General features: G+C 43.1%; 3 protein-coding genes across 6 annotated transcripts in view; 2 read left to right on the plus strand and 1 right to left on the minus strand.

Annotated features, from left to right (window-relative positions):
* The window catches only part of Gpn1 (GPN-loop GTPase 1), an 18,721-nt gene extending 9,038 nt beyond the window's left edge, over positions 1 to 9,683 (plus strand). Inside the window, exons 9-14 of the mRNA XM_055627152.1 lie at positions 380 to 526; positions 1,468 to 1,550; positions 2,510 to 2,549; positions 3,973 to 4,063; positions 7,210 to 7,317; positions 8,772 to 9,683. Coding sequence (XP_055483127.1) covers positions 380 to 526; positions 1,468 to 1,550; positions 2,510 to 2,549; positions 3,973 to 4,063; positions 7,210 to 7,317; positions 8,772 to 8,854 — 552 coding nt within the window. The 3' untranslated portion in view covers positions 8,855 to 9,683. The remainder of the gene's footprint in view (positions 1 to 379; positions 527 to 1,467; positions 1,551 to 2,509; positions 2,550 to 3,972; positions 4,064 to 7,209; positions 7,318 to 8,771) is intronic.
* A 2,651-nt stretch (positions 9,684 to 12,334) lies between these two features.
* Supt7l (SPT7 like, STAGA complex subunit gamma) lies at positions 12,335 to 22,404 on the minus strand. Of its 3 annotated transcripts, none has more exons than XM_055627131.1 (6): positions 22,292 to 22,404; positions 20,666 to 20,772; positions 18,706 to 19,296; positions 16,463 to 16,787; positions 14,568 to 14,805; positions 12,335 to 13,014 (listed from the first exon to the last, which is right to left on the minus strand). In XM_055627131.1, the coding sequence occupies exons 3-6, from the start codon at positions 19,116 to 19,118 to the stop codon at positions 12,752 to 12,754; spliced, it is 1,239 nt and encodes a 412-aa protein (XP_055483106.1). In that variant the 5' UTR covers positions 19,119 to 19,296; positions 20,666 to 20,772; positions 22,292 to 22,404; the 3' UTR covers positions 12,335 to 12,751. The 3 variants fall into 3 exon arrangements, with proteins under 3 accessions (XP_055483106.1, XP_055483097.1, XP_055483112.1); XM_055627122.1 differs by having other exon boundaries at positions 20,650 to 20,772; XM_055627137.1 differs by lacking the exon at positions 20,666 to 20,772.
* Positions 22,405 to 22,724: 320 nt separating this feature from the next.
* Positions 22,725 to 53,741, plus strand: Slc4a1ap (solute carrier family 4 member 1 adaptor protein). 2 transcript variants are annotated; one of them, XM_055627071.1, is made up of 14 exons: positions 22,725 to 23,392; positions 23,627 to 23,822; positions 26,130 to 26,252; positions 30,560 to 30,620; positions 31,029 to 31,168; positions 32,688 to 32,848; positions 33,514 to 33,583; positions 34,183 to 34,369; positions 39,884 to 39,995; positions 42,979 to 43,213; positions 45,040 to 45,126; positions 45,817 to 45,887; positions 48,239 to 48,308; positions 49,567 to 53,741. In XM_055627071.1, the coding sequence occupies exons 1-14, from the start codon at positions 22,727 to 22,729 to the stop codon at positions 49,614 to 49,616; spliced, it is 2,229 nt and encodes a 742-aa protein (XP_055483046.1). In that variant the 5' UTR covers positions 22,725 to 22,726; the 3' UTR covers positions 49,617 to 53,741. The 2 variants fall into 2 exon arrangements, with proteins under 2 accessions (XP_055483046.1, XP_055483054.1); XM_055627079.1 differs by having other exon boundaries at positions 45,820 to 45,887.
* Positions 53,742 to 70,342: the final 16,601 nt, after the last annotated feature.

A 70,342-nucleotide genomic window follows, 5' to 3' on the forward strand; every position in this document is an offset into this window, starting at 1 on the left:
TGCTGTCAGTGATTAGGATTTCACTGTAGAAAGTCATAGGCACATCAGCAAAGTGGGTGCTGCCAGATGGAGTGGGTACTTATCCACTGTCGTCCAAAGCGATTGTAGGGCAGACAGAGTAACCCCTCATCCATTGCATATCCGTCATCCCTCAGCATCAGGGATTCTGTGTCATCAGAGGGACAAGCGGACTACAGGAAATACTGGTCAGAGGCAAGACAGGCCTCTTTATGGTTGGTTACAGTGGAGCTGGGAATGGGGCCAGAGAAAGAAATCTACAGATAATGAGTTTTACCTCTTAATTAAAAAAATGATTTTGCCATGGATTAGTTCATGATCTTGATTCAGGTTGCTGCTGACTACCTTCTCTCTGGCACAGACTGACATCATTGACCACAGCTTTGCAGTGGAGTGGATGCAGGATTTCGAGGCTTTCCAGGATGCCTTGAACCAGGAGACTACCTACGTCAGTAACCTGACCCGTTCCATGAGCCTGGTGTTAGATGAATTTTACAGCTCGCTCAGGGTAAGTTTTATCTCCTCATCACACTGATGGTAGCTGCAGACAGTGTCTTAGTGCAGCCTTACCTGGCTTTGAAGCATGTCAACATTCTGCCGAGTGACTGCCACAGCATTGCTGAGTAAAAGGTGGTTCATGGGCTGGGATGCAGCTCAGCGGCAGAGCACTTGTCTAACATGCAAATTCACGAGGCCTGGGTTTAATCCCCAGCGTTTCTGGAAAAGACAAAAAGTGCCGTGCTTCACAGGATCAGTAAGAGCCCTCTCACCAAAGTTTGCCATCCAGTTTAGGAGGGTACATGGAGCAGGAAGCATAACGTGGCCAGTGGGAGAGGGATGATTGGCAGTTGGGTCTGATGATTGGGAGGGAGAGATGAAAATGAGTGATTTTGCAGGCGGTAGCCCTAGGATTTACCCTGAAGGAGGGTAGGGTTTACAAAAACAAGAGCGGTGTGGGTGGCCCAGAGTATGGCCTAGGCAACAGTATTGAGAGAGCCGAAAGTGATGTGCTTGGCTTGGCTTGATGGGGAATAGATTGTAGATCCTGCTACATGTTTAATCCTAGCTATAGTTTTTTTGTTTGTTTGTTTGTTTCTTTGTTTTTTTTTGTTTTCTGAGACAGTGTTTCTCTGTGTAGTCCAGGCTGGCCTTGACTTAAGAGATCCACCTGTCTTTGCCTCCTGAGTGCCGGGATCAAAAGTCTTGTGCCACCACTGCCCGGTGTATAGTTTTCTTTTAAATTGTTGATTTTTTTTCATTGACTTAGTTTCATTGACTCCTGGCTAGGTATGCTGTTTTGTTCAGTTAGGGCTTTGCTTTTTGCCAGAGACATCTTAAGTATCCAAATCTGTTTTCTGACTCTTTCAATGACAAAATTTTAGAAGCAGAATGCTCGCTATTTTCAAATACACAACCATCCCTCACTGGTGTTGATGTGCTTCTTGGCAGGTGGTGGGTGTGTCTGCTGTGGTGGGCACTGGCTTCGATGAGCTCTGTGTTCAGGTCACCAGTGCTGCCGAAGAGTACGAAAGGTGAGGACCGAGGAAGGCTGTTGATGTGGCCTTCATTACTCACGTGCTCACCTGGCCACTGGTTCCCCAGGAGAAGCATCTACATGTTCTGTGTAAAGTATATTTGCCTTGCACATGTGTACTAGACATGACCACACCCTGGAGTAACATGTTTCCGTTCTTTTCTGTAAAAAGACAGAAATATGAAGTGTTTATTGGACTGAGATGTTGTGATGCAGGGCCCTCAGGTTGTTTTTTAAAGAGCCACTTGATAGGTATTGAAAGCTGTGTGGGCAACTTCTCACTTCTGTCAGTGTAGGACAAAAGACCTGTAGATAGTTAAGAAACTGAAGGTCATGGTTATGTCCCTGTAAGACATTGCCTGCAGACATAGACATGGTGTGGATTTGACATCTCAGTCGCTGTATTGTTTGAAGAAATATATGCAAAGTCCTAATAGTTGCCGACACATAGAGACATTCATAAGTACCTGCTACAACAGCTGTCATGGCTGACAGTGGATCCCATTCCCCTAAAAGAAAGTAGAATCAGCATCTGTGAAACTGGAGTCATGACCTCACGTGTTGCTTGCTAGCATGCTGCTTTGGTGTCACAGTTTGCTCCTAAGGACCACAGTGTGTTCACCAGGCAACATTATTTTCCACTGATTGTCCAGCAAGGGTTTAATATATGTCTCCAAGGCTCATGATGGAGTCTGTTCTGTTGTTGCTCAGGCCCATCAGTTTTTTATACATTGGGCTTCCCAGGTACAACCCATCTTCTCACCTGTTTTCCTCAGACCTCTCAGTCTTGGTATTTCATTTTAGTGTCTGCAACACAGCCATCAGGAGTTGCTGAATTCCACAGGGGATTTAGTGAGATCAGGTCTTCTGTTGTTGGTTTTAAGAAAACAGAAACAATAGGTCAGGGTGGGAGGTGGGTGTCATTAAGGAGAATTTAGAAGGCTTTTCTTTTTCCAGGGAATATCGGCCTGAATATGAGCGTCTGAAGAAATCACTGGTAAGAGGGAGATGTGTATGTTAGAAAGTCTGCCTAAACCCCCTATGGCACAGGCCTGTAGTCCAGCCAGTCACCAGATACTGAGAGTGGAGTGTGGAGTGGAGGGATTGGAGACCAGCTGGAATGCTAGCCTGTGCTGTACAGCACTTGGGTAGTAGAGGTGGAAAGCAGGTTCAGGGCCAGCCTCAGCTATGTGGTGAGTTTGAGGCCAGCCTGGGCTACATGAGACATTGCTCCCCAGAACCAAGAGAAAACAAACAAACAAACCGTAATCCTAACTCCCTGCAAATAACCATCTTTGTCATCCTGGAGTGAGTGCTTTTCTTCAGGCTTTCAGTATAGTTTTAAGTTTACCTTCACATGATTTTATTTTATTTTTTCTAGCTTTACTGAGACATAACAGACTAATGGTATTTGTGTGTTTCTTTTAAATTCTTGTAATTTTTTTTTCTTTGGTTTGGTGGTGCTCTACACAGTGAGCTACGTGCCTTGCCCTGTTGGGTCCTGTTTGGTTTTGGGTTAAGGTCTCACTGTCCCCCAGGCTGGTCTAATACTCTGAGCAGGTGACACCACATTCGTCCACAAGCACTTGTTCATTTAAGCTGGCAAATCTGTATTTGAATGTTTATCCTTTTTTTCTTTTGCCTCTTCCTTCTGAGTGCTGGGATTATAGGCATGAGCCACTATGCTGACTTTGTACCCGAATTTTTAAATGTCAGAATTTTGCTGATATGCATATACCAAGCCCTTTTTATGCCCCACCTTACCCGCTCTCTGAGGTTGGTTTAAAGGCAGTAGGGTTTTGAGGAATAGAGAGGTCTCACAGCTCTTACCCACCATCTTCCTTATTTGTCAGAGCCTGCTCTTGGTCATAGAGCCTGTACAAGCTCCACTTGATGGTTCTTTGTCATGGTTTTGGGTATAAGTTCTGAATTATTTCATTCAGCGTGCAACTGAACTATCACTTGGGCCCACATGACTCGCTGGTTTTGTCTGCATGTCTGTCTCATTCTTTACCAGCCTCTAGTATTTTATAATTCCTAATTTCCTCTTAAAAGGCTGGCATCTTGGGAGTGGGGACGTAGCTCAGTTGATTGGGTGTTTGCTTAGTATTCACAAAACTTTGGGTTTGTTCACTAGCCAGTCATGGTGGTGACTCCTATTAAGTCCAGGGTCATCCATGGTTACATAGTGGCCTACACTACATGAGACCCTACCTTAATAAAATATCACAGTCTTTAAATTTATTTGTGTCTGGGAGCACATATGGAGGTCAAAGGGCAGCTTGCAGGAGTCATTTCTCTCCTGTGGCATGGGCTCTACAGTTTGGGTTTAGGTCTTCAGGCCACAAACATGCACCCGCTGAGCCATCTCACCAGCCCAGGATCTCTTGTTTAACATGAGGGCATTTCCCCATCTACAGGCGAGTGCCCAGAGTGATCAGCAAAAGGAGCAACTGGAGCGCCTTCGGAAGGATATGGGCTCTGTAGCCCTGGACACAGGCACTGGCAAAGGTAATGAAGTGCTGTTGGTGTTAGAAGGGAATGGAGGGTGGATCCACTCGGCAGCCCTGTGTGCATAAGCCAGCAAGAGAAAGGACAGGGACATGGAGACCTGCACACGTGTGTCTGTACCAGAGCAGAAAGTGTCTGAGGATGTGCGCGGCTTTGTGCTGCTCCCAGTTTCTTTTGAGTGTTTGTACTTCACTTTGGCAAGGTACTCAGCTTTCTTTACAGAGTGTTATAACTGCATTTTAGATACACAGAAAATTATGTTACTAGTACAAAGAACTGCTGTAACTTTTGAGAGTCCTGGAATGTTAACATCTATATTTTCTTTCCTTTCTGCCTCCTCCCCTTTACATATCACAAAGTAGACATTACTTTTTCCTAAATTATTTAAAACTCATGCAGATATGTTTTTATTTTGAATCCTTCATGTATACTTTTTAAAAATAATGATATTTTACATAACCCTAGTGAAGTTATGAAAAATGAGATTAACATGGACACACTAATGTCTAATAATGTCTTACCCGTTTTTCTGCAGAGCAGACTTAGCTCATCAGGTCTGGGATCCAGTGCCCTCATCCACTGAACAGTCTAGCTTGTCCTGGACTTTCTGCTTATTCTGCTTATTTCTTTTCTTACATGCCTGCACATGTTTTAATTATGTGGCAGTTTTATAAGATGCTTCAGAATCTGCTCAGGCTGCTCTTCCTTGTACTACTTCCTCTCCCTGGCTATCCTTGCATGTGTTTCAGCATGCTCTTCCACATCAGCCTATCAGCTGACAGCTCTGTGATCTTGCATCTTCTACCTCAAGAGCAGGAAGAATTTCAAGCCCCAGCTGTTCTAGATTCGCTTTGTAGTCTAGGCTGGCCTTTATTCACAGGAATCATCTGACATTGCCTCTGAGTGCTGGGATTAAAGGCGTGTGCCACCACGATTGGCCTGCGTCCCCCCCCCTCCCCCCCCTGTCCCCCCCGCCCCCCCCCCAGGATTTCTCTGTGCAGCCCTGGCTTCCTGAAACTCATTCTGGAACTCATCTGGCTTTGAACTCAGAGATCTATCTGCCTCTGCCTCTGCCTCTGCCTCCTGAGTCGTGGCATTAATGGCTTGTGCTGCCGCTGCCCAGCATTTGTTTTGCATATTTGTTACATTACTTAGTGGATATTATCTTTTGTATTACATGTTGCTTTTGTTTTAAACTGCTTAGTCTTCTAACTGCTATGGGTTTGTGTTGTGGTTTTTGTATTTTAGTCTTTTTATCCTGCTACCTTACTGTCTCTTTGTATTTCCCTCCTTTCCTGCCTTTCCTCCCTTACCCCTCTTTCTTACCTTCCTTCTTTCTGTTATTTTTATGATTGACCCTCTGAGAATGTCTAGGATGTGCTCATGTTAAAAAATATATGCTCTGGGACTGGAGAGATGGATCAGCAGTTAAGAGCACTTGCTGCTCTTGCAGAGAACCCAGGTTTAATTCCCAACAGCCACATGATGGCTCACAGCTACTTACAACTCCAGTTCTAGAGGAGCCAACACTATCTTTTCACCTCCTTGGGTATCAGGCTTACATGTGGCTCATAAATATGCACATAGGCAAAACACTCATACACATAAAATAAAGTAATAAATCTAAAAATACATTCATATTCCCTGCCTCCTTGAGAGGCAAGATGATAGACTGCCTGTTAAAAGCATGGTCGAGCCAGACTATGGTTATATACATCTTTAATCCCAGCACTTGGAAGGTAGAGGCAGGCAGATCTCTGAGTTCGAGGCTAGTGTGGCCTGCAGAGTGAGTTTCAGGACAGCCAGGAAAAAAAAGAACTGTGTGGAAATTTGTTGTAGCTTAGTAGGACCCAGAAACCACATAGATGGACTTTTATTTTTTAATATATTTTAAATTTCATTTTATATACTTTCATTTTTTTCTTCCTTTAGCAACATTTTTTTTTAATTAGCGTATCTATCTTATTAAAAAAATGAAGCTTCTATTTGTGACCTCTGTTTACTTATGTCCATCAGAGAACAGCAGAGTTAGAGCCTGCCTGGGTAGCCAGTAATACGAATGCTTCTGTGCCATTCTCCAAACACACTGCTATCTTGTATATGTGTATACTGAAGTCCTCCAGTGTCCCTCACAGGGACCTGAAAAGGCAGGTGGTAAATCTGCTGCTGTAACATCCAGATGAGCTGTTGAAGGGAGAAGTTTCTGTGGATGGTTGAGAAGACACCAGTGTATTGGGTAATTCTTGTTGGGTGTAGAAGGAAGTGTTCACTGTTAGCACATCCTGGCATTATCATTGTGTAGGATCATAGGTTCCTAAGATCCCTTCCACCCCTAAGACAGGGTCTTGCTATATAGCCCCTGGCTGTCCTGGGACTTACTATGCAGACCTTACTGACCTCAAACTCAGAGATCTGCCTGCCTCTGCCTCCAGGTGTTGGGACTAAAGACACCAGCCAGCCACTGAGATTTGTTTCCCTCCCTATACTGCCTTCAGCCTGTCTTAGACCCCTCTCCTGCTGAGCTCCCAGCCTCCCAAGCTCTTAAACAATGGTCAGTGGTCACAGCCTTCTATAGTTTTAGGTCCTTCTAGAAACTAACTTCTACTGAGTCCTGTGCCAGGAATCTCTTGATTAGACTTTCTTCTTATTCTTGGGCTTAGTCCTTATTCACTGAATAGGGAGTTTTACCGCTAGTTGTACATTTGATTTCCCCTTTTCCCCTTTCTTCCATTGCTTGAAGGTTGCCCCTGGCTACTCTATTCTGTATCATTTCACCCTGTATTTTTTTTCAGGCCTCCCTTGAATCTCTATCCCACCCAGAAGTTTCATTGCCCCGTGTCGTCATTTGCCTTGTATTTCTTTATCTTTCGTTGGAAAAAACATAGCTTCTGGTCTGTGAGCTAGTGAAATAGCATACTGGCGTTTCAGAGAGATGTTTCTTATGTTTTCCTCTGTGGAAATAAGGGGCCTAATGGAATCACTCTGTGAACTAAACCTTGTTAGAAATGACAAGTGGAGTTATACAAGACTCACTCTCCAGCATTTCTGTTTGTCAAGAGCATTCTTGTGCTGCCTACTGATAAGCCTAACTATTCAGAACCGGCTCTTTGAAGACACTTCTGTACTGATTAATGTTTTAATCCTAGACAGCGAATCTCCTATCCTGGACCCTTCTGAGTTGATCCTGACTCGAGGAACCTTGGATGAAGAGGATGAGGAAGCTGACAGTGACACTGATGACATTGACCACAGAGGTGAGAGGATGCTGGTAGAGGGAGCTGCACTGTTTCTCAGGAGATTGTTATTGTTGGGAGGAGAACCTGAGCATATGGGCAGTGACAGGAGCAAGAGGAGAGGCTAGAGTATACAGTGCCAGCAAAGTGTTCTATGGACTTCTGATCTTGTTCTCATTTCCTTCCGTTGTTGTGGCAAAATAGCCTGACCGAAAGCAATTCAGTAGAGAAAGGGTTTGTTTCGGCTCATAATTCCAGGTTCTATCACTGTGGAGAAGTCAGGGCAGGGACTTCAAAGTGCTAGTCACACCACAGGCACAGTCAGGAGCACAGAGGAGCGAATGCATGCAGCTTCGCTTGTTTGCTTCTGCTCAGCATGACTTCTCGACTCATTACAGCTCCGGGACCCCTGTCCAGGGAGTGATCCACACTCAGCGGGCAAGGTCCCACACCAGAACACCAGCACCAGCCTTTTATGTCTTGTAACTTCTCTCTTGAAGTTTTGACTCCATTTGCAGATGCCACTTTTTTTTTTTTTTTTTTTGTCTGTTATTGGTGTTTTGGTTAATTGGTGTTAAAGGTGTACTCCAGGATCTCTTGCCTGATAAAAACATGTGCCACTGAGCTATATCCTGAGTTGTTCTTTTGGTTTTTTGAGATAAGGTTTCTCTGTGTAAGAGCCCTGGCTGTCCTGGAACTCACTTTGTAGACCAGGCTGTCCTTGAACCTACAGAGATCTGCCTGCCTCTGCTGGGATTAAAGGCATGTGCCACCACTGCTGGTTCAATGTTGGGTTTTAAGAAAGATGTATTTATTTTTACTTCATGTGTATGTCTTGCCTGCTTGTCTTGTGTACGCACTATAATGCCTGGTCCCCACAGAGGTCAGAAATCCCCTGGAAATGGAAGTACAGATATTGTGAGCCGCCATGTGGGTGCTGGGAATAAACCTGGGTCCTATGGCAAGAACAAGTGCTCTTAACTGCTGAACCACCTCTCCAGCCCCTGGGGGTTTTGTTTGGATATTTAACAGTCAAATGTGGGAGTTCCCTATCTTATTCCTAGCTCTTGTGTGGCTGAGGCTGTAGGCAAATCTACTATTCTTTCTCTTGCCTACCTGAGTAGACCTTATTTTAGTTACTTAGGAAGGGGATATTTTCTTTGATGCTGCACATTTTGGTAACTTGATACATAAAGCAGGCTTCTGGAAGCCATTTCATTAATGGAGGGTGTGAGTATGTAATTCCTTAAAAGTAGTTTCAGCTAGGTATGGATCTGCATGCCTATAACCTCAGTGTTGGTGAGACTAAGGCAGGGGGACTATGGGTTCCAGGATATCTAGGGATCCATTGTGAGTCCCTGCCGTGAAAAAGTAAAAAAATATTTTTAAAATGTGGTTTCTGATGGGAGGGTGACAGGAGCTCTGATTCACTTGTCTATCACTGGGTTTTAAAAGAAGTACTTTTTCTCCTGTAGTTACAGAGGAGAGCCGTGAAGAGCCAGCATTTCAGAACTTCATGCAGGAGTCAATGGCACAGCACTGGAAGAGAAGCAAGTAGGTCAGCCTAGTTGCTGCCAGGAGTCTGACAAGCTGGGTGTCCACGCAGAGGACGTCCTTCCTGAGAGGACTGCAGTCAGAGCAGTGTTCTCCAGGATGGTGACTGCTCTGGGGGAAACTGGACTCAGATGAAGTCGGGTTAAAGGTGGAGCTGGTGGGTGGGTGCCCATCCTTGGTTAGCGTCTCCTGATATTTGCACAAGGACGTTTTCGAACCACTCTGCAAGCTGACAACTCTTCATCCTAAAACTTCAAAACAAGTTGCATTGTTTGAACTTAAGTCCTTTTGCTGCTGCTGAGACACAGAGAACGTCTGTCCTGAAGACAACTTGGAATCTTGACTAGGCCAGATTTGTGGACTGAGCCTCTTTAGCACTGTGTGCCTGACTCTGCACCCCAAGTTAAGCAGAGTGGGAGAGGGGGAACAGAGGGGCAGTGCAGTGCCCTTGGCAGCCAGCTGGGATGTGAGATGTGCTCATACGAGGCAGCACATGATCAAGAAGCCTGTCTGAATGGGGACTTAAGAGTTTTTAACTGGTAAACCTGCCATGATTTGATATTAGAAAGTATGTGATCACTGACAGATTGACTGCCGTGAGTTACGACAGAGCTTTAGAGACAGGCTGGTGGGAGGTAATGTGTAGCTTAGTTTCCCATGCTCATCCACCTAACCAGGGCCAAAACCATATCCTATTTATAATGTACTTAGTAGAAAACCTTTTCCGTGAGACAGGATTTGGTGTGTTGAGTACATGCATAGCTCAAAGGGTTTGCCCCAGTTCTCAAGAGTGTAGTCTCTGGGCCAGAAATAAAATCATCAGTTTTTATTGATGCATCTTCAAATCGGCTTCGTTAGAAATGGGGTGGGGGCCCAGTAGGCTGCTTAATAAGCCCTCCAGTTGACTGTGGTGTGCTGTTTTCAAAACACTGTTCCAACTTGGCCTATGACTCAATCTCAGGCCAGGTGCATCAGCCACCCAATCCTCATAACTTGCCTTTTATCTTTCTCGGCTGGTGGCTATTCTCCAGTATTATTTCAGAGAAACCGAGAATTTTATCTGTTATTTAATATTGCATACATAGTGGGAAATGCTGGTCTGAAAATGTGACCTTTTTCTTTTTTAAAACTAAAACCTTTCTGCCAGACATCGTGGTGCATGTTTTTAATCCCAGCACTTGGAAGGTGGACAGGTAGGTTTCTGTGAGCTGCAGAGTAAGACCCTGTGTCTAAAAAGAGAAAGAGGACCTTCCTATGTGTCCCAGATCACTGTGTCTGTAGGGCTGGACTGCCATACTCGCTTGACCTGTTCTTCAGGGGGGAAACCATTTGCAAGGCAAGACTCAGACATACTCAGCTTTTCTCTCTTAAAATGTTACCTGTCTCTTGCTGTCAGCTCTGTAAGTTCTTGTCTTTATGTCACTTGCAGAAGACCTAGTATATGGAGATCCTTAATGAGTGTTTCCTAAGGAAGTGAACTAAATACTTTATATACACTAATTGCCTTTTGGCCACTCTGTTCATGAAAATGAAGATCTGCCTCAGGGTTGCTGCAAAGAGACACCATGTCCACAGCAACTCTTTTTTCCCTCCCTATGTGCATTGGTGTTTTGCCTGCGTGAAACTGTGTGAGGGTGTCAGCTCTTGGAGTTATAAACAGTTGTGAGCTGCCAGGTGGTTGCTGGGAATCGAACCCTGGACCTCTGGAAGAGCATTCAGTGCTCTTAACTGCTGAGCCATCTCCCCAGCCCCCTATACAACATTTAGTAGGTGCTAGGGATCCATCCAAACTCTGGTCGTCAAGTGCCCTGGTTCATTCTCATTCAAACCACCACACGATCAAAACAGGATAGATTTTTAGGGTATTAAGGATTGATTTACAAAATTATATTTTAAAATAAGTTATAACTTTAGGAGAAGGCAGGAGGACTGCAGGCCAGACTAGGATACATGATCTGACTATCTTTAAAAACCCTGAAACTGGATGGAGATGGTTTAGTGGGTGAAAGGTACTTGCTATGCAGATCTGACACCATGCCTTTGGTCCCTGGAGCCCATGTGAAGGTAGAGGAGAGAACTGACTCCAGTTGTCTCTGGCCTCCCTGTACATAACCCCACACATATGCACCAGCACATAAACACCCTGAAACATTCTGAACCTTGGGTTGCCATTTGAGGTAGCACACCCCTCCTTTGTCACCTCGTTCACCATTTGAAATTAGTGTTGTGTGTGGCCTTTGCAGCTAATTGCAGTGGGCATCAGTTAATGCAGTAACCTGGAATTGGCCAAAGGGTGGAGAGTATGTGATGGTAAAGCATTAATAGTACATCTGTACCGACCCTCCAACAATCAGGGAACGTCACTTAAGAGGGAATGGGAAGAACTGAAGAACCAGAGGATGGGGAGATATAAAGCAGAAAGATGTCTTCTGGATGACATAGCCTTTGCACTCATGAAGTCCTGCAGCTGTGGTTATCTGTATGGACCTGCACAAGATTGGCCTGTCAGCGTTTCATTGTGACGAGAGGGTGCCTTGAGGCCCCATCCCCTCTGATGAAGGACTGTTGGCAAAGAATGGTTGTTGAGGGAGGGGCCTTGAGTAGCCGCTGCTAAGTTGCCCATGCTCAGTAAGTTCCTACCCATGCTTGAGGCAACTCAGATGAACCCTGGATGACACACAGAAGACAAAGTTGTTTGGAAGAGGGCAAAACTCATGGTCAAAGAATTTTAAAAAGAAAAGATTGGAATAACTCAAATGACCTTTTCCTTTTTTTTTTCAAGACATGATTTCTCTGTATAGGTCTGCCTGTCCTGGAACTCACTCTGTAAACCAGGTTGGCCTCGAACTCAGAGAGCCTCACCTGCTTCTGCCTCCCAAGTGCTGGGATTAAAGATGTGTGCCACCACTGCCCCGCTCAAATGACTTTTTTTCAAAAATAATTTATTTGTGTGTGCCTGCCTCTGCATGCATCCTAGCATGTATGGGGCCACAGGAGAGCTTGGAGGAGTCAGTTCTCTCCTTGTACCATGTGGGTTCTTGGGATCAAAGTCAAGCTGCAAGTGCCTTTACCCACTGAGCTATCTCTCAAATGTCTTAAAAAGAAAAAAACAAACAAACCTGAAACAAAACCAGATGCTGCCCATCCAGCAGCTGTAATAGGTCCTGTTTGCTTCCTTCACAAAAGAGAAAATGAACAGTTGGAAAATGTGCATGGTGAAAAATAGTTACGTTTGTGCCAGCAGAACGAACTTAGTAAAAGTAAAACTGATGAGGCTGGATGGAATAATCGAGAAAAGAATTGTGGGGACAACTGTTTGCATAAGAATAATGGCTGTCACCACAGGGTTTTCATTTTGTAAGAGGCTTGAGCAAAAATCATTTTGAAATATGACTGCTGACCTTTGTTATGTTTCACTTACTTACTATCTTATTACTGGATTCCCAGTGACATGACCCAAAATAAATCAGTGAAACCTGACAACTATAATGGCATATATTTATGTGAATATATGCAAGCTTTGAAGTTTAAGCAAAACATCTCAGCTTCCCACCTCTGCAAGGAACATCAAAGTGACATGATTCTTCTCAAGTGTGCCAGAGAAAAGGCTGAGAGGAGCTAAGATGTGTGTGGTCCTGCAGTGGAAAAGCAGCTGGGGACAGTACTTTGGCCTGATTACCAGGCCAGTATCACAATCGTCTGTCAACAGTGGCTTAGCTATTCTGAAAAAGTATAAAAACGATGCCAAAGTGAAAGGTAACTTGGTTAAGAACTGTTTCTCTGAAATTAGGAACGACCTGCATTTAAGAATAAGAATCCAATCACTACTTATGGGAACAATTTAAACTTCAAGGCTCTCTGCTAGATGTTGCCAGCCTGGACTGAAAGTGTCCTCCTGCAGTTAAATCTTCCTCATCCTCTTCTTGCAGCGCTGGTTGAAAACAGGGGAGGACCCCATGAGGCTGTCAGTGGAGTGGGAACCATAGCTGCTGTCTGAGTCGTCAGGGCTCTGAGGGATTCCGGCTTCACTCATGCCTGACATTGGTTCCTCAAAGACGTCACTGCCCAGCACCCCGTGTGCAGACACATTGCCTTCTTCACTTTCCTGAGGCTCCATTTTCACATGAGCCAGGTTCCAAAGAGGAGAAGCATTTACCTCGGCACCTAGAAAGGAAGGGAACCCTGCCATGAGCCAAACAGAACACCTGAATATCCACCCAGGCCTGACTAGCGTCCTTTGCACTGTTTTCATTACAGTTCCCCATGCGTAGTGTGTGATTCAAAAAGTCACCTCTAAATTACCAACTTCCTTTCCACTTCTTTCATTTTTTTTTTTTTTCCCTTCACCATACCTGTGGGGCAGGTGCACTTAGCCACCCCAATTTCCCCTACATCAGGAAAGTAAAACTGCGAAAAGATTATATTCAAAGACAGATACAATTTCAGGCCTTGCTGGGGTAGCTTACCCTGCCGTTCCCCACCCCCTCTGTGTGGTATACACATGAACCTGTAGGTATGTGTGCCTATCCAGATGCATGTGGAAGCCCGAGAAGGATGCTGGGTCTCTTGTTGCTCTCTCACTGCCTTGTCCTGGAAGCTCAGTTTTTGCTAGGATGACTGGCTAGTAAGCTCTTGGGATCACTGTCTCCATTTCCCAGTGTTGGAATTACATGCACACAGTCATCTATACCTTTTACATGGGTGCTGGGATTTGAACTCAGGTCATACCTACTGAGCCACCTCCCTAGTTCCTTTTCCTTCCTTTCACAGAGCTGTCTATTTTCCTGCTGTTTGAGAATCTGTCTGGGCCTCTCTTGCATTTTGAAGACTATGATCACTACATGATGCTGAGTCTATCCTGACAAGAGCTTTGGTCCTTGGTGTCCGGTACCTCTCTGTATTTTGGTAATGCAGTTCTGCTGTTAACTTTTACCTCTTCCTAGGAGAAAAAGCTCCTGTTCTCAGCACTTCTAACACTGACCTAACTTTGTTTGGGTCACATTTGAGGATTTGATATTTAAATTTCTTTCTTTCTTTTTTTTCAAGACAGGGTTTCTCTTGGTAGCCTTGGTTTTCCTGGACTCCCTTTGTAGACCAGGCTGGCCTCGAACTCACAGAGGTCCACCTGCCTCTGCCTCCCTGAGTGCTGGGATTACAGGTGTTCGCTACTGCGCCAGCTCAACACTTAAATTTCTTATGTGTTTATGTTTGTAAACAACTAAGTGTCCAAACTAATTTGCCACTTAACTGACTGTGTAGCAAATCAGTTAGTGTATGGTATAGCACAGCAGTGACATCATGTGGAAGGCTGAAGCAGGATGACTTGAATTCCAGACCAACCTAGCCTATATGGCAAGACCCTGTCTCAACAACTACACAAACAAATAAAATATGATTTCCTGAAAGAAAAAAAAAAAAAAAGAGCTAGTTCTCCAGGTTCCTAAAGTTGTCACAGTTGTAACCTACAATAGACCAGCTACCTCCAGCAGGGCAGAATAGTTTCATTTCTTTCATCTGCAGTTTGCTAGAAGTCTCTATCAAGGAAACACAACTACTTAAACCAGGAGTATTGTAAAGGATTCACTATAGCTATGTGATCCAGCAACTTCTGTTCTGCCATGCCTACTTTTCTTCAACTTAAATTATGATCCTAAAATGTTAGTAAGTGCTAAGATGGGCAGAACCAGAATTAAAATGAATACACCTCTGTTCCTTACTTGAAGCCTGTGGCGAAGCCTCCACCTCCAGGTTGGATGGGAAGCGCTCACTCTGAGCCCCAAGGACTGCAATGGGTAAGGACTGGTCTCCAGAAGCAGGGTCAGCTTCCGGCTCCTCACTGACAGGAAATGTGATGTCACTCACAGGTTCCTCCTTGATCTTCACAGGTTTAGTGTCTTCCGTGGCCTTCTCAGGATTGACGATCCTTTCATATTCTTCAGACAGCTGCTTACTAATCTGTTGGCAGGCAAGAATTAATTTTCCAGGGCTATTTTAGAATGAGACTGGATAGTCAGCTTGTGGCAACCCAAGGAAAACCAGCAGTGTGTGTGAGTTAACAGATGAGTTGCACTTCGTTTTTCTTTCTTTATGGTGTGTGTGCGCACACACACACACACACACACACACACACACACATACACACGTGTATGTACATGTGTACATGTCTGTGTGTGTGCACGTGTATGTGCACATGTGTGTGCTCCTGTGTGCATGTGTGGAGGTCAGAGAGTCATTGAAGTCCACATTCCTCAGGTGCTTCCACTTTGTCTGGGAAAGCAGCTCCAGGCATCTGCCTGTCTCTGCCTTCCATCTCACCACTGCTGGGACCACAGGTGTATGCCACCACACCTGGCTCTTTACACGGCTCTGGAGATCTCAACTCGGGTCCTCACGCTTTCGAGGCTGGCGCTTTACTAACAGTCAGCCTAAAAGGTGAATTTTAAAACCTCCAGTGCTGGCTGGATGGTGATGCACGCCTTTATCCAACACTTGGGGGCAGAGCTGGGCAGATCTCTGAATTTGAGGCCACCTTGGACTACAGAGCTAGTTCCAGGATAGCCAGGGCTACACAGAGAAACCCTGTCTCAGGGAGGAAAACAAACAAACAAGCAAAAACAAAAAAAAAAACCCAACTGCTAGAGCTGGGGTGCAGGTCAGTGGTAGAGTGTGCGCTTAAAAGTGTACCAGGCCACAAGGTCAATTTTAGCCTCACTAAACAATAAGGCCAACTGCCAACTGGAGGGAACTGTTTTAGGGGTTGGGTCTCAGTTTATGGTAGAGACATAAAGAAAATGTGTCAGAAAATGTTTTTATCATTAATTAAAAGTTACATAAGGTAAAGAAGCCAGAACTGAGACAAAATACTGCATTTCTGTCTATAAAAGCTAACAATTATCTGGCCATAATGGCACATACCTGGAATTCCACCACTTAGGAGATCGAAAAGAAGGGTGGAGAGGAAAGCTGACCTGGCTGCATAGTGAAACCCTGTCTCACACGACAACAGAAACCTCCCTGGCATCTGGCATACAGACCCTATGGGAACCCTGAGTGAAGCAAGCCATCTGGATCCTAAGCAAAGGCTGGTGCTAGACACTGCAGGTGACTGGCCACTCTATGTAGATGAATTGAGAGCACCCAATCCTCAAGAAGGGACATCCTTCAGGACCTCCCACTGGTTCAACAGTTAATGCTAGCTGAAACTGTGATTATACTTGTTTGCCTGTTCTTGCCTCCCATGAACACTGCAAGCTCAAGAGTTTACCCCCCTTGGAAACTATTATCTCCCACAATGCCTGACTCATAGTGAGTTCTCAATAAATATTTGTTGAGTAAAAGAATGCTAACCACAGTGTCTGAGACTCCAGATAGCTGTGCATTTCTTCCAGAGGAAGTAACAACAAATGGGCTATCCACTGACTGAAAGAGGCCCTGACGTCTCACTGGGCCAGTGGTGAGGACAGAGAAACATCACAGGCCATTAGAACAGTGGGTTCAATTCACTCTGCTCTAAGGCCCTGGGCTCGGCACTCCAGAACACGTGCTGTAGACTAGACTACTGAGCGCGCCCAGACTATGGCATCGCTGCCCACGTCTCCCAGGGCTGACTCACCTGGAGCATGTAAGTGTGATAGTCCTTGATGCGGTGCTGCCAGAACTTCTGGAGGGAGAGCACACTGCCAATCCCCACCTCGTGGAAGACCTGCTCCATGACATCGGGGAAGGGGGTCTGTCCCAGCAGGGCCTCCCGATCCACAGCGAAGCGCAGCAACTTGGTGAACTTAAGGCAGTACTCATGTGCAACATCAGTTAGGGTCTCCAGGACACTTTCATTAGCACACTCAAAGCCTGCGTGGGCCAGGATTGTGGCCACTGCTTGGTAGAGGAGCTGCCGGCAAGAGTGCCAGCTCAGCTCAGTCACTGGTTCTCCTTTCCCACTGAAAGAGGAGACCAGCTAGTGTTATTCTTGTTCTTGCAAAGGGGCGACCAGCCTGTCTCACTGGAGTTTTATAATCCCAGTAATACTTGGCGCAGTTTCTAGAGAAACAGCCACCTAAATGCTGCTCTTTTTAGCACGTGTGTCAGCAACCCAATGTCACATTCCTGAGCCCCAGTTACATAGTCTGAACAGGCAACGAATGTCTAAAATAGAGTACAGGATAGTAGTGAAGGTATCAGATGCCCAAGAAATGGAATTAAAAGGTTGTGAGCCACCAATAGGTGCTGGGAATTATTGTGGATATAAACATGTTTTTGTTTTGATCTCAGGTGTGGGATGTGGGACTGATTCAGATGGTCCACAGCAGCAAAGTATTTGCCTGGTACAGGCTCTGAGAAGAGCTCTTTGCCAGCTGCAGACAGTTTAAATGTGAGGATTGGACTGGCTCCAAGGAACCCGATGACCCTAACCAGCAGGGAAAGCTAAGAGGACTACGCCCCCACTCCCACTAACCCTGTCTCTCTCCTACATGGTGTTGGGGTGTTGGAAGGGATTAGGGTGGAACAGGGAGAAAAAGATAAAAGAAATGTAAATAAAAGAGTTTTAAAAACTATGCCAACAGGGAATCAAACCCAGTTCCTCTGTAAGAACAAGGGTTTTTACTGACTCTTACCCACTCTCCAACCCCTCTGAAAATTTACTGGCTTTATGCTTCCCTCTGCAAAGGAAATTATTTTATAACTAAAAATAAAGCAGAGAAGAACATCGCTGTCCCATGGTTTATGTCACTATCCTCTTCAGAAGGAGGTACCTGAGCAGACACTCACTCATCAAACTATTATCAACAACAACCACTGCAAGTTGTAGAGAGTTGAAAGACAAGACAACGACTAGCTTTTCCTCTAATATGTCTGTGGCTGGTCCATCAGAAGGGCCTAATAAAGGGCCAATTGCCATCACTTAATTTGACCAATTTTTGGACTTTTTTTTCCCCCTTGTAGTGTTGGAATCTGAGTGCAGGGCCTGCACATGCCAACAGTGCTTGACCACTGAGCTACATCTACAGCCTGTATATGCATCCACTTCTTTAATGGAAAATGATGTTTTGGCACCTTGTAGCTGCTGCGTATTCCTTTTTTTTTCTTATATGGTTTCTTAAAATCTGTATAAAACAAACTAGGTTCAGCCAGGTGCGATGGTGCATGCTTGTAAACCAAGCACTTGGGGAGGCAGAGATAAGTGGATCTCTGTGAGTTTGATGCCAGCCTGATATACAGAGCTAGTTCCAGGATAGCCAGGGCTACACAACAAAACCCTCTCTCAAAAACCAAAAAATTAATATGATAAACAATATCTTGCTGACTAAAACTACATTACCTTCAAATTGTAAATACGGTGCCTTATAGGCTTTTTTTTTTTTTTTTTCCTTCCTTATTGCTGGGCCACTGATCTGCCACTGAGGCATCTCCCCAGCCCAGTTTTTACTATTCATGTATCAGTGCATTGTTTCACTTCTAGTGAAATGTCTGGCATTAACAGGCACTCAATAGATGCCTACTGTATTAGAAAATTAAAAATATAGACAGTGGTGGTATATACCTCTAATTCCAGCACTAGGGAGGCAGAGGCAGGCTGATCTCTGAGTTTAAGGCCTGCCTGATCTACAGAGCTAGTCCCAGGACAGCAATGGCTACACGGAGAAACCCTGTCTCAGAACCCCCTCCAATTTTTTTTTTGTTTTTTACAGACTAGTTCCTGAAGGGTACTCCACTAGTGACTTGAGCAACATTAGCCAAGTAATCACTCTCACCCTGAGCTTCCAGTGTAGAAGTGGAAATGCTACCATAATCTTAACAGGATCATCAGGGAGGTCAGTTAAAAACAAACAAACAAAGCACAGCAGTGCTTTGTCTTACCGGTAAAAGTCACTCTCTGGGTCACTGTGCCGGATCTGGAATGGTGCATTGGGATTTTTACAGTCTAAAGGCTGGAGGTCATCTGGGAGAGGAGGTGAGCCAGGGCAGGGGGGAAGAGGTTCACTTTCTTCAGCCTTTACGCCCTCTGTCTGCTGTTGACTCTGGGTCTGAGCTGTGGCGATGAGGCTGCGGAGACGTCGGTTGTGCTGGATCAGCTGAATGGTGTGAATGGTGAGGCTGCACGGCTCTGAGGGGATGTCCAGCATGGTAGGGCGCTTGGGCTTGTTGGCTGAGGGCTGGTGCAGGGGTGGATCATGGACTTCCACCAGACGGAACTCCCGTGGAAGCAGATCAAAGGAACTTCTGTTGGTCTGTCCTGACGGTATTGGTATTTCTCCCCAGTATCTCAACATTTTAGAGCTAGCAGAGAACAGTTCCCAGGTTTAATGTAGATGATACCCTAAAGGCAACACGTTTAAGTCTCTGGCAAGTGTAGTGAAAACTAGGAAGTCCAGGCAGTTCTGACATAAAAAGCAGGTTCAGATCACTTTAAAAGGTTGTTAGCAAATCTCTAGCATAACCGATGTTCTCCTGGAAGAAATTAGGAGAAAAATAATTGTTAGGTGCTGATCACACAATGACAATTCCTCTTGGACTGAAGTACAAGCAGTCATTAGCAGATGAACAGCAGTGATTGGTGTCTAGGACTCTTAACATATATATTGCCTGTTTCACTTCACAGACTCATTACCACAATACCCATCATGCTTAATCCTAAACAAGTTACAAGGCATGAAACTTAAATGGGAGATCTGGAGTATATCATGAGTATTGTGACACAATTGTGCTAGATTAATAGGAAAAAGAGGGTAGCATTAAAAACACTAATAGATACCCAGACGTGGTAGTGCATGTCTTTAATCCCAGCACTTGGGAGACAGAGGAAGGTGTATCTCTGAGTTTGAGGCAATCCTGGTCTACACAGTGAGTTCCAGGACAGCCAGGGCTACACAAAAAAAGACCAGGCTTTGAAAAACAAAAACAAAACAAAAAATACTAACAGGTGCTTCTTATTCTGTGCTTTGCCTGAGTATAGTTTAATTTATCCTGGTGGAAACATTCATGCACTTTAAATATAGCCTTATAATTTCAAATTCTGACACACATGAAAGAATGTGAGAGATTTCTTTGTGTGTGCATGTGCATGGAGGCCAGAGACCAAACTCAGGTGTCGTTCCTCTGGTATCATCCATCTTACTTTTTTGAGACAGGATCTCTCACTGGAATCTAGGAATTGCTGATTATTCTAGACCAGTGAGTTTCAGAGATCTGTTTCTGGCCCTACACTCATCCCCTACAACTAAGTTTATAAGCACATGCAACCACACCTGGGTTTTTACAGGGGTTTGGGGTTTTGAACTCAAGTTGTCATGCTTGCAATGAGGCAAGCATTTTATAGACTCAGCTATCTCCCCAGACTACATCTGAAAGATTTCTGCTGCTGTCTAACCAGTATCCCTTCCTCTTGTCCAGCGATTCTCAACCTGTGGGTTGTGACCCCTTTGGGAGTCACCAATCAGATACCCTGCATATCAGATGTTTACATTACAATTCATAACAGTAGCGAAATTAGAGTTATGAAGGAGCAACAAAATAATTTTATATTTGGGGTCACCACAGCGTAAGAAACTGTATTAAAGGGTCACAGCATTAGAAAGGCCAAGAACCACTGCTCCAGTCTTCCACAGTATCTAATCTATACTTCGCACTGTTGGTAGACTTTTTTACTTTTCTTTTTAAGGGGCTGAAATACTCACACATGCTAGGTATTTCATCACTGAGCTACACCCCAACCTGTTTTTCGTTTCCCTTGTTTGTTTCAGACAAACTCCAGTTGAATGCATCCCATTGCCTCTTGAAAAAAGTCAGAATTCTATGGCTTACCATTCAATAAACTTACAATCTGTCTTCAATTCACTTCTCCAGATTCATTGCCTAGATGTCTCTTCTGGTTCAATGAATAGCAACTGAATACCAGACATTGTGTGACAGTGCAAGATCTTTGTCCTGAGGTGAGAGGGACAGAAACAAAATATTGCGGTATAACAGCATGAAGTAGCTGCTACTTTAAAGGCATGGACCTAGTGCCCTGCAGGTACACAGAGCGGCTTCCTAGACTAAACAGCCTAAGTTCTAGCAACATCATACTACTCAGTTTTGTTTTTTTTTCTTTTCCCTTAGGTTTTTTGGTTTTGTTTTGTTTTTTTTTTTTTTTTCCATTTACTTATTTTGGGAGTGTGTGCAGGTAGAAGTGAGAAGGAAGTTTGTGAGACTCTTCTCTCCTTCTACCATGTGGGCCTGGGGATTGAACTTAGATTTTCAGGCTTGGCAGCAAGTGCCTTTACCAGGTAGGCCATTTAACTGGCCCTTCCGTTTATCTTCTTCACTCGGATTTTATTTTAATTAATTAATATTTATTTCTTTTGAGACAGGGTTTCTCTGTGTAACCTTGGCTGTCCTGGAACTCACTATGTAGACCAGACCAGGCCGACCTTGAACTCGGAGATCCATCTACCTCTTCCTCCCCAGTGCTGGGATTAAAGGTATGTGCCACCAAGACCACCCAGCCTTAAGATTTTATAAGAAACTCCGTCTCAAACAAACAAATAAAAAAAGATTTTATCTGTATTGTTGGGTATGTATGTGTGTTCCACGTGGATGCAGGTGCCCAGGGAGATCGGAAGAGTGCATCAGACCCCTCTGGAGCTGGAGTTAGAGGTGGTTGTGAACTGCCCTAATGTGGGTACAGCAAATGGAATTCAGGGCTACCGGAAGAGCAGGAACCACTGTCAACCACTGAACCATCTCTCCAGCCCTACTACTCAGGTTCTTGAGAACATCAAATATTTTCATAATTGACCCTTTGAGTTGTGACCTCTGTCAGGAATGCCCTGCCATCCTACATCTTTATCAGACTAGAATTTGTTCTTTCAGACAACTGCAATCACCATCCCCAACATTTCCCCAATACACATCCTTTCTTTGTATTCTTAATCGATTTGCATTTATCGTTGGACTTTAACTTTAGTTGGCTTAATCGGCTGTATTCTCCCACCTGTTATGACTACCATCTTGGTATAGTGCCAGGGCCTCTGGTAAAGGGTTACAATATAAACTATTGCTTAGTTCAATCTCCCAACAATCCTGTAAAAAAATAATACTACTATTCCCAATTTTTCATATGTGAAAGCTGTGGTTCAGTGTCATGCCAATGTCATAAATACAAAAGGTGAAAGAGATGCCCAGAGTCGTAAAGCCACTTAACATGCTCCCTCAATGAATTGTTCCAAAAATAAATAAAAGAATGAGCTAACTAACGAGAAATTTCCCTCTTCCCTAACTTCAAAAAAGGAGTAAAGGGGGTTTCAAACCTAAGTTCGGGAGTGCAGGGTAGGGGCTCCTCGGTCGTGATCTCCAGGCTTAGGCTTAGGCGCCAGCCACAGGATCCTGGGAAGTCTGATTTCCAGGGCGGCAGTAAAATGGGGAGCTCTGGATCTGAACCAGACAATAAAGGTCAAATACTCACCGCCCTGTTCCAGGAGTGGTCTACGCGGCTGTCTGACTCTGACAGGTCCGAGTCGACGACTAGGTCGAGCTTAGGAGGCTAGTTTATTGATTAATGGCCCAAGGCCGCCGGAAGCGCTTCTTCCCGATCGCCTTTTGCCACCGGACGTTATTACAAGCCTTTTGCAACGCCTAAAAATGTCCGCATTCTGCTCAGCACCACGACGGTTTTTTGTTTTTTGTTTTTTGTTTTTTTTTTTTTTTGTCCCCCTTCTGGTATTGGGACTCTCTAGCGCTATTCACATCTTTACAATTCTGTGAGTATTGAAAGAGGAACTCCAACATTGCCACCCAGAGTAGCGGCAGGGAACTGGGAAGGAGGAGGAAAGTGCACGGGAACGTGATGAGCGAGCGACTGGGGTTTCCGAGGGACATATTTTGAGGTTGCACGCGGCTGATGATGGCTGATACTAGTTCTCAGCCAGAACCGCCAGCACCTCGGGAAATCAGTAGCGAATTTAAGAAGCCTGTTTTGCCGGTGCCTCTGGCAGTGCGGAGTAAGGCTCCGGCCTCCAATCCCTCAGTTCCTGAGGATGTGAAGACGGAATGCCCCACGGAGCTGCTGGACTCCGGATGTGGGGAGCCCGAGGCCCCGCTGCCTCAGCCGGACCGCGGGGAGACTGGGAGTCCACCGGCGGAACAGCTCCGCTCCCCGCGGGTAGCTCCTGCTTCTGGCGGTCCGGCCCGGGCCCCCCCATACCAAGAGCCATCGTGGGGTAGCCCAACCACGGCCCCCTACAGTCTCGAAACCTTGAAAGGTGGCACCATTCTTGGCACCCGCAACTTGAAAGGGATGAGCTGCTGCCTTTTCGGGAGACTTGCTAGCTGTGACATAAGCCTGGAGCATCCTTCTGTGTCTCGGTACCATGCGGTGCTACAGCACCGGGGGTCGGATCCCGACGGAGAATCTGATGGGCATGAGCAGGGCTTCTATATCTACGATCTGGGAAGTACCCACGGCACTTTCCTCAACAAAACTCGCATCCCACCCCGCACTTACTGTCGAGTCCACGTTGGGCACGTTTTTCGTTTTGGAGGCAGCACCAGGCTCTTTATCCTTCAGGTAAGTAGAAAATTGTAAAATAAAAATTTGGGAACTTCGCTGTGCTGGGGATTCTGAGTTTCTTTAAGGTTTAGTTGAGAGAGAGAGAGAAAAAAAAAAGGTATCCCAGTAACCAGTGACAGAAGCGTAGGGCTCAGTCTGGACTCGCAGGTCTGTGTACATTGCTGTATCTCGAAAAGTAATTTCTCCATTCCTGAAGCCATATATGTATATATTTTCCCCTTGATTCATTAGGGACCAGAGGAAGACCGAGAGGCAGAATCTGAGTTAACAGTAACACAGTTGAAGGAACTGCGCAAACAACAGCAGATGTTATTGGAGAAGAAGATGCTAGGTGAAGATTCCGATGAAGAAGAGGAAGCAGATACCACTGAAGGGAAGAGAAATGCTAGTGGTCAAGATGATGAGATGGGCTGCACGTGGGGAATGGGTAAGAAATTGCCGCTGAAAGTTCTGAGTTCATTACTAGTGACACCTTTAAATGCTTTAGCTCAAAAATCCTACTAGAGCTGAAGTAGGGCAAACATAATTTGCAAATAAGGTAACCAAAGCACAAGGTCATTAACTTTGGTGATATAAAAGATTAGAATTAGGGGCACTATACATACACTCTTCCTTCCCTTATAATTTAAAAATGGTATTGCTTTTATCATCTAAACACACACACAAAGACACACAGAGTCCTGAGTGCTAAATAATTATCACTGGAGAGCATGGAAATTTTACTTTATTCCTTAAGAAATCAGCATTTATAGCCAGGTGTGGTGATGGGTGATGCATGCTTTTAATGCCAGTGCTTAGGAGGCAGAGGCAGTCAGATCTCTTGAGTTCAAGGCCAGCCTGGTCTACACAGAGAAACTCTGTCTCGAAGAAAATTCAGCATTTACTATTTCACCTTTCAGGCTATTTTCACAAAGTATAAAAAAATTCAAGAGATTATGGCAGATATCCACAAACATCAGACATTTTGAATGATAAATATTCAGGTCTATAAAAAGAAAGAAGTTGGGGCTAGCAGGGCATTGTGATGCAGGCGTTTAATCCCAGCACTTGGGAGGCAGAGGCAGGTAAGTCTCTGTGAGTTCAAGACCAGCATGATCTACATCTGATGTTTCAGGACAGCCAGAGCTACATTATAGAGAGATCCTATCTCAAAACAACAAACAAACAAAGAATGAAAGATGTTGGAGCTTGGTGACATAGCTCAGCAGGTGTGTGCTGCCAAATGTGTTGACTGAGTTTGATTCCTGGGAAGCACGTGGTGGAAGAAGAGTGGATTCCCAAAAGTTTTCCTTTGACTCCTATGTGCACCGTGGCACTTGTATCTGTGTGGTCTATATATGTAAATATGAAGACAGTAAATGCAAAATTGCTTATGCTAAATGTTAGGAATAAGCTAGAAACCATTAGTATGCAAGAGTTAGTGCCAGGAAAGGCATCAGTCACTAGGAACTTAGACCCCAGCTGTTCAGTATGGTAGCTTTTAGCTACATGTCTAGTGTGGCTTATCCAAACTGGCATGTCTTCTATGTGAAAAAAATAATTAAAATATTACCATACTTTTATATTGATTATTACAGTGAGATGACCTTTTAAAGTAGGTAATAGAAAGCTCAGAATTATACTCATAACATTTTTTTAAATTTATTTATTATGTATACAGTGTTCTGCCTACATGAAACACCTGCATGCCAGAAGAGGGCACCAAACCTTATTATAGATGGTTTTGAGCCACCATGTGGTTGCTGGGAATTGAACTCAGGACTTTTGGAAGAGCTCTTAACCTCTGAGCCATCTCTCCAGCCCTACTCATAACATTTATATTCCTTTGGGACAGTACTAATTTAGATCTTTTGGAAACTATAAATTAATTTATTTAATTTTTGTGTTTGTGTTAGGGGTCATGGAGTACAGATGGAGGTCAGAGGGCAAATTGTAGGAGTCAGTTCTCTCTTTTTACTTTGTGAGTTCCAGGGATCAAAAGCAGATTGTCAGGCTTGGCAGAAGGAACCTTTACCTGCTGTCCCACTCTATAAATTCTTAAATAAGAGTTTCAAGCTGAAAAAAAAAGTTTTAAGCTGAAATTTGAAGGAAAAGAATAGTAAAGCTGCACATTGGTGTTTGTGTTTGGTGCTGAGACTGTTTTGAGGGAGGATTGCACTTAACCAATGTGTTTGGCAGACAGGAGCGTTACTAAGAATTATATTGGAATCAGTGAGTAAGACCTGAATAGGAGAGAAAGAGAATGATAGGCTAAAGAGCTCAGAAAATTTTCAAAGTATGGTAGATATATGTTGTCTTTAAAGTGATGAAAAGGAAAAAAAATGCCATGGAAACAGTCTTATTTGCTACATAATTCAGAAAGTGTAAAGATGTTCATGGTGGTGACTTGGTGATTGTTCCATCCCATGCCCTCAAATATCTTTCTTTTAACCGCCTTCTAATATAGATAAATAAATGTGTGTGTGTTTCTTGAAACATTGTCTCTATGTAGTCAGGTGATTCTAGAACTTAGATCCCCCTGCCTTAGCCTCCTGAATACTGATTACAGGTGTGTGTCACTGTGCCAGCTTATCTGATTATATCCTTACTCCGCCTAGAAGGATCTCAGATGTCATTCACATATCCTGTTCTCGTGATCCTCCTGCCTCTGCCTCCTTCAGCAAATCCTACTGGTGTGCATCACCACAACCAGCCATATCCTATTCTCAAATTTATCCTTCCTTGTGCCCTGCAGGAGAAGATGCTGTAGAGGATGAGGCTGAAGAGAACCCCATTGCCTTGGAGTTTCAGCAGGACCGGGAAGCCTTTTATATAAAGGATCCAAAGAAGGCTCTCCAAGGCTTCTTTGACCGAGAAGGTATGCAAGTAAATGTGGTTCTGGCCGTGACAGTAAGAAGTGCTCACAGCTGTTTTGCCTCTTGCAAATGATGTATTCTGTTTGTTGTCTTCCTCGTTCGGTTCTTGCATTGTGATCAGTTTATTTGGCTCTGTTTATTTTTATTTCTTTGTGGGTTGCTGAGGCTCAGACCTGGGATGTGTGCTAGGAAATTGCTTTCTCTATCACTGAGCTGTACACTAGTCCCAGGTTTATTTTGAAAATAGTAAAACCCTTATTCGTCTTTCTTTCCATCCTAAATTTTTTTCGCCTAATTGAACACATTCTTCTCAAAAGGTCTTGGACTTAGTGTAGGAAAATGAAACAAAGCCTTAGAATTTATTGTTCCTAATTCACACGATCTTTCATAATCAGTACTTTGTAATGTGGATGTGTTTTAGAAAAAACTTAGGTTAACCTTTAGGACTGCCATCTACCTCCTTTTAGACAAAGGCTGTCATTGTCCTGGAGCTCACTAATTACACTAGACTGGCTAGCCCCTGAACCCATGAATCCTCTTGTCTCTGCCTCCCTGGGCTGGGATTGCAGGTGTGTGCCACTATGCTCTGCTTTTTTACATGATTTATGAGACACTGAACTCATATGCATGTGCTCTCTAGGCCAGCACTTTTCCTGCTGAGCCTTCTCCTACAGTCCTTGGTCTTTTATAGTTCTTAGTGCAGATTTTAACTTCCTATGATAAGAAGTATTCTCAGGGAGAATTGTTTCAGTAGATATACTTTGAAAGAACACCAATGCATGTTTATGTATTTATTCATGTCTTATGTATATATTTATGTATACATAGTTATTCACGGGGTGGGGGATTTTTGGGAGGATTGGGTCCAAGACCCTTCCCTGAAGATACCAAGATCTGAGGATGCTCAAGTCCCTATATCAAGTACCATAGTATTTGCTTATAACTACATATATAGACTCCCATGTACTTTAAATATACTCTAGATTATTTATAATACCCAACATAGTGTATGTAAATCTATGTGAATGGTCATTATATTGTGTTTAGTGAATAATGACAAAAGTGTACATGTTCAAAGCAGACTTTTTTAAAGTCTGCAATTGGTTGAATATCAATAGGGGAAAAATACAATCTCTCTCTGTGTATGTATGTACATGTATGTAACGAACTGGTTGCTTTCAGAACATATTTATGCCTCTAGTCAGGCATAAATATGGGGGCTGATGTCTGCTGTCCCAGCACTTTAGGAAATGGAGGCAAGAAGATCAGATCAGGAGTTCAGTCATGCTTGTCTACATAGCAGGTTCAAGGCCAGCCTGGACTATATGAAACCCTATCTCCAGCAACACTAACAAAATGTCTAGCTATGCTTCTAAAAACCAACTGTACCCCTGAAAGTATGAAAATTGGGGCTGGGGAGAGGGCTCAGTCGATAGGGTGCTTGCTGTACAAGCAGGGAACAAGAGTTTGGATCTCTAGAACCTACATAAAAAAGCTAGATATGGAAGTGTATGTAAGCCCAGTGCTTGGGAGGCAGAAAGACAAGTGGATCCTTGGAGCTTATTGGTTAGCCAACCTAGCTGAATTGATGGACTCCTGGTCAGTGAGAGATTCTAAGGTAGAGAATGACCTAGGAAGACACCCAGTCTGCACACACATATAAAATCGCATATATAAAGGTATGTATGGAGAGATGATTGGTTTGAATGTTTTCTTTTGTTTTTAATTTTTATTTTACTTAAGTTCATTTATTTTAAATCCCACGGGTCTTCCCTCCCTCTTTTTCTCCCAGTCCCCTCCCTTTTTCTTTTCTTCTCTCTCCCTTTTCCCCTAGAAAAGGGGAGTCCCCCTGCCACTGTATCAACCCTCCCCAACACACTAAGTCACTTCAGGATTGAGCATATCCTCATTCAGAGGCCAGGCAAGGCAGCCCTGCCAGGGGGAAGTGATGCAAAAGCAGGCAATAGTGCATGTTAGAAACAGGGCCCCCTTCACTCACCAGGCGATCCACATGAAGATCAAGCCATCTATTGGCCACATATGTGCAGGAGGCCTAGGTCCAGACCATGCATGTTCCTTAGTTGATGTCTAAGTCTCTATAAGAAACTGTGGGTCTGGGTTAGTTGTCTTTGTTGGTGTTTTTGTGGGATTCCTATCCCCTTCAGATCATTCCATCTTTCCTCCAACACTTCCACAAGACCCCTGGAGCTCTGCACCATGCTTGGCTGCAAGTCCCAGCATCTGTCTCCATCTGCTACTGGGTGGAGCCTCCCAGATGGCAGTCATGTTAGGCTCCTGTCTGCAAGCATAGCAGAGCATCATTAATAGTGTCAGTGGCTGGCTATCTACTGTGGCTTGTGTCTCAGGTTGAACCAATCATTGGTTGGACATTCCTTCAATCTTTATCCCTTAACTTCTTGTAGGCAGGGTAATTTTTGGATCAAAGGTTTTGTGGGTGAGTTGTTCTCTTCCCTCCACTAGTCCTGCCTGGCTAGGAGGTGGTCACTTCAGTCTCATGCCTCCACCCTCATCCCCATCCCTTAGGAGTCTCAGCTAGAGTCACACCCATATTGTCCCAGGAGCTTACCCTGTCAAAGACCTCCAGCTTGTCAGAGAGATGCCCCCCTTCAGTTTCCCTTGTTCTCAGCCCTCTCTCCTCCCACCCCCATTTTTCTAACATCTGATTCCTACCTTTGTCTTCCTCCCCATTCCATTTCTTGCCCAGTTCCCTCTCTTTATCCACTTCTGCCATCTATTCTATTTCCCTTTCTATGTAACATTCCGACCCTTGGCTTGAGTATTTTGTTCTGATTGTGCTGAGATCAAATCCAGACCTTGTTCATGCTAAGCAAGCATTCCGTCACTAAGCTACAAGCTATAATGCCCATCCCCTTCACCCCCCACCCCCACCCCCAGAGACCAGATAGGCCTGGTAGTTATGATCCTCTTGCCTCAATTTCTGAATACCTAGTATTATAAGCCTACACAGCCAGGATTGTATTTTGTGGTACTGGGGTTGAACATAGGATCTATATGTATGTCAAGCAAGCATTCTGCCACTGAGGTATATTCCTAGCCCTCTTTGTTTTTTTGTTTTGTTTTTGTTTTTGTTTGTTTTGTTTTTTAAGAGGATGGGGTCACTCTATAGCTCAGGTTAGCTTCAAACTCTCAACGTAACTCAAGCTGTCCTCGAACTTGCAGTCATCTTCCTACACTTCTCCTGAGTGCTGGGATTATTAGCATGATTATTATTAGTCGTCGTAGTATGATTATTAGTGTAATTATAATTATTATTAGTAGTATGATTATTAGTATGAGTCCAGCTTTTTTTTCAGTTATGGGTGTGAATTTTTGTTTTTGTTTTGAGACAGGGTTTACTAAGTTGCCTAGGCTTGCCTTGAATTCACTCTGTAGCTCAGCTTGAATTTGAGGTCTTCCTGCCACAGCCTCCTGAGTAGCTGGGATTAAAAGTCCATGTCACTAGGTAAAACAGGATTTTCTTTGGACCTCCAGATCCCAAATAATGACAGAGTTATTATACTTATTCTAAATTTAGGCACTATGGCTGGGCAGATTCTCAGCTAGTCTAACCTGACAATACTGGCCTGGCCTAAGTCCTGCCATGTGACCCATTACCTCTCAGTCTTAATCCTTGTTTCTTCCTCCAAGTCTAACAACTCTTTCTGTGCCTCAGATTTCTTCCTAGAGTTCCTATCTCTTCCTGGAAGTCCTGCCTATTGTTTCCTGCCTTAGCTATTGGCCATTTAGCTTTTTATTAAACCAAATGGAAGATGTTGGAGGGAGTGTTTACAAAATATGATGCAGCCATAGGAATAACGATACCAAAGTCTGTTCTCTGCTGGTACAGAAGTCAGCATTTGAATAATACAATGACACCCTTACACGGTCACCCCAACAACCAGGCCTTGCCCAGTTTATTCTGATTTGAAATGATTTTCTTCTATGTCACATTTATTCCAGTCTTACTTCCCTAGCAATAAATGAAATATATTAAAATTTAATGCTTATTGTGATTTTAAAACTTGGTGTCTTTAACTTTTGAGCTCCTTATTTTTTTAATAATTTATTTATTTTATTTCCATTGGTATTTAGCCTGCGTGTATATCTATGTAAGAGTGTAAGATCTTGGAGTTATAGACAGTTGTGAGCTGCCAAGTGGGTGCTGGGAATTGAACCTAGGTTCTCTGGAAGAGCAGTCAGTGCTCTTACCCACTGGGCCATCTCTCCAGCCCTTTGAGCTCCTTATTGTAATTTTTAGATCTGACTAAAATTGTTCTTTTTCCTGTAGGAGAAGAATTAGAATATGAATTTGATGAGCAGGGGCATAGCACTTGGCTCTGCAGGGTGAGGTAAGCTCTTTGTTTTTTAGCTTTGTTTTGTTGTGTTTTGTTTTGAGACAGGGTCTTGTTCTGTGGCAATCCTCCCTGTCTGTCTAATAAATGCTGGGCTCCTTGCTAATGTCTGTGTCTGTTAGTAGCCAGTTTCAAGTTAGCAGGTAGTTGCAGAGAAGATCCCCAAGAGTAACTTTACTGTACATTTTGGTATAGTTCCATGTTTGGGCCTTGATAGTTTGGTAGCACTGGGAACTGGGGTGAAATGAATAAAAGGGGAAAGAAATGACTTGAAGACTAACCGTGGCAAGACAAAGAAATTAACTGAGATGGAAATGCCATCTAAGGACACATGGCATCATGAGGGCTGTTTTCATGAGAATCAGTGCTTCGTGCTGAGCTGTAGCTCTCCGTAAACCAATGCAGATTACCTGTGGATGATTCAACTGGGAAACAGCTGGTGGCTGAGGCCATTCACTCAGGGAAGAAAAAAGAAGCGATGATACAGTGCTCCCTGGAAGCTTGTCGGATCCTTGATACATTGGGATTGCTGCGGCAGGAAGCAGGTCAGTATATAAAAATCTCTCTTTTTTTTCTTTTAAAAAGCAAAGAAGAAAAATGCAATGCAAAAGATAACAATCTCTCTACGTAGATAGTGTGTAAATTGTACAGAATTTTCTGAAGTGGAGAGAAAAGTTTCCTCTCCCAACATCCTAAGACATTTATTTATATTGTCTTAGATATTTTCTGTTTGTAGGTACATTTCTGAATGTACATTTAAAACTACGTCTAAAGCTGGGCAAGGTGGCACATACCTTTAATCTCAGCACTGGGGAGGCAGAGGCAGGCAGATCTCTGTGAGTTCCAGGACAACCAGTGCTGTTGTATAGAGAAACTGTGTCTCAAAAACAAAAATAAAAAGCAAAGACCTAAAACCTGGACCCCGCGAGGCAGACATGGTGGCACATGTGTGTAACCGGCAGACACAGGAGAGCTGCAATGCAAGACCACCCTGGCCGTGCATGAGTTTCAGGCTTGCTTCCTATTTCTAGCTCTATTTCTATGTTTAGTGGGCTTTGTTTGTTTGTTTGAGACAATTCTCTCTGTATAGCCCTGGCTATCCTGGAGCTTGCTCTGTAGACCAGACTGGCCATTGCCTCCTGAGTGCTGGGATTAAAGACATGCAACCACCATGCCTGGCTTTGTTTTAACTTTTTATTGTTGTGAAATATATTGTTGTGAAAACATGCTATAATTTTAATGATATTAAGTGTATTTATGTACTCATCACTGCCCAGCTTAGAACTTTCCATTATGCCTGGTACAGCTGTATCCTGTGAACAGTAATTCCATTCTCCTTCCTACCCAGCCCATGGGGACTACCGTTCTTTTCTGTGTCTGTGATTTGACTCCTTTATAATGCATGTGGAGGTCAGAGGTTGGTGTTGAGTAGCCTAATCATTTCTTACCCTTTATATTGAGGTAGGATCTCTTATTGAGCCCTGAGTCCTAAATTTGTTTAGTGAACCAGCTTACCGTGGGGATCGCTTGTCTGTCAGTGTTCTGTGTGCTGGGCTTACAGGTATGCTACCACACATGCCCAGCACTTGCATAGGTACGGGGGATCTGGGCACTGGTCCTCACATTTGTGAGGCAAGTACTATGTACTAAGTACTATGTACTGTCTTCTCAGTACAGACTTTGACTACTTTAGGAACTTCATATAAGTGGCATGGTGCCCTTGTGTGCCCTTGTGTGTGACTTATTTCCCCTTTCCTCCTCTTTTTTTTTTTTTTTTTTTTTTGAGACACAGTCTCGTGTATCCAAGGCTGGCTTCAAACTTGTTATATAGACAAGGATGGCCTTGAACTTCAACCCTCCTGCCTTTACCTCCCAAGTGCTGAGATTACAGGTGTGTTCGCTTGCACCTAGTTAGGTGCTGCTGAAGATCAGATCCAGGGCCTTGTGCATACTAGGCACCCACCCTATCACCTGAGCTCCATACCCAGCCTCCCTTTTTTCCTCCCTCTCCCTCTCTTTCTCTCTCTCCAAATAAAACCTTCATATGGACTGTTGTATTTTTAGTATCTCGGAAAAGGAAGGCCAAGAACTGGGAGGATGAAGATTTTTACGACAGTGATGATGACACATTCCTCGATCGGACTGGCCTGGTTGAGAAGAAGCGCCTGAACCGCATGAAGAAGGCTGGGAAGATTGACGAGAAGCCAGAAACATTTGAATCACTGGCAAGTTGCTTACAGAAGTTGCTGTTCTTATGGTCATCATAGCTTAAAAAACAACATTGAAGTCTAGTACTGAGTTACAGCTTCTGTGATCTCTAAATTTAATGGCAACAAATAACTAGTTTATTCAAGTTGGTGGAAAAAGGGTTTACCAACTGCTGTTCACTTCCTTCCTGGTTTGTATTGACTCACTAAGGAATTTTCTTTGGATATGATGTTATTCCTCAGAAAGAAAAGAAAAAGTTCCAAGCTTGGGTGTCCATAGTGACACTGATGTTAAGCTCTAGCATTTAAGAAAATTCAGAAGAATAGTATGGTTTTAGTCTGGAATGGCATAGCCTTCATGGAATTGCCATAAAGGGGGCATGAACTTACACTGTATTTAGCAGTATTCCTAGCTTCACGTGTCCAACATCTACCCCGTGGCTCACTGATGAGAACAAATGTCTTGAGTGCTTTGTTTTAAAGTGTCAGCAATTCATTCTACTTGAGGTTTTTTAATTCTAAAATTAGTTTAGCTAGAAGAAAGTAAACAAAAAAATAGCAACTTCATCAGGAGCCAACTTAGATGGACTTCTGATTTAATAATTTTAAAACTTGTAATAATATTAATGATAGGAAGGTGATAAGGAAAACATTTGCTAACCCTGTTGATTTGGGCGTTATAGGTTGCAAAGTTAAATGATGCTGAAAGAGAACTCTCTGAAATTTCTGAGAGGCTCAAGGCCTCCAGCAAAGGTAAGACTGTCAGCCAGTAGTTATTGAATACCTGACATACAAACCTGGCATACAAATGTACCCTGCGTTGTTAGGCAATGGGATGCACTGGAAGATTCAGGCTTTGGAGGTATTTTTAAAGAGAAATGTAGCTTTTTACTTTATGCATGTTTTTATGAGTGTTTTGCCTACTACATGTCTGTGTACCACATGCATGTCTGGTACTCATGGAGGCCAGAAGAGGGTGCCAGATCCCCTGGAACTGGAGTTACAGAAGATTGTGAGCTGTCATGTGGCTGCTGGAAACTGAACCCAGGTTCTCTGTAAGAGCAGCAAGTGCTCTTAACTGCTGAGCCATTTCCAGTCTCACAATGTAACATTGTAGAGTTAGAAAAATAACTAGAAATTGTTTGGTTTAATCTCTTTTTATTTAATAGTTGAAGGAAATGAAGCCTAAAATCATCTCCCAAGGTCTCACACAGCTATAATTTTTTTTCATTCCTAATATCAATGATGTTTGTTGTTCAACTTTATATTTGTGACCCCTTTGTGAATAATGTGACTGAATTTAAAAGTATTTGGGCCATCTTTTTAAACATGTGTTGTTCCTTTTTGGACAGTTCTATCAGAATCATCATCTCAGGATTCTTTAGATGCATTCATGTCAGAAATGAAATCAGGGAGCACATTAGATGGTGTGTCCAGAAAGAAACTTCACCTGAGGACTTTTGAACTAAGGAAAGAACAACAGAGACTTAAAGGGTTGATAAAACTGGTAAAGCCAGCAGAGATCCCAGAACTTAAAAAGTAAGTATAAGAAGTTCTAGTCGAAAAAAAAAATATTTTTTGAGACAATACTCGTGTAGCCCAGCTTGGCTTCAATATGGGTATTGTAGCCCAGGATGACCTTAAACTTCAGTTTCTATTTTTACATTTATTTATTGTGTGCATGTGTGACATTATATCTGGGATTGAACTCAGACTTTTAGGGTTGGTGACAAGCATCTTTACCCACTGAGCTATCTCTCCAGCTGAATGCTGGACTTTTAAAGAAGATTTCAGTAACATTTTTATTAATTCTTTGAGAATTTCATATAATAATATTGAACCCCTCTTCTCCCCCACTAACAGATTTACCCAGAGGACTGTCTATATAATTAAAATATGATTATGTCCTGCCTCTACTTCCCATATACAGGAATTATAAGTATGTGCTATAAGTATATGACCCAAAATATAAGTGGGCAAAGGGCATCAATTGATAAGCCACAAAAAATAAAATATGCACACATACATATACAAAAAGACCTGGGCATGGTTATGTGCCTGTAATCTCAGCATTTGAAAGGTAGAGGCAGGGGTATCAGTAGTTTGGAGTTATTCTCTGCTACATTGCAAGTTGAAAACAAGTTTGGACCACACTTGGCAATGTGTGTATGCACTTAGGAGACAGAGACAGGCAGATCTCTCTATGAGTTTCAGGCTAGCCAAGGCTACATATCGACATCCTGTCTCAAAAAAAAGCAAACAACAACAACAACAACAACAGAAAACAATCCCCCACATAACCAAAACAAAAAAGAAGAGGAAAAAAGAAAAATAAACATTTAGGGATAGAGTTAGAGCTTAATGGTAGAGTTCTTACCTGCCATCTATAGGCTCTGGGTTCAGCTCCCAATACTGGGGCGGGGGAAAGAAAAAGAAATATAAATTTATTTAGTTTTTTTTTTTTTTGTTTGTAATTGTGTTTGTTTTGTTTAAGACAAGTAGTCTTGGCTGGACTGAAACTCACTGTGTAGACCAGGCTAACCTCAGTCTCACAGAGATCTGCCTGCCTCTGTGTCATTCCTGAGTGCTGCAATTAAAGGTGTGTACCACCATACCTGGCCTATTTCCAGAATCTTGTCTTTTCACACTTAGAAAATAATGAGTGCCGAGCAATGGTGGTGTATGACTTTAATCCCAGCACTTGAGAGGCAGAGGTAAAGGGATCTCTGAGTTTGAGGCCAGTCTGTCTACAAAGAGAGTAACAGGACAGTCTGGGCTACACAGAGAAACCCTGTCTTGGAAAGAGAGAGAGAGAAAGAAGAGAGAGAGAAAGGAAGAAAGAGAGAGGAATATATAGCAAAATATGAGCAATCATGTAAATGCTTATCAAGAACTAGGTTAACTAGATAATACAATAGGATACCATGTAGCTATTAAGATTATTAAGCTATTAAGCTATTAAGGAAGCAGTTATGTTAATTGTGGGCTTGTTATCAAAATATATTTAACAATATATTTAGCAAATAACTATAGAACAGTGTATGCGATGTTTGTGAAGTGAAGAATGTATAGGTAAGAAGGTCATAGTTTAGGTATGCAGATACGTGTATATATGTGTATGTCTGTTTAGTCGGGTTCCTTACAAACACACTCTGAGACGGGGATTTGTCTACAAGTGATTTACTCAGAGATTACCCTCAGCCTCTCCAGAGAAATCTGTATTAAATAGAGGAAGAACAGGGAACAAGCTGGCCAAAGATGTGCATTCAAGAGTTGTAGTGGCACCGCAGATATCATAGAAGCTTGGACTTTACTCTCCCCAACACCAACATTGACCACAGACTTGGGGAAACACACACAGTTCTGCAAAAGCTGCAAATACTGACCTTAGCATGCAGCATCTGCAGTAGCTAGTCATTCTGTTAAAGGCTATCTGAGAGGGTTCCCAGTGGCGTCTGCTGTTCTATTTCTGGACATATTTAAAAAGCTGATCTACTTACTTACTTGTCTGTGGGAAAAGGAACCGGGTGACTAGCAGATAGCAGTTAAAGAGAGACTTGACAGTGTATAAGTTCTTACACTTTCTAAGTTGTGAACATGGGAGGAAACTTGCTATTCAAATGCACATTTCTTAAAAACAGGAAAGGAGAATCTTGCACCAAGTAGCCATAGTGTTTGAGGTCTAAATTTATGATTGTGTGATGACAGTTTTAGCTTTGACTAATCAGCATCTAGAAAACTGTATTAACAATTCTCTTGCAGACTGGGCATGGTGGTGCACACCTGTAATTGTAGGACGAGGGAAACTGAGCAGGAGGACCTCACATTTGAGGCCACCTGCACTACAATAGTGAGTTCCAAGCTAGCCTAGCCTGTGAGACCCTGTCTTATAGGGAAGCCTGTAATCTCAGCACTTGGGAGGCTGAGAAGTGGGGACTGCCACAACATCTGCCCACATAGCAAGTACCAAGTCAGCCTGGGCTATGTAGCAAGACCCTGACTCAAAAGCCAAAACCAAACAACCAACCAACAAACAAAAAAAATTGCATTGCAATAAAATGGCTAATCCTAAAGAAAAGCTCTGCTTTTGAAAAAAAAAAAAAAAAAAAAAGTTCAGTGTGGATATATGGAAATTAATGTTGGCTGTCCTGAGCATATGAGAAGTTCTCTCTGCTTAGAATAGCCTAGTTGTCATAATCAGTATAGAAAGAAGTAGGAGTTCTTGAAAGGAAGTAAGCCAGAGTCAGACCCTGATTCATGTAAGAAACTGACTGGAAAGTGCTACGTGGGGTTTAGGTTGATATTTGTCTCCTTTTTCTTTTGGCCATAAACCCAGGGTTAAAGCAGCAGAGCTTGCTGGACAGGGCCTCATTATAACACATTACAGAATCATGAATGGCAGTCTTCTGAATTAGCAGTTCTCATAGTTTAAATTGAATCTATACTTAGTCATTGCTGATCTCCTTAGAGGGAATGATAAATGTTAGAGGGTTTTAAAGCTACAGGTAAAAAGCTATGAGCAAAAATAATCTATGTCTATCTGTCTGTCTATTACTTACCTAACTGCCTGCCTACCTATCTACCTATTTGTTTGTTTGTTTTAGACAAGGTGTTTCTATTATATAGCCCTTGTTGTCCTGGAATCATAAGGTAGTCTACGCTGGCCTTGACCTCACAGAGAGCCACCTGCCTCTGCCTTCATGTGCAGTGCCTCCAGAGGCCAGAAGAACCAGAGTTCAGCCAGTCAGCCAGTTGTGAGCTGCCATGTGAGTTCTGGTACTTGAACCTGAGTCTTTTGGAAGAGTAACAAGAACTCTTAACTGCTGAGCCATCTCTCCAGCTCTTATATACTTAAAAACAAACAAACAAACAAAACTCAGTGTAAATGTCCTTTTTTTAAGGAGGAGGGTGGATAATCTCTAGGGAGCTGGTTTGTGAATCCACTTCCATCTGCAGAAGTATGTTAAATTATAAACCTGATTTTGACAGCTCCCTCATACTTAGCTGATATTTATGAACTGAAGTGTGTGTAAGAGCAAGATTGTTGTAGGATATTTGATCCCATTATGAACTCCAAGATTGTGAGCTGTAAAAACCTGTTGGGGGTTTGTTTGGCATGTTTCAGCCCTAACACACACCTTTAATCCAAGAACTTTTTGTTTATTGTAAACAGGTGATTATGGCTCAGCTCTAACACACACCTTTAATACCAGAGCTTTCTGTACACAGGATTTAAGAAAGTTAACTCTAGGTCAAGAGGTGGAGCAAGAAACTAGCTGACAGGGATTAAGTAGAAAGGAGGGACTTGAGAGGAATGTTTAAGACAGTGTGGAGTAAAAGAAGGGCACTTTTGCTCTCTAGCTCTTGGGCTTTTGCCTTTTTACTCCTGGGCTGTCAGCTGAGCTTTTGGCTTTTCTTCCTGGGCCATCAGCTGAGCTAGCAAGCTTTTGGCCTTGGACTTTTGGTTTTTGCCTTTTTTCTTTGGGATGTGAGGTGAGTAGGAAGGTTGGCTGAGTGCTTTCTCTCTCTCTTTGAGCTAATAGGTTTTCACCCCAGTATCTGGCTCTTGAGTCTTCATTGGGAAAATCGAAAATAGATCTTTTGCTGTCATGCATGTCTGTGCTCCCATTGTACACCTGGTGCCCGTGGGGGCCAAAAGATATGGAACTAGAATGGTTGTGGGTTCTGGGAATTTGAACCCTGGGTCCCCTGGAAGAGCATCCAGTGTTCTTACTCCAGCCCCAAGGATTCTGTTTTCAGCTTGACAATATCTAAAGGTTTTATGTAGTGTGTTGATTCAAAAATAAGACTGGTCAGGACACTACAGGTGCACATCTGTGAAGGTGGTTTACTGCAGGACATTTCTTGTTTTATTTAATTTAGATCTGAACTATCCAGTATAACACCCTTTAATAGTAAACATTAAGTATAGTTTTAAAAATTCAGTTCTTCAGCATACTATAGCCACATTTCAAGAGCTCAGTGGACAAATGTGGTTGACATTTAATCAAATAGGTAACACAATATAAGCATTAAAAACTTCCATCATTTCATAAAGTTTAATTGTACAGTGCTGCTTGCTGCTTTAGGTTGTCAGTGAGTGTGTGTTATGCCTCTTACCCCTTTGGATGAAACCTTGAACTCTTATGTAAGACTGTCTAGATGTTAAGGTAGGTTAAGTGCTGTGTGGTGTTGCCACACACCTTTAGTTCTAGCACTCAGGAGGCAGAGGCAGGCAGATCTCTGTGAGATTGAGGCCAGCCTGGTCTACAGAGAGAGTTCCAGGAGAGCCAGGGCTACACAGTCAGACCCTGTTTTGGGGTGGGGAAGTTTGGGTTTTGCTTTTCTTTTCTTCTCCAATGACTCCAGTCACTGTCATCACCACTTGTTAAATTCAGAGTCCTGTGACATGCTGGGAATTACTGGACTGAGGAAGCATCCTTATCTTGCCTTCAGTAGCTCTGTTTCACAATCCTTAGGCCTTGTGCCGTCTTTGTTTTTTTGTCTATATACTCAGCTTATGGTCATTTCTGTTTTCTCAGAAGTGTCCTTGTCAATTTCATGATTATTTTTTTTAAGATCCATTCATTCATATATTCATTCATTCATTCATTCATTCATTCATTCATTCACTCATTCATTCATTCATGCAGTGTTCTCCCTGTATGTGTGCCTACATGCCAGAAGAGGGCACTGGATCTCATTATAGATGGTTATGCACCACCATATGGTTGCTAGGAATTGAATTCAACCTTTGGAAGAACAACTAGTGCTCATAACCTCTGAGCCATCTCTCCAGCCCTCATGATCATTTAAAAACATTGTTTTTTATTGTGAGTGTTACTGATTGAGGATTAGTACATATGTGTGGAGGTCAGAGGACAACTTTGTGCAGTCCTTCCACCCTTATATGGGCTTAGGGGTTTGAAGGGTTGTCAAACTTGACTGCCAAGTACTTTTACCTGCTGAGCCAGCTTGGCAGCCCAGTTTAATGGTATGGAAGAAACCTTGGACTTAACTGGAATACATGCTTATAATTGTTCTTCTTCCTAGGACTGAACTTCAGTCTACAAATGCAGGAAACAAAGCTAAAAAACTTGCATTGCCTCTCTTTGGTGCCATGAAAGGAGGAAGCAAATTCAAATTAAAAACTGGAACAGTAGGGGTAAGTTGTGAGTTAGAGTGACTGTGTTGAACTGTTAGTCCTTTAGCTGTTCCTGAACTAGATTTTCTGCCTTATTTCCTAGTTATGTGGGAAAGGACAAGTTGGGTTGGCATGAGCATCTCTTGCTCAGAATTGGTGAACTGGACTGCAGAGATGGCTCAGCTGTTTAAGTACTTGCTGCCCAAGTATGAGGACCAGAGTTCAGATCGCAGTACCCATGTGAAGTGAAGCATGGCCCTGGGCAGGTGTAACCTCAGCATAGAGGTGCTAAGACAGGAGGATTGCTGGGGCTTGCTGACTGACAGCCACTTGTGCTGCAGGTTCAGTGATAAAGGAGGACATTGGGTGCCTTCTGGCCTCAGTTGTATATATGACATAGGCATGCACACAAACACAAAAGAACTGATTGATTTATGCAGTCAACTTGAAAAGAACTTGTGTGTAATTTTTTGTTTTTTACTAGTTTATTAGTTTCTTTTCTCTATTTTTTAGACATGTTCTCACTTTGTAGTTCTGATTGTCCTGGAGCTAGTTCAATAGTTTCTAATGAATGTTATCTTTAGGAATGAAGTACCTATGTTGATTTCCCCCATTGTTATTTTACTACTATTTTCTTCCTCATTTAAAAAAAAAGTAGTTCCTTGAGAATTTTGTACATTGTGCTTTGATGTCACTCACTCCCCTTCTGCAACTTCTCCATGACCCCCTTTCTTACCCACCCAACTTTGTGACCTCTTTTCTTTTTTTTCTTTCTTCTTTTTTTGTTCTGTTTTGTTTTTCAAGATAGGTTCCTTTGTATCGCCCTGGCTTGTAGACCAGGCTGGCCTCAAACTCACAGAGATCCGTCAACTCTGCCTTCTGATTAGAGGCGTGCACTACCACACCCGGCACCTCCTCTTTTCTTTTTTTAATCCATTGAACCCATTTTGTACTGTCCAGGTGTTCTTGGTTGTGTCTACTGACCCGAGGCTGTACTCGTAGGGAAAGCTGACTCTTGCTGTTCCAGCAGCCATCATTTGCCAATAGCTCCACAGCTAGGGGCAGAACTTTGTACTCAGCCCCCTTTCCCCATCTGAGGACTTACGCATTTTCTCAGCTGAGGCTCCCTCCTTCCCAATAACCTCAGCTTGTGTCATGCTGACATAAAACTAGACAGCATAGTGACTTCAGTCCAAACAAGTCAGCTTATAATGCCTTGCAGTTTTTATTTTCTCACAGTTCTAGATACCAGAGGTTCAAGATCGAGATGCTGGTATAGCTGGTACCTTCTGTGCTTTACAGATGGCTGTGGCTCTTTTTTGTAACTGCCTCTCCCTTCTAATAGTGTCAGTCATGCTGGCTTAGGGCCCAGTGCTTCTCAGCCATTTTACTAACTATGGCTTAGTGCCCTCCCCTAAATGCTTCATTTTAACTTCATCACTTAAAACACCTTATATCCAAATGAGATTACAGTTTGAGAGATCTAAGGAGTTGGGATTTTTTTTTTGGGGGGGGGGGTGTAAATAAATAAATAAAGTAGGTATAGTGCTGTGTTTCTGTAGTTCTCATATTGAGGCTGAGTCAGGGACTCAAAGACCAGCCTGAGCTACAGAGCCAAACTCTCTCAGACAACAAAACAGTTGAGACTGAAAGACCTTGAATTGTGATGGACTTGTCCTTTGATGCCAGAGGTCTTAAGTCCCAGTTACAGATCAGAGTTATGGGACTTAAGATGAAGCTATGGAGAGGAAAGTATCCAGGTTTAAATAGAAGAAAAATAATTTCTTAAAGACTTTGGTTTTGTTTGATTTATTGAGACAGGGTTCCTCTTTTTAACAGCTCTGGCTGTCCTGGAACTCACTCTGTAGATCAGGCAGGCCTCGAACTTACAAAGATCTGCCTGCCTGTGTCTCTCAAATGCTGGTGGTGGCACATGCCTTTAGAGAGGCAGGCCTGGTTTACAGAGGGATTTCCAGGACAGCCGGGGCTATATAGAAAAATCCTGTCTCGAAAAACCAAAACAAACAATCAAAAAAGGCTAAAAAAAAAAAAAAAAGAATTACTTAACTTAATTCTATATTTAAAAAACTTTAAGGAACTAGCTGGTGGCCCAGGGCTATAATCTCTGTGCTTGGGAGGCAGAGGCAGAATGATCACTCCAAGTTTGAAGTCAGCCTGGTTTATATACTGTTTCAGGCCAGCCAGCACCTTGTCTCAAAATATCCAAAGAGGGTTGGTGAGAGGCCAGTACAGATGTTCTTCTCTTTATTTCTTTGTTTGTTTGTTTCATTTTTGTTGTTTTTTCGAGATAGGACTTCTCTGTGTGGCCTTGGCTATCCTGGACTCACTTTGTAGACCAAGCTGACCTCAAACTCGGAGAGATCTGCCTGCCTTTGCCTCCCCGAGAGCTAGGATTACAGGCGTGGGCCACTGCACCTAGCAATTTTTTTTATAATGTATATTTGATTTACTTCCCTGAAGATTTTGTAATAAATTAAAGTCCTTTGATAGCAACAGGTGTAACAGGATGAATTACTGCTGCTATTACTCTTCTAGAATAGTATTCTATTTCCCTGTAAGTTGCTTCAAGTGTTTTATATTTAATAATCTTGTAATCCTGTGTGTAGCACTGAATATTGAACCTAGACCCTTGCATCTGCTAGGCAAGCACAGCACCGCTGAGCTGTATACCCAATGCTGTGTTCAATAATCTTAGCCTCTTCTTTTTCTTCTTCCTTTTTTTTTTTTTTGGTGCTACAGATCCAGTTCAGGTTCTTGTATATATTCCCTAGTAAATCTTTGGTGCTAGACATTGCTGGAAACAGTTGCTGAGATTCATAACAGAACAAAATTTCCTGTGGCGGCCATGCTTCTCGCTGACTTCTGTGGCTTTATTAACCTGAAGAGGCTGCATTGTACACATGTAGCTTAACCTCCTAGAAACGGTCTGGCTCTTTTCACCATTTTGCAGAACTGCTTGTTCATGGTTTTATTTCCCTTGTAGAAGTTGCCACCCAAGCGACCAGAACTCCCTCCAGCTTTAATGAAAATGAAGGATGAGCCTGAAGTAGAAGAGGAGGAGGAAGAAGAGGAAGAAGAGGAGAAAGCAAAGGAGGAGCATGATGAGCAGATGGAGGATGGAAGCATTCGGCTCCCTCAAGGGACAGAGCTGGAAGCAGCAGTGCAGGATCCAAGTGCTCCCACAGATCCCTCTTGCTCTAAGGAGACAAAAAGCCATGGTAGTATATTCTTTTCCCTGTGCTGTCTATGTCTAGTAGGACTACTGTATTCATTATGGGTAGTGTTAAAAAGCAAAACCAGTTGTTTGTTGTTACAGATATCAGAGTATATGTGCATGTGAAAATAGCAGGGGTTTTTTCCCCCCCTTCTTTTTAGCAAGCTTTAAGTTCAGTTAGACGGCTGTTGTTTATCACCAATATATGAGTACTACTATTGCACCTTTAGCTGTAACTTTCCATGTTGGTCATTGTTTTGGTTCACACTTGCCACAGCTCATGGGACTACTAATGGCTTCCCTCCCTTGTCAGTTTACATAGTACTTTCTGACGCTGTGGAAGCCAGGCTACAGGGACAAGGCCTCCTGATAGATCTAGCTCCGGTCGCCTAGTCTGGTGTCCGAAGTGTGCAGTGTCTTTAGCAATAGGGACTTAGCTTCAACCTCTGGGAGGCAGCGAAGGACAATAGCCATAGCTTATATTGTTTGGGGCGTCACCTGCACGACCCTGACCAACCACTTGGATAAAAGTTTCTCGTGTCCAGTACTGGGATTTTTGTTAGGTAGTGTATAGTCTTCTAGGAATTGTCAGTATAAATGAAATAACTTTATTCACAAGCACAGGTTTTAACAGTTGGTTATAAAACCTTAAAGGTAAAATAATTAGTAAATTCATAGTTGATGAGGGATTATTCTAGGCTATTGGTCCTCTGTCTTCTTATTTTTTTAAAAATTGAATAATAGTCTATATAAATGGACTCTGAATCATAGTCAGAATATATAGCCCTCTTTTTTCCTATGTCATAAAAATATTTTTTAATTTGTAAAATTATATTTGTTTTTCTATATGTATGAGTCTGTGAGTGCCATGGAATACATGTGAAGGTCAGAGGGCTGTGGGAACTGGTTCTCTTCCACCATTATGGATTGTGGGGGATCAAATTCAGATCATTAGGTTGGTAGCAAGTGCCTTTACCTGCTGAACTGTCTTCCTGGCTTTGTGACACAGATAAGAAATAATAAAAATATTATTTTTATATTATGATTGTCTTTTACTAAGGGTGGTAGTGGTCCAGTATTTGTATATGTCACAATTTAATTACTTTCTACCTCTTAAACGTGAAATATTTAGTCCTTTTTAGGTTTGCTTGGAAAATGTTAAATGACCTTGACTGTGTGTGGTGGGGGGACAGGTGTGTGCCATGTGTACCTGTGGATATCAGAGCATGACTTTCCTCAGGGGTCCTGGAGAGCGAACTCAGGTTGCCCATCAGGGTTTGGCAGCAAGTGTCTTTACCTGCTAACTGATCAACATGGCACTATTAGTTTCTGCTGCTGTAAAAATGTAAATAGTAAGCCGGGCAGTGGTGAATACCTTTAATCCCAGCTCTCAGGGAGGCAGAAGCAGGTGGGTCTTCAGAGAGAGTTCCAGGACAGCCAGGTCTACACAGAGAAACCCTGTCTTGAAAAAAAATCAAAAAGACAAAAAAAAAAAAAAAAAAAAAAATAATCAGTCTTGATGCTTAATTCTGGTATCTTTTAAAATATATATTTCCAGAAGTTAAATTTGTAAGTTAAGAGGTAGGTATATACATTTTTAAGGCTTTTTGTTGTAAAATCACTACGAACTTTTACTTCAGAGTTTTTTAAAGTATAGCTTTGGTGGTTCTGCTAGACTTCTGGAGACTCGTTTACTGAAGACTTTAAGGTAAACTGAATCTTCTGGTAGTCTAACTGAATGACCATAGCAGTAAGTAGCTGCGCTTTTTGTTTTTGCTGTTTTGGAGTCTACTGTTAAATAACAATATGCCCTGGCATTGCTTTTTATAGAAAACATATCTCAACTCAGCCAAGTGGAACAGAGTAAAGATTGTCAAGAGATGGGCAAAATAATGTCATGCGCTGAGGATCCTTCAGGTAAGTGGTATAGCTGACTCTATTGCTGCTCCGCACACAGATGCTACTTGGTATTATAATGAGGGAGAGGCAGCAACTGCCATTGGAGGCAGAAAAGAAAATGGCCACACAAATGCTAGGAATAGGGTTGTGTTTGGTACCATTTTGCTTGCCTATTATTCTACTTGTATGTTTCAGATTTATGTGTGTGTGTGTCTGTGTGCTACAGACATGCTATATGCTATATGCGTGCTACGTATATGCAGGTGCCTGCAGAGACCTGAAGATGACATTGGATTCCCTTGGAGTTAGATTATGGGTGGTTGTTAGCTGCTTGACATGTGCTGGGAACCAAACTCTGGTCCTTTGGAAGAGCAGCAAGCACTCTTAACTATTTATTCTTAATATATATACTTTTTAAAAATCTGTTTTATTTTTATTATGTGAGTGTGTCTGTGTGCATGTGGATATGTGCACATGAGTGCCAGTGCCTATGGAATCCAGAGGCGTTGGATTCCCTGCAGCTGGGGTTACAGGTAGTTAGGAGTCTACCAGTGCTCTCTGAGCCTTATTGTACGTCTTATAGTTGTAGAAATGCCAATTACTGAAGTTCTGTGACTTCAGTCACACACCATCTCAGGGGGAGTGTCTTTCTGTAGTGCTTTTACCTTTTCTGATAACAACTATTTCTACTTTTTCCCCTCCTTAAAGTAGTACCAGAGAATGAATATAAAAAAGTCAGACATGAGTTGAAGAAAAAGAAAGCTGCTGGTCCAAGCAAAGTAAGTACTTCACTCTTGTGAAAACAGATAGTACTGAGGGCCTTTGACTCTTGAGACTGCTTTGTGGGGTTCAGCAGCATTAACTCCTTGCGGAGATCTGGACTCTCCTTAATTTTCATTTTTTAGATTCTTTATCTACCCTGCTCATCTACCCTACAGGATACCTTTTATTCATTTATTAATGTTTTCTCATATCTTGTATGTTAATGCAAAGAAGTTGAATAGCATGTTCTTATCGTCCTCCTTTGTGATACAAAAGTATGATTGATGTTTTCCATTGTAACCTTAAATGTTTAATCCACTGTGGAAATCATGTTGATATATTAAGAGCTTCTGACTTAGCTCAGTCCTTAGAGAGGGACAGGTGGGGTATTTCGGTCTTTGACCAATGCTGTAGTAAGTAGTCCTATGTGTGTTTAACTTTGTGTGGCTGTGTAAGCTACTGGAGATGGGATTGTTGGATTATGTCAGGTCCCGGGATCATTCTGGAATAAAGCACTAGAGGACTCCCAGGGCTCAGTGTGCTGTTGTGCTGGCAGCTGGGATTCCTTACAGCACAACGATAGCAGGCACAGTCAGCAACAGGAAAGGCAGCCAGGGCAAAAATGTATGCAGCCATATGCAAGGCTCAAAGAGTCCTCTTCCACTAGAGACATGAGATGTGCTTAATTTCGCTCGTAACTAGCTGTGGCAAGTGTTGCTAACTGGAGAAGCTCATTTATGGACTCAGAACCAAGGGTGTTATTTAGGGTGTATCACTTAAGGCAGTCCCTATCTGGCATGCGTCCACTTTCCATACTCACAGGAGGGAAGCAGGGCCACAGTGAGTGCTCTGTAGGGCCACAGTGAGCCACCCATATCTGTTAGGGTCCATGTCTCAAACCCCAGGCCACAGTCCAGCCAAAGGCCAACCTTGTCAATAGTCTTAAAAGGATACGAATCAGACTTGCCCTGCTCGCTCTCTCTGCCAAGGTCAGAGGCAAATGCCAGCTTTTTCTTACCACTCCTTTTGTTTTTCTTTCTTTTTGTGCTTTTTTTGTTACTGTTTTTGACACAGGGACTTGCATTGTCATGCAGGAGTGCCTTATACTCGCCCCTCCTGCCTCAGCCGACCAGATATTAACACCACTTTAAAGAGTCTTAGACAGGGGCTGCAGAGGCAGCTTAGTTGGTGAGGTGCTTGCTGGGGAGTTGTGAGGACCCAGGTTCGGATTCTCGGCACACACATAAAAATGCAGCATGTCTCCAGTCCCAGGGCTGAGGAGGCAGACAGGCCAACCCGCCAAATCAGTGAACTCCAGGTTCAGTTCAGAATCACCTGTCTAAAAGGATGGTAGGTGGCTTCGCGGGTAAAACACTTGCTGCCAAGTGTTTTAACAACTTGAGTTTGCTCCTGAAACTCATATGGTGAACAGAGAGAATTGACTCTGGCAAGTTGATCTCTGATGTCCACATGTGTCCCAGGGCATGCACACTCAAAGCACAAATAAATATAATTTTTAAAGTTAAAAAAAAAAGCAGGAGAGATGGCTCAGTGGTTAAGAACACTGTCTGCTCTTCCAGAGGTTCTGAGTTCAATTCCCAGCAACCCCATGGTGGCTCACAATCTTCTATATTGGGATCTGGTGCCCTCTTGGCGTGCAGGTTGTGCATACAGATAGAGTACTCACATACAAATAAATAAATAAATCTTAAAAAAAAAAAAAGTTAAAAAAAAGCCAGGTGTGGTGCTGCACCCCTTTAATCTCAGCGCTCGGGAGGCAGAGGCAGTTGGATATCTGAGTTCGAGGCCAGCCTGGTCTACCGAGCAAGTTCCAAGACAGCCTGGGCTATACAGAGAAACTCTGTCTCAAAAAAAAACAAAAAATAAGTAAATAAGTAAGTAAGTAAATAAATAAATGAGCAAATGAAGGATTGATTAGTGGAACAGGTATGGTGGTGCATGTTTTTAATCCTAGAGCTTAGGAGGCAGAGGCAAGTGGACCTCCGTGACTTTGAAGCCAGCCTGGTATATGTTACGTGTTCCAGGCCAACTAAAGTTTCATACTGAGGCTGTGTTTCAAAAATAAGATAAAAATGGAGAGCAATTGAGGAAGACGCTTGACATTGACTTCTGGCTTTATAGAAAATCCGAGAGAGAATGTGCCCTCAAATTAGTTACTAATGTCAGGATCATTCATGAGAACTGTTGTCTCTTAGTTTTGTTTACTGGCAGGCATAGAGATAATAATTTTTACAGCTAGAAGTCTTTAGAGTCACACATGGTGGGACAAACCTGTAATCCTAGGTAGATGAGCACACGTCCCAGCAAACAACTCTCGTGGGTAAAATAGTCTATTTCTTGTTTGCAGCTTCCACCTATACTTTCTTCCAAATACCCTGAGGATGACCCAGACTACTGTGTATGGGTCCCACCTGAAGGTACAGTTTTTATTTTTGCTTCCATTTAGGATGTATGTATATGTGTATGTACGTGCCTACATGTAAGTATGTGTACAGCATGTATGCCTGTTTCCTGTGGAAGCCAGAAGAGGGTGTTAGATCCCCTCAAGCTGGAGTTATGTGTGGTTGTGAGCTGCCATTTTGGTGTTGGGGACTGTACTCGAGTCTTCTGCAAAAGCAGCAAGTGCTCTTAACCTCTGAGTCATCTCTCTGGCCCCTATTTATATTAAGTAGATTATATATTTTTAAAAGCAATGAAAGTGTTTAGCAGATCTCTCTTTTGATGGAATTAAAGGGTGTAAAGAGACACAGTTACTGGGTGGTATTGGTAAATCCAATGTAGATCCTTACTTAAACAACTTTTAGAAAATTATAATGGTCTAATGTATAAACTCAGTTGGTAAAGTGCTTGCCCAGCATTCATGGAGCCCTGGGCTTAATCCCTAGCACTGCATAAGCCAGGTGTGGTGGCATAGGCCTTTAATCTCAGCGTTCAAGCATAGAAGCAGGATGATCAGAAATTCAAGGTCATTTTTTTTTTTTTTACTACTTAGCAAGTTTGAGGTTAGCCTGAGCTAACCTCAAATATTTATATTACATATAAATATGTAAAAATAATTTTTGTAAAGTAATGAGACATTCACACACATTTGAATGCTAACTGAATATTTGCTGATAGAAATTATTGTTAATTCTTTAAAGGTCTGAATGACATTGAATGATGTTTTTTGGAAAATGTCCTTATATTTTAGACATGTTCATAGATGTAATGACCTCTGATATTTACCTGTAAATGCTCTGGTAGTGAAGAGTAAGAGACATTTGGACAGGGTTAGTAGATGAAGCCACGCCTTCTCTTTTTGGGCTCTCATATTTATATCCCTCAGAGTGTTAGACCACACCCCTCTCTGTGCTGCATGAGGCAGGCTGTTACCAGCTGGCAAAGACCATGCCCTACAGGAGGCATTTATCAAAGCTAATGCCCAAACTAAAATCCTACACTTGGAATTAAAACAAAAACATTTATATAGCATAGCTGAGTTTTTAAAGAAAAAAAAAAAACTTCCATTACAGAAATCCTGTCTTGAAAAACCAAGAAAAGGTTTTTAAGTAAATTTTCTGTTGTAAAAGGAACTGCATTATTTGTTTTGCTTTTGACCATTAATGTCTGAATATTTTTTCATTTTGACTTGGAAAACTAAATACATTTCTTTGTTTTTTGTTTGTTTTGATGTAGGTCAAAGTGGAGATGGCAGAACCCATCTTAATGACAAGTATGGTTATTGATTGGTTCAGAGTTCCAAAGGAAGACCTGTGGATTGCAGCATATCTGGGATGACGTATTACACCATGGCCAGCGAAGTTCAGATGACCGTTTGTAAAATCTGGTGACTGGCTTTTCTTCTGTATTCCTGACTTCCTAAAATTGCCTGCCCATTGGATTCTCTGAATGTTGGTTTTTGTATATAAGTGTTTGTATATATATGTAAAATAAGAGACATGACCCTATTATAAAATGAGAAGGTGATGATGATTTCCCCAATGTTGATTTAAAGTCATAGCTTCCAATATAACTAAGGTCTTGTGCTAGTTCCTCTGCACTCTGGGTGACTCCCCCAGTGAAACTGGATTGTCTTTTGATTCGGTGTTGGATGCCAGAACTGCTGATGCAAAACATCTTTCATCTCAAGGGGAATAATAGATAGTTTATTCTTAGTCAAATGTAAGGGTCCATGGCTAAGGAACATGGGTTCAGGTTGCCCCCAGGGACATGGAAGTGGCTGTTTGAGCTTTTATTAGTACAAAACAAAAGGAGGTCATAGCTCAGTGCATAGACGAAATACACTGGTGGAGACTGCAGGTGTGGGTTACAGTAAAGTGGGGAAGCTCCACTCTAAGTCTCAGACACTATCCAATAACGTTCTTCACTTCTGGGCTGGTAGAAGCTGGTGGTCTACCAACAATATATTCCAAACATTGGTTTGTCAGAGGATAGAGGGTCAGACGCAGAGGTGACAATCAGTGTCTGTTAAAGTGACCAAAATAGCCTATGATAATTTGTCTCTGATTTTGCAGCATCCTAACTTTTCACAGTCGCAGAGTTCTAATAAGGCAGTCACTCAGCCTGGGAGAATGTTCAATGTGGGTATAGCTTTTTTCCTGGGAACTTCCAATAACACTTCTGTTGGCTAACCATTACATTTTGTTCATGCGTAGGCTAAATACTTTTTTAGCACCATGATCTAACCAACTGAGCCAACTGGCCATTCCAAATGTTGCTTTATATCTGTTTCATGGTGCTATCAGACCTGTTCTAGAGACCTGATAAAGATGAATCTGAGCAGGCAGGAGGCACTCTTTGGAGAGAGAAATAATTGTAAAAACAATTACTAAAAAGCCTGGGACATATTAGTATTGTTAGCCATCATTGCCTGGGTCTTACTCTTCTCTCTTTTTTTTTTTTTATCCTCTCCATCTGATGTTTATGCAGATATGATAGGAATACTAGATCTACAATTAAAATAAGAACAGAGAATGACCTAAAGAAGCAAAGTTAAGTCAGGCATAATGCAGGCCATTTATCCCAGCCCTTGGGAGGCAGAGGCAAACAGATCTTTGTGAGTTGGAGGACAGCCTGTTCTACAGACATAGTGAGTTTCAAGACAGCCAGGGCTATACAGACAGACCCTATCTAAAAAACCAAGAAGAAGAAATGGTAAGGTTGTAGATGAGGGAAACAGGCATTTTAACCCTCTAAAACCTCTCTACCATACTATTCTTCAGCCAGACGGGATATGATTTCATTTCTAGTTCATGAGGTTTTATCTATCTATCTATCTATCTATCTATCTATCTATCTATCTATCTATCTATCTATCTATCTGCAGAATTTCTCTGTGTAGCCTTGGCTGTCCTGGAACTCACTTTGTAGACCAGGCTGGCCTCCAACTCAGAAATCCACCTGTCTCTACCTCCTAAGGAGAGTATTAGGACTAAAAATGTACACCAACATGTCCAGCCCACTTTCTAAATTTCTGTAGCACAGGAGGTGGTTAGACATGTCTAATAGGAAACCTTTGATTTGATTTGGGTTTAGCTCCTATTTATTTAGTTATTTGTTTTCTGTGAGTTCAATGTGGAAAGGATGCTTATATGTTACTTTGGCCATTTTATAGGATGCCTAGCAATTGCTTTATGAGGAAATAATTGATTTCTAAAATGGTTTGATCCCAAATTAGGAGACCATTGAAATACTGTTTTGCAAAAGGAAACTAAAAGCTTTAGTTAATTTTGAAACAGTTTTTTTTTTTTTTTAAGATTTTATTTATGTATGTGCATGCTCTATCTTCATGTACACCTGCATGACAGAAGAGGGCCCCCGATCTCACTATAGATTGTGAGCCACCATGTGCTTGCTGGGAATTGAACTTAGGACCTCTGGAAGAGCAGCCCAAGCTCTTAACTGCTAAGCCATCACTCCAGCCCCTTGAAACGGTTTTTTTTATAATGTCATTTGTTTAACCATCAATGCAGATGATTAAAGTGTAAAAGGAACTTTTGTTTTCCTGGTTCAATTGTGGTCTGGGAGGCTTACTGCCTCTGTCTGCTAACCTAGGCATAGTCCTGAAAGCTTCCATATGATCTAATCTAGGCCTAGAATGTTTTTAGCCTCTGAGACTTACTGTTAATAAGCCCATCATCTCTTGTTCTTTCTGCATTCTGTGCTGGCGGGTTCAACTCAGCTGTTCTGGCTCAAGCTCCTCTGCCCGCTGACTTATTCAATCTGGCTTCTCTCTCACCCTCTGAATTGCTCTGCTTGCCCTCAAAGTATCTCCAACAGTCTTTTCTAATCTTCTGGCTCCCTTTCATTCTCTGGCTCATTAGGTCTTCACCTGTGTGTAGCTTGTTCTCTCTCATTTAGCCTCTCTCTGTAACTGTCCTGGTAAAACTGCCCCTTAAGAAGCTTCCCTTTCCTCTATCTTCCCTGTCAAATCTATTTTGTCAAATCTTCCCTGATTTGTCACTTTTTCTGTCACTCAATTAGACATCACTTTCAAACAGACTTTCATACCTTTATTGTTTGAGATTAAAGGCATGTACCATCCAAGCTTTTCTTTACCTGAAACTTGCTTTATAACAGGCTGGCCTTGAACTCAGATCTGCTTGCCTCTGTCTCCTGGATTAAAAGTCTGTTTGTATTCCAGCCCGATCACACAAACCTGGAATGTTATCTTAGGCCTTCGGATGTGATCTCTTTCCAGAATAGCCATGTTCTAAATTAAAATTCCTCTACCAAATACATGGGCCAAATAGTTAATATTTGATCATTAGATCGGTTCTACAGTTGCCATGCAGTTTATCAGGAACACCCCAGTATGAGGTCTGCAAAGGACAGGCAGGAAGGAAGCAACGGCCTTCTAAAACAAAGGAGTTTTACACAATGGCGTGGCTAATAAGCAGGATTGATTCTTTCTCATAGCAACTACCCTACTCCTGAGGCTGGCTTTCTGACTTAGTGGGGAAACACAGACTTACCGGCGAAGCAGTTACCATTGCGGTGGAAGCATTTGGAGGAAATCTAAAGTTTCAGGTCCCTCATTCAGTAAGGGATGAAGCATAATGTCTTTGTTCTCTCAGCCTTTTTTCTTCTTAAGGCAAGGTCCCACTGAATCCCTGACTGGCTGGAACTCAGAGACCTGCCTGCATCTGCCCCCTGAGTGCTGGGAGCCATGGGATTAAAGGTGCATTGTCCCATCTGGCCTAAGCTTGTTTTGGATCTTCTTTGTTTTCTTTTTAAATTTAACACCTTATTGTTCCAAAAAGTGAGATGCTCTTACATCAGAGCATCATTTAATTTTCACCTATGGAAGTTAATAGTCTTTAATTATAGCAAACATTTATACATATTATCATTTAAGCTTTATCTTGTACAAACCTCATGACCTGGAAGACCTTTTGCAACAAACTTTCTGGTTTGGACGTTTCCTTCCCTTTTCTATTTTAGGACAATTCTTTCTTTTCAGGAAACAAAAAAAATCTGTATTTTATATTTTACATCTAAAAATCCTTTCTTAAAAATATTTTTTTCCAGTGGCGCACACCTGTGCATTCGAGGCCAGCTTGGTCTACAAAGTGAATTCGGGACAGCCAGTAAGGCTACACAGAGAAAAGAAACCCTGTCTTGAAAAGCCAAAAAAAAAAAAAGAAAGAAAGAAAGAAAATCTTTAAAAAACCATTTATACCTTTCTCTCATATTTAATGGTGGTTTTATTTTTCTTAAAAAATTTCTCAACTTAGGTAATTTCCTTATTAGGAATAACTATATTTTAATGAAAGCCCAGGAAGCTGTATGTATACAGAAAAAAAAGACATTTTATCCGAAATATCTAATAATAATGACAAGCAAAAATATGTTACTATTCCTGTTGGTGTTTTTATTTTCTTTTACCAACAAATTTAAATTAAGTTCTTAGGGTTTTTTGTTTTTTTTTATAATATTATGAACTAGAATGAATTTGGACTGTTTATAATACATGAACGCTTATAAGTCACTCAGAATCAAACCATGGCAGGGGGTTATTTAGTAAACAAACCAAATAACATATTGCCACATCCAGTATGCCTCAAAATGAGGGAATGGAAAGACAAACCCAGACACAGGGAAATGACTGGGCTCTCTGATGAAGAAACTGCAGTACCCTGGAAGGTCAGTGTGTTTATCACCTACAGTTGAACAGGGAGGTGGGGTTATTGTATACAGTTGAATTCAGGAGGCAGCTTTAGCTAATACTGGTAGACACAGTCTCTGTAGGGGAGCAGTCATCAGACTTTAAAATCCAAGAGGAGAAAGCTATGGTGGGCTGTTGGCATTAGTTTTTTCAAACTCTTTTTATTTACATTTCTTTTTTTTTTTTTTTCCTACTCCACCCCAATCCCTTCTAACACCCCAACACCAGGTAGGAGAGAGAAAGGGTTAGTGGGAGAGGGGGAGCAGTTTTCTTAGTTGCTTCCTGCTGGTCAGGGTTGTCAGGTTCCTTGGAGCCAGACCAGGACCAGTCCTCATTTTAGTACATCTCCATCTTCTTGTCTCATGGCAGCAAAGGGGAAGCAAGAGAAGCCTTGTTTTCTCTTCTCCACACTCTCTGGGCTCTGGCATTTATTCTCTCTCTAGAGTCCTCAGATTCAAACTATCTGCAGTTGGCAAAGAGCTCCTCTCAGAGCCCACATGAAGCAAATAGTCTGTTGCTGTGGACCATCTGAATCAGTCCCACATCCCACACCTGGGACCAAAAGAAAACCATGTTTATATCCACAGCAGTGGACATTTTCTGCATATGCTATCAACATTCACACTTAGACCCCTGAGGCAAAGTTTTGCAAGCCCTTTAAGCCTTATGCCATGACCATGTCAACAGCACACATTGATGAACACTTCACTAATTCTGGGCTTCCTCTGCTCCCCACAACATATGTCTAAAGACAGTAAACATTGCTAGTTCCAAGATGATATAACTTTCCTCTGAAACTTAGTTATACTATGACGTAGTAGGCTAGGCATGGTGCTGCACACCTGTAGTCCCAGCACTTGAGAGGCAAATGCAGCAGGATCACCACAGTTTCAAGGCCAGCATGGTCTACTTAGAGTGTTCCATGTCAGGCTGGGATTTTCAGTTGGAACCCTGCCTCAAAAACACAGAGCAATGATTGTTGCAGAATAGAAGTGTAGGTAGTCAGTCCAGGACAGTGGGTCAACAAGTGGTTAAAACTTGAAATCCTGGGAAATGAGGCATTTACAGGTGTGGGTGTCAAGAATGACAGTGTGGAAGGATGAGTGTGATTTAACTGCCTGGTGCCCCCAGAACCAGAAAATTAAGGGCCCTTGTTCAAACCGTGGAAGTAAAAGAAAAAGAAAATCTTAGCAATGTGTGTGTCTGTACCTTAACTAAGATGGACTTGAGATATCTTGAGTAATCTTGAGTAATCACCGTTTGTATGTTAATTTTCAAAAGAAGCAAGAAAAGAAATCCCCAGATAGACCGAGGGACAGAAAAACAAATAAGAATGTCAGACCGTGGACATAGGCCTACAGATATAAAACAAAATGACACATAAACAGTTACATGAAACTAGTAATTATCATGAACACAAAAAGAAATTGAAACAACAACAACATAATACAATTACATTAAATTACAAAGTACCCAATAGAAAGAACCAAAGTAGTAAATTTATGGTCATGTCCTTGAGATGTAAGAAGGGCCCAGAGAAAAGCAGAAAGGTCAAAAGATGAAACTTGTCAGTGTAAGTTAGTAGCTTCCCTTGTTTGAGAGCAACAGAGGGAGCTGCCCTTGCATGTGGAAATTTCTGATTCATTAGGAAAAGCCAGAGAACACTCGTTTGTAAGTTAATAAGGTGATGTACAAATCTTAAGAAAACTTACAAATTTTTTAATTTAAATCTTCAGGAAGCCAGGGCATAGTGGCCTTTAATTTCAGAACTCAGGAGGCAGAGGTAGGCTGATCTCTTGAGTTTGAGGCCAGCCTGGTCTATTTATTGAGAGAGAAAAGAGGGAGCGAGGAAAGAAAGAGGAAAACCCTGTCACAAAAAGAAAGGCAGACAATGTCACTTTCCCCTGTCATTTTGACTCTTCTTTCCTATATCATAATAAAGCTGCATTTTATTCTGGGGGAAAAAAACATCTCGAGGATAATAGAAACAAATTGGGATAGGAAAAAAAAGAAAAAGAAAAGAGCCCAAGAAAAGGTACAAGAAACAGATATACACACAGAGAGACACAAAGATTCACTCATTCACACATTCATGAATCCCATTAAAAAAATACCTGGAAGTCCTATATTTGCGAAACCTGAACGGTTAGAAAATAATAATAAAGATTAAGAAAAAGCCCCACATGCTACCTCAGTCCAACAGTGTCTTGATATGACTCAAGAAATCCCATAATTGGGGTTCTCAGCCCAGTTTTTGTCCAGGGATTAGATACCATCAGTATCTCTGCTCCCTCTAGGATTTATCTGAGCAGTATTATAATTTTCCTTTGTTACAGATTTTTCTTCTGTGTGGGGCTTAGTGGAGAGGAGACTAGAAGAGGAGTGTAAGGGGAAAGAAGCAGTGAGAAGAGTAAATGAGAGTAAGGGATTAGATAGGCGCAGTGGCGCACACCTGTGCTCCCAGCACTCTGGGAAGCAGAGGCCAGCCTGGTCTACAAAGTGAGTCCAGGACAGCCAAGGCTACACAGAGAAATCTTGAAAATAAAACAAACAAACAGAAAAAGTAAAGATTTAGGAAAGTTACTCTAAATTTCAGTCTCTAAAATTCTTTAAAACAAAAGCAAAACACAGTAGTAGTAGTTGAGGTAAGAGTCTGCACGTGTGAGACAAGCTACTGCTGAGCTGTATTGCCAGCCCTGAAATTCTCATGAATTTCCTTTAACATCTTTACAATTTTTTGATAGCATTTTTTAAATTGAATTTTTAAAAATTTCTTTTGTTATACTTCTAAATTCCAGTTAAAGTAGGCTATCCATTTATGATCTCTTGTTCTGGTGCCTAGGACTTCTAGTTTAGTAAGGAGAAAAATGGGCAATTTAGGTATGTCAGAGTTTCTCCAGGGGCTGGAGAGATGGCTCAGCGGTTAAGAGCACTGTCTGCTCTTCCAGAGGTCCTGAGTTCAATTCCCAGCAACCACATGGTGGCTCATAACCATCTATAGAGGGATCTGGTGCTTTCTCTGTCATGCAAGCATACATGCAAATAGAGCACTCATATACATAAAATACATAAATAAATAAACCTTAAAAAAAGTTACTCCAACCCACTCCCTTTTATCAAATACTTGCAAGTTAAATTGCCATAATTATCAAACATAAAACCAGCTGGAGTACCAAATGGTGTTTTTCTCCAAACATTTTCTCCTCATCTATTTCCCATCTTAATGTGTTCCCCCCCTCCCACCCCCCAGCTTGAAGTTGCAACCAACTTTCTAGCTTGGTGCAGTTTGCATTTTGGATCAAATCTACATGCAGTTTATGAGAATTGAGTCAGTCCTTCTACTGTGTCTTGGGTTTATATTGCACATCTTCCGGATTGTGAGCGGGCTCAGGACCCTGGATGATCACCCCTTCGGTGAGTCTTCTGAGCTGGGACAGCAAGGTTTCTTATAAACCAGGATGGCGGTGTGTTGTCTTGGCCCTCCGAGGTTATTGTGAATCCTGGGGTGGACCTCCGCCACCTGCACCCTGCTGGGTTGCAGGGAACAAGTGCGTTCTGTCTTCATCATCTTTATGATCAAGAGTTCATAGACTTCGTAAAGTGAAAGGGGCGAGGTTGTGAAAAACAGGAGGGCATACAGAAAAACACCCACCAGACAAAAACAAATCCCCATGTATTTGAGGAATGGGTGGGAGAAAAGGTCAAATGCTAACAAACAAATATTCTCAAATCTAGTCAGTGCTGCACCCACATGCTGTGAAATGAGCATGTACAACAACCAGTTCAGAACAAATCTATAGACTGTCGGCTGAAACCGAAGGAAAGTCTCAAGCACCAAACGGAAAGTCTCAGTGTCCACCTGATGAGGAAACCTAGACAACCAGCTCTTGCTGGTACCCAGCACTGGTCTTGCTGACTCCACCAGCGAAAGTGGGTTGTCTGGTTGACCTGGCTTAGTTAAGGTTTCTGTTGCTGTGAAGAAACATCACGACCATAAACAGCCCTGAGAGGGAAGAGTTTACTTCAGCTGAAAGCTCATATCACAGTCCATCACTGATCAGGGCAGGAATTCAAACAGCAGAAACCTGGAGGCAGGAGCTGATGCAGAGGCCATGGAGGGGAGCTGCTTACAGGCTTATTCCTCATGGCTTGCTCAGCCCACTTTCTTTTAGCACCCAGGACCAGCAGCCCAGAAGTGGTGCTGCCCACAGTGTGCTGGCCCTGCCACATCAGTCATCAGTGAAGAAAAGGCTCTGAAGACTTGCCTGCAGGGAAATCTTCTTTTTCTTTCATTTATTTATTTATGTGTTTATTATTTTATTATTGTTTAATATTAGTTACAGTTTGTTAACTGTATCCTGCTGTATCCTGCTCCCTCTTTTCCTCCCAAACCCACCCTCCCTCCCTTATTTCCTTCCTGCCCCTTTCCAAGTCCACTGATAAGGGAGGACATCCTCCCCTTTCATCTGATCCTGGTTTATCAGATATCTTCAAGACTGCCTGCAAAGTCCTCCTATGTGCTCCTCCCTCGGGGGGAGAGGTCAAGGAGCCCGCCATTGAGTTCATGTCAGAAACAGTCCCTGTTCCCCTTATTAGGGTACCTGCTTGTATACTGAGCTACCATGGGCTACCTCTGAGCAGAGCTTTTAGGTTATATCCATACATGGTCCTTGTTTGGAGAAACAATCTCGTGAAAGACCCCTGTGCCCAGATATATTTAGTCCTTGTGGAGCTCCTGTTCTCTCCAGGTCATATTAACTCCCCCTTCTTTCTTATGATTTCCTCTGCAGGGAAATCTTATGGAAGCATTTCTCTTTCTGGATGACTAGGTTGTGTCTAGGTGTCATTAAACTCCCTAGTACAGGATCCAGCACTGATGCCAAAACTGTTGATGCAAAGCACAGTCTTACCTCAAAGAGACTATCAAGTACTATATTCTGAACCAGATATGAGAGAGGCCCAGCAGGGTGGGTTGAGGTTATGCCAAATGATGGTTTTTGCCATACAGGTGGCTTTATGAGTTTTACAAAAAAAAAAGAAAGAAAGAAAGAAAGTCATATAAATCAATGCATTTACCAAGTTACATAGGTGGGGCTACAGGTGGATTAGGTTAAAGCAACTTGGTGAAAACTTGGTTACACCTTTCAGATGCTATCTGATGGTGTCCATAGCTTCTGGGTCGGTGGTTGTGAAGATTAGATCTCGGTTATTAGCTTCAGGGGTCACTTGAGAGATTAGTCTGATGGCATGGTGGTGGGAGGTTATTTTGACCATGCTAATTAAGGTGGGGAGCCCCACCCACGGTGGGTGGCATTGTCCCCTGAGCTGGGATCTTGGACTGTACAAAGGAAAAAGTGTGCTGAGTGCAGCTGTCCATTGCTCTCTGCTTCTTGACAGTGGGTGCAGAGTAGCCAGCTGTCTCAAGCTCCTACCACTGTAACATCCCTGTCACCATGGAGTGCACCCTTGAGCTGTGAGCAGAAGAAACTCTTTCTCCCTTCAGTTGCTTCTGTCAGGATATTTTATCACAGCAACAAGAAAAAGTACCTAGGGTAGTGGTGTTAGTCATTAAGAATACTTTCCAGAGGTTTTGACTGCTAGAAAGCTGTTAGGTCAGGTGGACAGTGAATGGCTTTTAAAAGAGACTTAAAGATTCAGGATAACTGTCTTTGGATCTTTGGTATCTCAGCTTTGTAATCCTCAAGTCTAATCAGTCTGTCCACCTTAATAGTCAGGCATAGTTGAAGGTTCCTTGTGGGAATTTGGATTTATATATGGTTTTGCTTTTTATATAGTTGGCTATTATCTTAATTTCCAAAATCTTCTGTATAAGTGAACCTCACAGAACATTTTAAAAGATTTTATTTAACCAGACATTGGTGACTCATGCCTGAAACCCCAGTGCTCAAGGGCTTGAGGAAGGAGGCCTTCTATAAGTGGAAGGCCAGTCTGAGTTACAAAAACAAAACAAAAATTACTTTGTCAATATGTTTGTTCATATATACATATCATTAGAGAGGATAAAATTGTAAATAAATATGGTCATTTAAGGATATTTAGAGAAAGGAGAAGTAATGATACATGGATTTTAAAAAGTGAAAAGTACGGAAATCCTAGCTTCAGGGCCTGGGAAAATGGCTATATTGCTAAAGTGCACAAGGACCCGAGTTCAGTGTGCTGGAACCTGAGTAGAAAGCCAGGTCTGTGATAAACTACCCTGACAAAAACAGAGTAAGAAAGGATTTATTTTGGCTTGTGGCTGAGGGCATTGTGCATCTTGAAGGGAAGTCAAAGCAGCAAGAGTTTGAAGCATGGTTGAATCGAATCTGTAATCAGAAAACAGAGCAGCAAATGTTTGTCCTCTCTTCTTAAAAAAAACTGCATTTTTTAAAGGTAATTTATTTAATTTTATTTTATGTGCACTGGTTTGAAGGTGTCAGACCACCTTGAACTGGAGTTACAGACAGTTATACACTGCCATGTAGGTGCTGGGAGTTGAACCTAGGTCCTTTGAAAGAGCAGACAATGCTCTTAACCACTGAGCCATCTCTCCAGCTTAAGCTGCATTTTTATCTGTGGTGTGTGTGGCAGGGAGGGGCTGGATGACATGGCATGGGTATGAAGGTCAGGAGACAGTTTGAGGGACTCAGTTCTTAACCTCAGGCTCTCAGGCTTGGCAGCAAACATATTCACACACTGAGCCAGCTCACCCGCCTGAGGTTAAGAACTGTCTGTAACTCCAGTTCAAGGTGGTCTGACACCTTCAAACCAGTGCACATCTGTTTTTTAAAGAGTTTAGGACCCTAGTCCGGGCAATGGTGCCGCCTATTTTCAGTGTGTCTTTCCACCTCAGTTAACATAGTCAACATAATCCCTCACCGATGTGCCTAAAGGCTTGTCTCCGAGGTGACACTAGATCCTGTGCAGCTGACAGTTAACACTAATGTTGTACGTGTCACACTGGTGTGTGTCATACCTGCTGTGGCGGCAGCACTGTGTCTTTGACCTCAGCCTTGCTTATTGGCTAGCCAATAAGTGAGCGTCAGTGAGCTTCAGGGAGACCCTCTGTCTCAAGAAAAGGACAAGATGGCCCAGTGTGTAACAGCACTCACCAGTAGGCCTGACAACCTGGGTCCAATCCCAGGAACTCACATGGTAGAAGAGAACTGACTTCCATGTGTGCCATGGCATGTACATGTGACTTTAAAAGCCTTAGGCATCACGACTGAAATCCCAGCAGAGGCAGCAGAGGCTGGCAGATCTCTGTGAGTTCGAGGCCAGCCTGGTCTTCAAAGTGAGTCCAGGACAGCCAAGGCTACACAGAGAAACCCTGTCTAAAAAAATCAAAAACAACAACAAAGTTCTTGATTTAAAAAGTCTCAGCATCATCAGGACATGAGAGTTGTGAAGATGCTGCTCATTTCATGTGGCCAGTAGAGCCACATGAAAATCTCCATTATCCTAAGGACAGGCCTTGTCATGCATTCTAAAAGAAGGAGCAGCCTTCCAAAGTCCAGAGGCTTGCTTTGTGTGACTGAAGCACTTAGCCTGGGAACCATGAGCAAAGAGAACACGCTGCAATGATGTAAGGGATCAGTCATCCTGGTCCCTCAGTCAACCCTCCTTTGTCTACAGGAAACCCAGGCTTTGCAGAGTTGTAGCTCACAGTCGCAGTCATCACCTTCTCATGACAGTAAGTGTTGGCACATGGTAGGAGTCCCTTCAACAGAAAACAATGTAGACATGTGTGCCCCCTCCTACCCCTGAGGATGGTTTACAGACCTGATAGTGTACACAAGGATGCCTTGAAAACCATAATTTGTATAGAGTTGCCGAGGTGTTAGCTACGTCCTGTATTCCTTCCCCCGCCCATTTTTGGTGCTTCCCTCCCACATTCACACCTTTCCCACCCACCTCCCACCTCCACCCGAGGAGTGAGGTGATTTTCCAATGTCTTCAGTCTTGACCCCCAGATGGCAGGTTGCTGTAGCTGTTTCATACACGGTCTAGCCGGGTCGGCCCCTCTGATCAGACTATAGCTGCTTAGAGACAGATGAACCGCCCACATAGCATTCTTTTGGGGGTTGCCCTTGGTGAGAACCACTTTACCTTACTGCTAGTCCTGAAATGCGTATTCCCTTTCAAAGGTCACTTAAAAAAATGTGTAGTTCGTGTGTCTGTTCTGTGTGAATGTACACCACGTGTGCAGGTGCCTGCACAGTCCAGGAGAGGGCACTGCATCCGCTGGAGCTGGTTATGGGCAGTTGTGAGCTGCCCGATGCAGCTGCTAGGAACTTAACCCCTGTCCTCTAGAAGAGCAGTAAGTGCTCTTGACTGCTAAGCTACCCCCTCATGCTTATGTCTAAAGTTTGTTTTGTCTTATTCAGCACAGTGAGTAGCTTTGTGTGACTTCAGGGCAGTAGCCTCTAATAGGAAGGACAAGTCCATGAAGTGGACAGGCATCAGCAAAGCTTTGGGAAGAAAAAAGCAGAGTAGAGACAGGTCGCCTGTTCTTGAATCAGAATTTGAGAATAGAGACATCTTGCTATACAAAGCACCTGGCACATTCCATTAGTGTTCTTTTGATTGCCATAAACATTCTTCCTAGAATTGTTCCAAAACAAGTAGGAATTAAAGTGCATCTAGCCCCTTGAAGTCTAAGCCCTTACCCGTTACTGCATTGCTAGAACTGGAGGGCTTAGCCCCCTTTGGAAATATGACACGTTTCCGATCTAACTTTGAAGCCCTTAGCCATAGTCCAAAATCTGTTGTTTTACCATTGAAATACTGCTGCCACCACCTCATAGGATGTGACGGGGTCCAGCAGCTGTAGATGGCTTCCTGAAAGAACGGGAGCTAGAGGGAAGCCTGCCAGCTCAATGGCAGGAATCAAAGCCTGAAGGAAGGGGGGTGAAGGGTGGGGCTGTGGGGCTGAGTTCCCATACAGGATTTGGTCCAACCAGATGCTGAACTTCTGGGAAATGACATAAAGCCTCTTGACCTTTGGGGAGTGGGTCACGGCATAAAACTGGTATGGTTGCCTTTCATGACTAACCATTCTTTGATCCTGAGATTCCTCATTTGATGTGGCAGTGAGAAAAATTCTCAAGATTTTTCTGATCTCCAAGCAGACCTTGCCCCGCTTGGGTTTAGGGGTTTGGCACATGCTTCATGGTGGAGCCGAGACCACTATTCCATAGGAGGTCAGAAATCTTTCTCCTCCATAGTACTTGGCATCAGGAGAAGAGTTAACCAGCTTAGCATGTGAAGGGGAAGTGGCTCCTGCTGCGGGCGGCAGCATCATTCCTGGAATCTGGTTTAGATTGTTCACGTAAAGACTTCATGTACCCCTCGCCCCCTGCTCCCCAAGTTCACCTTGTCTGCTTTGTGTCTCTGCTCCACATCTCAGATATATCCTTAAGAGTGCCTTGTTCTGAGACCTGAAGGTTCTCCAGGATCAAATTCCTTTGAGGCTTTAAAATCTCTTTTAGGCTCCCAGTACATTTTATCATCATGACTCAGCAAGCCTTCAGCCTTTGCTTTGCACCACCTGATTCAGTATGGCTGACACTCTAAATCTCTGAGTTTGAGGCCAGCCTGGTCTACATGGTGAGTTCAAAGTCAGCCAGGGCTACACTGTGAGACCCTTTCTCAATAACAAACACCCCCCCCCCAAAGTCCTATTCTTTTGAAGTAGACTGTTTACTTAGAGTTCTTTTAGACAAACATGGTGTCTTTTTATAGAAGGGAATTGAACACCCATGTTTGTGTATGTGCATTTGGATCCCAGATAGCCATGTACCTAGAGATGTCTTAGTATGTATTAGTAGAAAATTGCAGTTGATGTGCCTTATTCAAATTGGGATTGGTAAAATTGTTTCTATTTTCTTTGTGGTGTCATTTTTAAAATAGTTGCCGTTAAAGCAGTCTTTGGTTCACAGTGAAGTTGAGCAGCCGGCCCGTAGCCCGGAGTTCCTTTTCCCTGCCCAATGGCCTCGCTGTGGTCAACACCCCACTGTAGTAGCTTCACGCCCTCCCATGGAGGGCCTCTGGCTTCCAGATGCTGACTGTAGTTTGGGACATAAGTCATCTGCTGGCCCTGGAAATGCTGGTTTCCGGGTTGGCTTTGCCTTCCTCTGTCAGGCTCTTGTTTCTCAAATCCCTTTAGAGTTGAGCAGCAATGCTAGGGAGTGACCACAAGAGGGCACTAGAGACCAACTACTAGCCTGAAGGAAACAGTATTCTGAAGGAGTCAGGGCAGCAAGTTTCATCAGCTCAGTCTTTCCAAGCCCAACACCTAGATGCACGCTAGCCAGGGCCATTGCCGAGGTCCATAGGCCCCTTCAATCTTTCCAACCCATTGTTTCTGCCATTAGTTTCTCCTGGAGAATCGTTCTCCAGGTACAGTGAGAACATTCCGTGGGAGAATTTGGGTCATCCCATAACTTTATGATTTACAAAGGATTTTCACACTTCCCTTACTCCAGGTCTGTCATCTGTCATTCCTGAGTGGCAGAAAGGAGGCGATTGTCATTGCGGTCGAAGGAAAAACTGGAAACAAGTGACTTGTTCAAAGGCACACCTCATTTGCCTCGCTAAACCAGAAACCCTGTTTTGGCTCAGCTGGGTAGCCATTGAGCTCTCCAGATCTGTCTGTCCCTGCCCCTGACCAACGCTAGGGTTATAGGCGCATGCAGCTGTGCCCACTGGGGATCAAACCCGGGTCCTCAAGCTTGTGGAGCAAGCCCTCTTACACACTGCGCCCCTTCCCCCAGCTCCTGAAGGTCACTCAGTATGGGTCCAGTTAAGAGCAGGACCGGAAACTGTAGCTTGCTCAGATGGTGACAGGCAGCCAGGTGCCCACAAAGCTCTGGCAGTGCTTCGGTACACACTCATAATCTCAGCACCCAGGAGGTAGATACAGGAGAACCCTTGGTTAATAGTGAGCTTGTGACCCTGTCCCAAAAAATAAAAAAGGAAAAAGAAAAGAAAAACATTAGATAATAACACTGTGGGTGCCGCAAGGCGAAGAGTGGGAAGTTTACGGTTCCCAGTGTCAGGTTTTAAGAAACTGGGGTAAGATGGGTCGAAGTAACAAAACTATTGACAAAGTAATTACCAGGCCTAGCCCTCCTCTGTGGAGTAGGTAAGGAATTCCTACCCGCCTTAAGCCAGACTAGAATGGTGTAAAAGCTTGCTGAAGCTTCGAAGAACGCACTGTGCTGTAGGAAGGCCTCTCTCCAGGACCTTCCTTCTCTTCCCCTTTCCTAGGAACCCAGTTACGAAGGCCAGCTCGGTTTGCTGCCCACACGTGGATTTGCCATTCTGAAGTGGGGAGGAGGGAAGGGCTGGAGAATCCCTGGAATCATTCTGGGAACAAGTCCTAGCACATGTCACTGTTTGCTTTGTCATCCTGGCTCAGTGACCTCATATGAGGAAGGGAGGGGCAGCGGGAGCTGTCCTCCAGATACCTAAGGAGGCTCCTGACATACTGTTTTCCTTGGCACAGTGAGCAGGTCCAGGGTCTGAGCTAATCTTGGGAGAGAGGAGCAGTACCTCCCACTGCTCACCAGGCTTTGCTTTGGGGAGAGCTGCCCCAGAGGGTGTTGGTGTGGGGATTGGAGTCCAGGACACACTGTCCTGACCCCGAGTCCTCACCAGCCACTGTGCTCCCTGACTGAGTGTTAAGAGGACATGTTATCAGTTAGGCATCCAGGGCCTGGGGCTGGGTCAGTGCCCAAATTGGTTCTTATGGGACTACTCGCCGCTTGGCAGAAACTGCAGTGATCCCAGGAGCCAGAGGGTGTCATCAACCTTGAGCATCTATCCAAGGGACCTTGAAATTGCTTACTGTGCACTTGGCCTTGTAGGGAAATAAGTCAGGCACATGTCAGAAGGCCAGGTGGGACCTGTTAGGATCCTTTCCCCACAAGGACTCCTTGTCCATCCTCTGGAACACTTAGCTATTTTTTTCAGCTGTTTGAGATGCATGGCCATGGTATTTAGTTTAGTTGTTGTTTTAGACAGTCTTACTATATAGCCCAGGCTAGCCTTGAACACTCAGTTTCCTGCCTCAGCCTTGAGTGTTTAGATCACAATTACTCCCTCTTAAATTAAGGATTGAATAAAATATTTTTGGTCCCCAAACTGAATGTGTTAGTCATTAATTTCTAGGCTTTTGGTGACAAAGTATCTACATAGCTACAAATATGTGTTTCAGATCAACTGAGATCACTATGCGGAGTTAATATCCAGTCAAGAAAAAGCAAAGAAATTCAACATTTTAGCTGTCCTGCTAATCCTGGTTGGGCTTTGAAAAAATATTTTTAATAGCTGGCCAGCTACAAGGGAGACAGTAGGATTTAGAGGCGATGAGGTGACAGCTGAACTTTGAAGGGTGAAGCCAGGACTCAGCCGCAGAGAGGGAAAGGAAGCTGCTGCAGGGGGTGGTGGGATGGTCCAGGTCTAGTTCTGACATCTCCGTCCTGAGGCTGATCAATTAGACGGGGCTGTGGCTTGAAGGCAGTGGTGTGGAACCAGGCTTTGGAATGGAACTAATGAGGGTGGAGATGAGAACCGGAAATCTTACGGTTGAATGTTCCAATCTTTCCACATCATAGTCTGGAGAAATAGAGGCAGGAAATCCCATTGCGGTCCCTTTGGTTCCCATGGGCAAGGGGGGTGGGGGGAGAATACATTCAAGGATAAGCCAAAGCTCTGCCCAGGGCTGGCCAGAAACCTGTCTCCCACCCTGGCAGCCCCACCCGTTAGCTCCAAGAGCAAATCATTTATTTTGTATGATTTTTAAAAATTGGCTCATCTCGTAAATGTTCCAGAGTCGGAACAGGCTGTGCCATGGCTGGAACAAATAAACAAGGCAGGCTGTGGGGCTGGGGAAAGCAGAAAACAAGGCCGCGTCGGGCCCAGTGGGACCGGCAAGGCTGCCTTCAGTCTGGGCTCTCTCTTCCTAACAGGAGAGATGGCGTTTAGGGAGGGCCTCTTCTGGCTCTGTGCTCTGAGGGGAGAAGCGCCCTGCCTTTTATAGCACTTGGAACCTTAAGGGCTGAGAAAGAGGGTTCCTCTCTCCAGATGGACACTGGGGCCGGACCCAGCCATTTCACACTGCACCTTCCCTCCAGGTCCTAAAAGCCAAGAGAATTGCCGTTCCCTGCATACCGGTGCCACTTGCCCGCCCCCCCCCCCCCAGCTTTTGTTCAGGCTGTTCTACCACCTAAACTGCCAAGCCCTCCCTCCCTCCCTCCCTCCCTCCCTCCCTCTCTCCTGTTCTTCTGCCTCAACTTAATGTCATTACTCCATAGACTCGACCGCTCTGTCTCAGGCATTTAGTCATTCATTTCCATCTTCCGGCGTATACTTGAAGAGTGCATGGATAATTCTCTGGCGGATTTTGACCTAGGCTACTTCATTTAATGCCCCCACAGCCCTAAGAGAGGCGTTCTGTTAGTTTGTCTGAGTGAGAGCGGAAGCCCTGGAGCTTGGCTTCCCACCTGCCTCCGTGTGAGTGCTCCGCTTCACTAGATGTAGGCACACGAAGCTTCTCTGTAGTGGCACCCTGAGTCTGCCTAATTGTTTTGTTTTTGTCTTTCTCATGTAGCCCAGGCTGGCCTTGAGCTAGCAGGTGACCGTGAACTTCTGACCTTCCTGCTTCTAATCCAATTGCTGGGATTACAGGTGTGTTCCATTGAGCTATATACCCAGCCCCAGGCTTTGTTTTATTTCATTATATTAAAATAATTTTAATTGACTTAAAAGCTTGGAGACTAATACAGAGAGAGAACTCCATGTTCTGTTCTCTCAGGTTTACCAAATGTTAGCATCTTGCTACACTGGTGTTCATATTCTCTTCCTGTGTATATGAACAGGGTACTTGCTTTCTCTCAGAAACCTTTGAGAATAAGTTGCAGGCATTAAATGACTCTGCCTTTAAATACTTAAATACTTCACTGTGAATTTCTCAAGTACATAGATGTTATTTTACATTAACCAGGGAACTTACTGTGGATATAACGTACTGTTTAATAACTCATATTAAAACACCCATTTCTCTGAATAATATTCTAAATAAAAACCATTTTTTGGTCTGGGATCCAATATCACATATCTAGATCACATATTCCATTTACTCTCATATCTCTTTGGTTTTTAACTTAAGATGCTTCCTCTGCCATCTTGATCTCCTAGACACTGATCTCTATCCCGAGCCCAGGCCAGCTGTGCGTGGACTGCTCCCAGGTGGATTAGGCTGACAAGGACTGATGATCAGGAGCAGGGATCCCACAGGACTGGTGCTAACAGCTCTGTCTCCTGGCTAAAGGAGTGTCTGTCACCTTCTCTGCTATAAAGTTTCTAGCGTATCCCTTTGCAGTTGGTGAGTTGGTAAATGAGGGGCTAGAGAGATGCTCAGTAGTTAAGAGCACTTTCTGTCTTACAGGAAGACCAGAGTTCAGTTCCCAACACCCAAAGCACTCGTACCTCCAGCTCCAGGAGATCTGACATGTTCTTCTGGCCTCCTCTGGCACCTGCACACACGTTCATACATGCACATACACACACATAAATAAAAATACATTTAACTTTGTGGATATCCCATCCAAAACGGACTTTTGCAGGCATTGATGATTCTTTAGTGATTTTTTTTTCTTTTTGCATTTTATCTATTTAATTGTTTTGTGAGGAGGTTGGAATCCCTGGGCCACAAGGCATGTGCAGAAGGCAGAGGATGATTTGTGAGAGTCTGCTCTCTCCTTCCACCGTGTGGATCCCAGGGAGCATTCTCGGCAACAGACGTCTACCTCCTGAGCCATCTTGCTGGCCCTCTGATGATTCTTGATGGAATCAACTGCTCGTGTGACAGCTCAAAGGTGAGGTGATGATTCTGATTTTAAGGCTGGCTGTTTTCATGGTGATAGGTAAGGGTGGAAAGGAAAAGGGAGTAGAAAATTAAATTCTACAATAGCTGATTTCTCAAAGGTCTATCAAGGTTGGAAATGACTGGTGTTGGCTTTCTCACTTTAGCAAGAAAAAGCTAGAGGATTACGTGGGCTTCACATGATAAAAATATTTGCACTCCTAATGGATAGTGACTCCATTTTTCTAGCATTCACTACATCCCACATGCCCCGCTGCCACTTAGCAGCCATCATTTCATTTAGTTCTGATGACAACTCCGTGGAACCATTTTGTTGCCTCCAATTTATAGGTAAAAAAGCTAACATCCAGAAAGATTGCAACATTAGTCTAAAGCCATACACTTAGGATATGGAAGAGTCTAGATTCAGACCAAAGAGGCTGGCAAGCCCTCCTCCGGCCCCCAGGATAGTAGTTTTGTGGACAGCTCTGATGTTCTTGACTGGCAGGTGCCACTGTGCTCTGAGTGGCCACTGGCTGAGAGGAACTCCAGCCGGCTCTTCTGCTGCAAGCTTGGTGGCAGAGCCATCTCCAGACATTGCCTCATCAGTTCCTCTAGCTGGGCCTGGCGACATCCCCTGTGCTTAGAAAGGCAGGAAGCAACACTGGTGTTGTAGAATGTCTTTCAACAATAACCTTGATTGAGGGGACTTTCCAGTTAACCCTGGAGAATTCCAGTTAACCAAATGCTTATTGTATTCTTGTTCTTTGAAAAGTGGTAATCCATGTTCCCTGTCTATGTTTGGCAATTCTCATTAACCAGCCAGTTCAACCAAACAGGATTCCCCCATTAGGATAAGCGAAGAAGTACAAGCTTCCAAACTGAAAGGGAGCATTTAACAAAGTCCTTCATCAGGTGAGGGGGTGAAGCTTATTCAGGGTAGAACAGCCTGCATTCCTTGCTTAAAGTGCTCTCTTCTGCATTGAGAATGACTAGGGTGACCTGCAAGCTAAGTTTAGCCTTCAGCTAAATTTTCTTTAGCTTGGAGATGACTTGTAAAGTACCTAAATTTGATAGTTCTTTCAAAAACAAAACAACAACAAAAAACCTGGGAGGTCTGTTCATATTGGGCTTGAAAAGAAGAGGAGCTAAGTAACAGGTACTCTGTAGACTACGGACATGGGGTCTAAATGCCTCTCTCTGCCCCCTGCCTGGTCTGCCTTACCCGGCTCATGACCTGCCTGGTCACTAAGCATTGGAATTGGGAATGTCTGCCTTTTGGTGAGGAGAATTTCTTGGTTAATTTTTTTTTTTTTTTTAATGTAGAGAAGGGAGACTAAAGTAGGCCAGATTGAAAAACAGGGGAGATAGTAAGTCAAGAACCAGGAAGTTGTGTCCATCGAAATGTGGAAGAT

Source organism: Psammomys obesus, unplaced genomic scaffold (assembly GCF_907164565.1).
Source record: "Psammomys obesus unplaced genomic scaffold, mPsaObe1.curated_primary_1811, whole genome shotgun sequence".
In the NCBI taxonomy this organism is placed as follows: domain Eukaryota; kingdom Metazoa; phylum Chordata; class Mammalia; order Rodentia; family Muridae; genus Psammomys; species Psammomys obesus.

Bases quoted from the DNA above. Each gene is read 5' to 3' on its own strand.
- Supt7l (XM_055627137.1), bottom strand. From the start codon at position 19,118: ATGTTGAGATACTGGGGAGAAATACCAATACCGTCAGGACAGACCAAC. The intron at 14,806-16,462 runs GTGAGTCAGCCC...GCCTGCCAACAG, and splicing joins ATCACACTTACATGCTCCAG to ATTAGTAAGCAGCTGTCTGA. The intron at 13,015-14,567 runs GTAAGGAACAGA...CTTCCTTTCTAG, and splicing joins GGCTTCGCCACAGGCTTCAA to GTGCCGAGGTAAATGCTTCT.
- Slc4a1ap (XM_055627071.1), top strand. From the start codon at position 22,727: ATGATGGCTGATACTAGTTCTCAGCCAGAACCGCCAGCACCTCGGGAA. The intron at 26,253-30,559 runs GTATGCAAGTAA...TTTTTCCTGTAG, and splicing joins AGGCTTCTTTGACCGAGAAG to GAGAAGAATTAGAATATGAA. The intron at 39,996-42,978 runs GTAAGTTGTGAG...TTTCCCTTGTAG, and splicing joins TAAAAACTGGAACAGTAGGG to AAGTTGCCACCCAAGCGACC.